This window comes from Schistocerca cancellata, chromosome 7, assembly GCF_023864275.1.
Source record: "Schistocerca cancellata isolate TAMUIC-IGC-003103 chromosome 7, iqSchCanc2.1, whole genome shotgun sequence".
NCBI classification, from domain to species: domain Eukaryota; kingdom Metazoa; phylum Arthropoda; class Insecta; order Orthoptera; family Acrididae; genus Schistocerca; species Schistocerca cancellata.
The window spans coordinates 399,327,912-399,400,000 of NC_064632.1; positions in this window are offsets into that span (position 1 = coordinate 399,327,912).

Sequence of the window (72,089 nt, forward strand, 5' to 3'; positions counted from 1 at the left end):
TGCCTTTCGCGGGCAAGTGCTCTACCAACTGAGCTACCCAAGCACGACTCACGTCCCGTCCTCACAGCTTTACTTCTGCCAGTACCTCGTCTCACAACGTTCAACAAATGGTTTCTACAATAAAATAAATCATGAGGAGCAATCCAGAATGACACTAACCACAGCGGAAGTTTTATTTCCAGCGCAGACAGTGGTTGCAAACTTGAACTGTTGATTTAGAGATGCATGTCAGATACATGGTGACTACTTTACACACTGCGATCATTCTGAATTATAGAATGTAGACCGTATTTCTAGGATAGATTATTTGCATTAATGCTAGTAACAGCTTATCACGTTTAGTATTTTATCTATCTTCAGCAACTGTAGTTGCATGTGTAGAAGTAATACGCAGCCAGTTGCATAAAACAAAATTAATTTCTTAACCAATTTTGGACACTTAATGCTTTTCTCCAGAAGATTATAACTGTATATATATTCTGCCCTCCAAAGTTACAGGGTTACGATAGTTAGTTACGAAAACTGACTCAGGTCATAGTAAATGAGAATAGAAGCAGAAAAGTTTACATGGTCCGACAGCGCGATTTGTGTGTGTCTCTTACAGAAAACAGTTCTTGGGGTGATCTCCTCGTCTTCAGCACCTCGATCCCGTGCCATTCGAAACAAATAAATGTTTCTCGGCTGTACGAGTTGTAGCAGAAATAGCCGCACTAATTGTGTCTAAAGGCTGCATCAAGTCTTCTAATATCAGGTACATTGAAAACTATTAAATGAAAGTAATGCCTTTGAATGAAAAATTAAACTATATTCTCTTTTCTCTGAAACAGAATAACCGTCAAGTCCATACTAGTCTGAAGTTACAATTTCGACGCTCACACGCAATCTCAGTCATTCATATAGACAGCTTATATATTTAACCGAATCAGTTACCAGGAAGATTACCAAGCGGATCATTTGTGAAATAACTCTAGCTCTATATTACACAAATTGATCATGTCATACGCTCACTTCTCGGTCGCAATTTGTATAGCATGCAGCGCGGATTATGGTTGATTCAAAAGTCACGATGTACACATGAAAATCGGGATAACACGCGATTGTCTTTCTCGCTCGTTCGCGATTACTTTGCAACGCTCCACGGTTAAATTTTATTCATAATTTCGCAATGTTATTACACGTATTCACAGCTCCTAATGCACATGTGCTATGGTCAGGGTGGCTGAGCTCCAAACTCCCTCTAGACTTCATAAAAAATTCTTTAACCAACATAATACAACAGAATGTACTGTCCTCTGACTGGCTGATAAACATCATAGTCAATAATCTGTCTGAATAAACCCGCGCTGTCCCACGTCATTTACTATGAACTAACTACAACATAGTAGCTTTTCACAGTAATGTATAAAACTAAGAAATTTAGGAACCTGCAAATGCCCATGTAACTGACTCTTTAAATAACTGAATTATCGTGAAATGTTTCTCGTTTCCTCGTACCATCAATTGGCTAAGGGCAGTTTACAAAACTTACCCTGAGCATTTGACTCACTCTCGTTGTATGGATCCGCTTCTTACTCTTTCATGTATACTTTTAGCAGACGTCACGATATTCATTTATCATACTACTCCGCATTCACATGATCATTCACACTGAAAACTAAACACGGTAGCTCAGCAATGCTTAGTAAAAGACGTAATATTCATAGAAGATAGTTTTGTTTCCAAAATATACTGTTTATATTTCACAATCCGTAAGATGCTGACACCTTCCAGCCGCAACTGTATGTACTTGGAACTAACAGGTTTGCTCGATCGTAAGCGTGCGTCTGTCGTGCTAGAACCATGACTCATCGTTTGTACGAACATATCTAATCTCGTCTGACTTCTACAGTCGCGATGAAAAAGCGCTATGCCCCAAGACCCCTTCAATGCAAAACATTTCGACAATGAATTAATTAAAAAAAAAAGAGAGAAACTTTAAAATGCTGATGTCGCCGTGTTCGTTCAGGAGTCATGGTGTGATGGGGACAAAACTTGCACACACTTTTCTCTTCTTCAAAATATTCTGTAGAATGTCTTGATTTAGAGATGTTTCTTCATTATGATTTGTGACATACCACAGCCATACGTTCACTATTTAACACTGCCCGCTCACAAGAGCACATCGGTTGTTTACAGTTGCTAGTTCAACCTGCCATCATAGTTACCGCGCTGACGTCTCTTATAAGCCAGGAATACAATCAGAATCGGAACTTTTGGATGGACGGTGTATGTGATAATGCGTTGCCACTGACATCAGCATGGAATATTGATCTAGTTGGCACAAATATATTCGACGTACAAACTTTTCGATTAAGTCCATTTAATTGGGCTGACAGGCCTTAATCAAACATTCGTAATTATCTGGCAACCCTTTTGCTTCTGTTATCATATTCTTTGACCGAAATCAGTTTTCGCAACTAATTATGTATGCTACAACTTGCACATCCTGAGCATACGTGTCATGTAAAGGTAAAGACAGGAAGGCTAAAGCTATGACCATATGTTTAGTACCTCTCCCACGTCCCTGTTTAGACTTAAATTCAGTTTGAGCAATACTTATATTAGTTGGAATAATGGTTTTCTTTCATAAAAATGTTCTGCCATGTACAACTCAGAACGAACATAGAATATACATTTGACAACCACACAAACACTAACAACTTCCGTTGTTACAATATCACTTTCAATATGGTCAACTCCCTTGCGCATAGTTCGCCATGATCTTTTGTAATAGAAACTAGCTCTTAGACACGTAGCACTATATACACGAAACTTAGTTGAAACAGAATTTATGAGAATTATCACCGCTAGTTATTCACATACGATTTTGAAGCCGAGTTCCCACGGCGACAACCAAGTATCGAAATTACGCTACCGCACAGTGCGCATGCGTCAAGCGCGGTTGCGCAAGTCACTGCCGAAACTAAATAGTTTCGGCTTGTTCCAACTTTGGCGCCACGAAGGTAGTAGTCGCCTTCGTTAGAGTTTAGGTGTCGAGTCGGAAGTTCTTGAACATCTATGCTACAGATATGTGTTTCTGAGCCTTCAATGATACAGACTACAATAAATAAATAAATAAATAAAAAATAAAAAAATAAACCAACGGCGTGTTTTGCACTTGAAACGGTCATACGCGACTTGAACGTGGATGCATTGAAGATATATGAGCTGAAGAGCAACATTCAGTTCATTAGAGATACATGCATAAATAAATTACCAAATATACAGACAAGTAAAGCATCCGGATGTGCAACGGATAACTTCTGACTCTCCACTTGCCAAAAAACGTAATGTGACCTCTTGTTCCACTTCTGCCGACAATGCTTCGCTCATTATAATATCTTTGTTCCTTATCACATCATCCTTGTCGCATCACTAACACTATTAAGAAGAAACGTGTTCTGAGGACATTCTCGAATGGGTTAATTAACTTCTCGAATCTTTCTCAATCTTCTTTTAGCAAGGTCGCTGATTACCATAATCCAGTTACGAATCCAAACACGTCCCTGATTTTTGTTACGAATTGATTTCATGTAGACATGTATTAACTCCGCCACTACTCGTGCAGCTGTGAAAAGCGTCATTTCTGGGGCGACTCCGGCATTCACAAAACGACGAAGCGAAGTGAACACTGGTGTTTTTGGGTGTACGGTCACATACGTAGCCAATTTCGTGAAAGTAATGTCCTAGTGTAAACTGGCCTTTAGCTTTATTTGCATGAGTCACTCTTAATGCGAACTCTTACTTCTTTAACGGCTCCCTATAACAGCCTCTTCACCCTCGTCGTTAAAGTAATCATATATTACATATCGATTACTATTCGATGTAACCTTACTTAGCCATGAACTAAGTTTGTAAGAAAATAGCTACTAAATTTTGTATTGTATCTCTCCGGTTTTGCCGAGATTCTTACCCTTCACAAAATACTTGTTGTTTGTTACGTTTGTTACTATTGTTACTCATAACTGTGTTTCTTAAAATTCTTCTGCACACTCCTCTGAGTATGAATATCGACACGTTTTATTCATTGACTCTTTTCTGAAAAAAATTACACCGTTTGTTTCTCTCTCCATTTACTTCAGATCACTATTTAATTTCACAATATAACTGAAAAAATTGTAATAAACGTAGTGATGGAGACACACAGTTCCCGTGACTTACGGTTTCCTGACAGTAGTTGCTGTAATCCAGTCACTTGCCGCAGCATTTAACACTGTGGACAGTTGATACAAGTTGGGCACGAACTGCGTTAGGAGAAGAAAACAAGCGACTAACAGAACGTTCTAAGCAATAGTGAGACGATACTTCTAGCGTCCTGCATACTCATTACTGACTAATCCTATAGTTCCAAATCGGCCCAACTCAGAATTTACTGACCTGCATATTGTTCTTTTCATAGAGTAAACCTAAGCCCTCTTACGTCTTCACTGAAGCCGTGTGACACTTGACAGTCGTTCATCGCCCATTCCTATTGTTTTCTAATTGATTACTTGCTTAACTAGTCCGTCTTTCCTCATTCTATTGATACTCTATATGACGAGAATTATTTGGACACCTATTAGTGGACATTAATGTGGAGTGTGTCAACAATACGCCTTTATGACTGCTTGAGCTTTCTTTGCTGGGAACACTTTCAGTCAGGTGTGTGAATATGTAAGTATGCAGGCTTTCGTGGCCGTTGTCACTGAAGTTAAAATCTTATGGGTTATTCAAAAAATATTCAAATTTGTGTGAAATCGTATGGGACTTAACTGCTAAGGTCATCAGTCCCTACACTAACACACTACTTAACCTAAATTATGCTAAGGACAAACACACACACCCATGCCCGAAGGAGGACTCGAACCTCCGCCGGGATCAGCCGCATAGTCCATGACTGCAGCGCCTCAGACCGCTCGGCTAATCCCGCGCGGCCTTCTGGGTTATTAGGCCGCGTCATGTTTCTTCTAAAATTATCGACGTTTCGACCCCTGAGGTCTTCCTCAGGATCTTCCGGTGTCCACGGTGTTCTAGCAGTTGCGCACAGTGGAAGATCCTGAGGAAGACCTCAGCAGAGTGGTCGAAACGTCGATCACTTAGAAGAAACATGACGCGGCCTAATAACGCAGAAGATTTTAACGTCAGGTGTGTGAATGTCTGCAGAGGAATGGCAAGCTCATTAGTGCTTAGTAGCCGAAGTGGACGCTGGGGTCCGGAGTGCATTCGAGATTCTGACTTATCCCAGAGATTTCCATTGGGTTCAGGTCGGTTCAACGCAGGAATGCTATTGTCCACCAGCCTCACATATGCTGCTATACGACAGGTTCACAGTTCTGCACGTACAAACAACTGCCCTCCTCTACTGTTCGCAGTTCACAATGCTCTAAAATGTGTTTAAATCCTTCTGCATTTAGTGTTTTCTTAATCAAAATAAGAGGACCACATCCTAGCCACGAAAAAACCTATACCGTAACAGCGCCTCCCGTACTTCACTTTTGGCACTACACAGTGACAGGTAACTTTCTCCAGGCTACAGGGTATAGCGTAATTCAACAATCCAAGTCACTTGTTTAAAGTCATCCACTGTCGAGTACAGACGCTCTTTACAACGCCTCAAACGTCGCTTCGTATTGACTACAGAAAATGTGTGGCACAGTGGAGCTATTCGATCATTGTAGCCCGTCCATTTTAACTCCCTACGCAGAGTCATTGTGCTAGATGCGCTGTTGATAGCGCTCTGGAACTGACGAGGAATCACTTCCGCTGATTTCATGCGATAATTTACAACCAAATTCCGCAAGTCAGACGGCCACTGTCCATCAGTACATTAGCTCTGCCAAGTCTTAGTTTAACTGTGGTTGTCCAAAAATAAAAAAAAGTAAAAAAAGTGTTCTAATATGTGTGAAATCTTATGGGACTTAACTGCTAAGGTCATCAGTCCCTAAGCTTACACACTACTTAAGCTGAATGGTTCTAAGGACAAACACACACACACACACACACACACACACACACACGCCCGAGGGAGGACTCGAACCCACACCGGGACCAGCCGCACAGCCCATGACTGCAGCGCCCTAGACTGCTCGGCTAATCCTGCGCGGCTGTGGTTGTCCCTTCGCGTTTTCACCTCACAATCACTTCACCGGCGGTCGGCCATCGTAGCTTTAGAACGGTTGAAATCTCCCTGAGGGATTTTTTATTCCGATACATCAAGTGACTAGTAACTTTCGTAGCAACTGTGCGTACTTGACCGATCGATTCTGCTGTTACAGCATCTCTAGTGACAACGCAGTATTCCGCACCTCTTTTTTATACTGGCGGGAACCACCTATCGTGACATTAAGTCGTCAGTTCCGCATTACGTTAGGGTGTCCAAACACTTTTGATCAGATTGTGTACGCTCATGGCATTTTATGCATTCTTGCTTTTTTCATTCACACAGTAAATCTATTCTTCTCTTACAATATTATTTTGTACTTCATCTCTGAGGATGCATCCTTAAACTTGTCAGTCTTCTGGCTGGTTTGATGCGGCCTACCACGAATTGCTCTCCTGCGCCAACCGCCAATCTTTTCACCTCAGAGTAGCGCTTGCAACCTATGTCATCAGTTCTTTGCTGTATATATTCCAATCGCCGTCTTCTCTTGCAGTTTTTACTCTCTACAGCTCCCTCTAGTACCATGAACGTTCTTCCCTGATGTAACAGTCGTCCTATCATCCGGTCCCTTCTTCTTGTTAGCGTTTTCCATATATTTCTGTCCTCTTCGAATCTGCGGAGATCACCTCATCCCTTACCTTATCAGTCCTAATTTTCAACTTTTATCTGTGGCACCGCATCTCAAAGATCTCGATTTCTTTCTGTTCCCATTTATCATAGTCCATGCTTCACTACCATATAATACCATGCTCCGAATGTACTACATTCTCAGAAATTTCTTCCTCAAATTAAGGTTTATATTTAATACCGGTAGACTTCTCTTGACCAGGAATGACCTTCTTTCCAGGTCCAGTCTGCATTTATGTCCTCCTTGCTCCGTCCGTCATGGGTTACCTTGCTGCCCAGGTAGCAGAATTCCCTAAATTTATTTACTTCGTGATGAGCTGTTCCGATGTTACGTTCCTCGCAGTTCTGATACTTGTCATTACTGTCGTCTTTCTTCGATTTGCAGCTAATCCATATTCTGTACTCAGTAGACAGTTCATCCCGTTCAACAGATCCTGCTATTTCTCTTCACTGTCGCTAAGTATAGCAATATCGTCAGCGAATCTTATATTGAAATCCCTTCACCTTTAATTTTATGCCAGTCCTGAACCGTTATTTTATTTCCATCCTTGCATCTTTTACGTACAGATTCGACAGCAGGGGCGAAAGACTGTATTCCTGCCACACATGCTTCTTAATACGAGCACTTCGTTCTTGGTCTTCCAAGTATTGTTCTCTCTTGACTCTTGTACATATTGTATATTACCCGTCTTTCCCTTCAGTTTAACTCTATTTTTCTCAGAATTTCGAATACTTGCACCATTTTGTTATCTAATCTCAAAGATCCGCTTCCACATATTAGAATACCGGTACCCATTACTTTCTAAAATTTTTACTTTGTATTTCTTCGTTCTTGGCACATAGTGTACTGTGTATTGTGCCATATATTATTTGCAGCTTACTTAGTTTATTAGTGATAGCTCATATCACAGCCAATTGTCGATATCTAGCTGAGTCTGTGTATTGTTAGATCTAGTACACCACTATAGGCCATCAGATATTTTACTGAGATTTTTATATTTTTTACATCTTTGAACTAAGTAATGTACTGCGAACTGGAGGTAACTTTCTGTCTTCTGTCAGTGACAAAGAGCAGAGTATTTTTTTGTTTGTTTTGATTGTGTGTGTGTGTGAGAGTGAGTGAGTGAGTGAGTGCGAGTGTGTCCTGGTATTTATCTAACACCTTGTTTAACTTCCCGTTTTCACTGTATAATAACGTTGTATAACTATGCAGGGTGTGTCTCCTAAGAGTCACCAGGTGAATTTTCTCTGGTGTTTCGACAGATATTTCCAATTTAGTTTGTGCAACGTGTAGCTGGAGTCATCAGAAACAAATACGGGACATCACGTCTTTCACACGACGCCGAGAGTGAATGAAAACAAATTGATTTTTAAAGTGGGATTGTGCGTGTCCATTCGCCAGAGGTAATATTCCCTTATCAGTCTAGTGCGATATTCGTTACAGTTAACAGTAACAGTAAAACAGGAAGAATAACAAGTACCCCAGCAGCGACAGCAATTCCCTGGAATGGGAACATAAAATTACAATTTAAAAACCATTTTTCTTTACAAATAAAAATAAATCGACGGTTTCGTCGACGCTGGACGTCGTAAGTGAGACATGATATGCAGGATTTGTTTGGGCGGACTCCAGTTACACCTTGCAAAAACGGAATTGCAAATAACTGCCGAGAAACCAGAGAAAATGCGCCTGTATACCATAAGAGAGAGATACCTCTCATCCTGATGTATTGCCACACACCTCTGTTGATATTTGTTGGTCCTGTACTCTCTTTCCCTGTATTTATTTTAATGCTACCTGCTGGTATATACTCTTTACTACTTTTCTTACATGTCTCGGATATCGTCATTTCCCCATGATATCCTGAAGAATATCTCTACAAGAAGCCTTCTCATAATCTCTGAACGCCATGTGAGTCTACAGGTTGTGTACTTGTCATCTCGTTTGGATTTCTCAGTTACTAAGGGGATTGTTCCGGAATGGCAAGGTTCTGAAATGCTATTTGTGTACTGTGCCTCTGGGGAAAAATGAATCAAATTTCATAACGTAGAAGACGCGAGCTGGTCGGCCGATCTACGAACGGCGCAGCGGGCTGCGCGAGCAGGCTAGTAGGGTCCGGTGGTGGTGGGGGTGCAGGGCGACACGCCATTGGCCGGCCGGGGCGCCGGTGCGCGGCGGCTTCAACTTGGCGGCGCCGGCGGCGCGGCGACGTCCGGCGTCAGTCGCTGCGCGCAGCTTCACAGCCATGGTCGACCCACTGAGGATCTTCTGGGTGCTCGCCAACAGCTCCTACCTAGGTAGGCGCGCGGCGCACTCGTATCGCAAGCACTGTGCACTAACATTCTCCTGTAATTTTCATGCACAGTAGCCATTTATTGCCGAATGATAACTCTATTTCTTTCATTTACATATGAACATCTTACGTAGTCTGTTTCCGTGATCACACGTTAAAAATGAAAACGCAGCAAATCTCCGCACTGTACTTATTCAATAACGGTATTTCTTAGAAATGACGTAATGTAACACGTGAAGCTGCTGTGTAATTTATCTTTCATTACATGATCGGTTTCAGTAGTAGACCGTTTTCCGGTACCTGTTGTACAGAGTTATTGACACAGGACAAGTTTCGTGGAAAAAGAATATCTGAAAAAATATAATAAAATATACACAATATTCACAATCTTTTTTAATAGCAGTTGTTACATAGATATCAGAAAACATATGTCAACACATAACATTTGTAAATAATATTTTGTTATCCGAAGAGGAATACACTGAGTGTTAATTACGCAGTTATCCGAAGCATATGTAAAATAAAATGTGAAGCAGTTGCCATTATGATTAATATTAATCTTGCAATACAATATCACGGAAAAGTTCAACATATTTTTCGTTTTTCATTTCCAATTGTTCATTCAAAATGAAAGTTGCGTCTTTAGCGTAAAGAAAATATACAGAAAACTTTCGTGATGCGTTACGTAGACAGTACTACTCATAATAGCAATCCTTTGCTATTTTATTTTACGTTTACTTTGGAAGATTGTGTTACTCACACTCTACGCATCTAACTTTGCAGAACAAAACATTATTTACAGATGTTATCTTTGGAAATTTGTATTATGATATACTACTACTGACAAAAGTTGTAAGTATTGTGTCTATTTTACTGCAATTTCCAAATATCCTTTGTGCATGAAAATTCGCCTATATCCATTATGTTGTACAACAGGTAGTTGAAAATGGTCTTTGACTGAAACCTGTCGTACAATTAACAATACATTATACGACAGAGTCACGTGTTACAATATGATATTTCTACGGTTTATCAAAGCTGTGAAACACACCTACAAACATCTATTACTGTTTTTCGTTATTCTTCTTTAGGCTAGAAAACTATTGTCGATGTTTGGCTGTCTGTATATTGTTAGATCTTGTGGACCATCTTTCCAATATTCTATAGCTTACCATGTACAACGAAATGACACTATTTTGAGATTAGCTTTTGATTTAACATAATGTTCTACGAAAATATTTCGTGACTATGTCTTGCGCTTACTTACAATTATTTTCCGAGCACCTGTCGTCTTCTACAACAAATGAGCGTGCAGGCGTGGACAGTTTCTGCCTAAAGAACTGTAAGTGATCGCTAAGATAAGTCCACAGGTGAAATATTTAAAAAAAATATTTGACAATCTTAACTGTAAATTGTCATCAGTTGTATCTTAATTAGATCATTCAATGGCCATCTTCAGATCTAATTAATCAGAAGTTGTGAAAAGTAAAAAAAAAAACAAAAAATTGCGAAAGCTGTAAGATAACAGGAGTAGCCCTATGTCTGACTTGTAAAAGAATTCAGTGGTATCCATTAATTTACAAACCTGCTGCAGTTTTGTTCCTCTTATTTTACAGCTTATGATTGAGTGCTTTTGCGAAAGTTTTGACTTTTCACAACCCCTGATCAATAAAATCTAATCATTAAGTGATCTAAACTAGGTATTATTTGTGACAATTGCAAATGGAACTGTCAAAATAAATATATTTTTAAAAAAAATATTTCATCTTTGGACTTAATTACGTAGGGTGAAAATATTTGGGGACTATTTTTTTAATTTCTAACAGTTATTTGGCAGAATCTGTCCTCATCTGCCTGAAAATATTTGACGACTCTACTTTTTTTTAATTTCTTAGAGTTATTTAGGCAGAATCTGTCCTGATATGCATGATCAGCTGTTGTAAAAGACGACAAATGCTTAGTAACCATAAGGAATTCCAGGACCTAGTCACGAAATGTTTTTGCGCAACACAATTACGTTTATAGACAGAATTATTTATTAACTCGCCAACTGATCTCACAGTACCGTCATTTGGTTGTAGGTGGTAAGTTATAGAATAATGAAACGGTGGTCTTACAGTATGTATCAATATACAAATCAGTAAAATTCACAACAGACTTAAGATGTTCTTATGTGTAATTTGGTTTTACAGTATTTATTACTTGAGACATGTTTGCATTTCACCATCCACTGATGATGATACATAGGTGCAGAAACATGTTTGGTGGAAAACCAGTAATTGTATGCATTATATGCTGACCTGAATTTTCATAATTTAATCTGCAATCCGGAATTCGACACGTTTTCTGAACCAAATTATGATGATGCAATGCTGCAAATACTACGGAGTTTGCTATCTTTGCTCCACCATTAGCTGACAGTTTTAATACCAGCGCTGAGCCATTACTGAGAGAAAAGCAATAGAAAACTATTTTATATACTTAGAATGAGATTTAAATGTTCTTGAAATTTCAGTATCGGTGGATTCCCTGTGAACAACGCTGTCTAGCTCAACACCAAAACTGTCCTCTGATAATAAATAGATCAAACCTTTTGAAATACTTGTCTACTGAACAATCAGATTATAGTGAATGGTTACGTTGTGTTCATTCTAAGCTTTTTTATTTATTACAATGAAAGTCAATTTTATTTCTGCAATATTTCATGCAGATATATCTGTATATATATTTCATACAGATATATCTGTATATATATTTCATACAGATATATCTTCAAGGAAACTCTTTTCATTGGAATAAATAAATGAAGCTGATAGTTCATAGCCGATTCCACGAAAACCCTGCTACAACCGGTCAAGTAAATATTTCTGTTGACCTATCGCATCGTTTTTACAAGCTAATCGTCTGATTGGTTGTTTAAAAGCGCGTTCCTGGAAACCGAAAGGTCACGGGATCAAATCCCAGTCGGACCACGTAACGTTTCAGTCTATTTTTATCCTAGTTTTCAGCTCTCAATGATGTGAAGGATATTCAGTAATGACATGTGGTTCGGATTCCATATAAATCTGTAGGTCCCCCTCCACTCTTAGGATTACAGAGGTAGACTCGGGTCACGCAGGTCGCAGATGTGTTGTCCAATTGAAAGACTTTCACCAGGCCGTTGAGTCACAGGGTAATATTTCAGTCTACTCATCTTTGAACAAAATCGTGAAAAAATGGTTCAAATGGTTCTAAGCACTATGGGACTTAACATCTGAGGTCATCAGTCCCCTAGACTTAGAACTACTTAAACCTAAGGGCATCACACACATCGATGCCCGAGGTAGGATTGGAACCTGCGACCATAGCAGCAGCGCGGTTCCGGACTGAAGCGTCTAGAACTGCTCGGCCACAGCGGCCGGCACAGTCGTGAAACTTACATCTGCTTACTACTACTGGTTTGCAAGCACTTCATGTGCCAAGTGTAAGTTCACATAAACATTATGTGATCGAAACATCTGGACACTTATTCATCAACATTAACATGAGGTGTGTACACCCTTCACCTTTACGAAAGTTTGAAATTTGCTGAAGACACATGTAATGAGGTGACTAAATGTCCGTGGAGGAACGGCAGCTCCTCCTTCCTCAAGAGTCGAAACCATGGATGGTAATGATCCAGTACTCTGTGATCTTGAGCAAAATTAAAGTTCCAATTCATCCAGAAAGTGCTCCGTTAGGTTAAAGTCGTGACTCTGATCAGGCCATTCCGTTGAACGAATGTTATTATATATAAAATACTGCCTCGCAGATACTGCTTTATGTCAGGGGCACTGTCATCGTTAGACAACCTTCGTCTCCGAACTCATCTTCTACAGTATTTAGTACAGAATGCCTTCCGTATTTAGCGATTTCTCAAACCCAATAAGGGTTTACACTCCAACCCCGAGAGGCATCTCCGTAATAACACCAGCTCCTTTGTACTTCACTGTTGGCACTAGATTTGATTGCAGATAAATTTCTCCAGGCTCTCGCTAAACCGAAATCCTACCATCGCTTTGCCACAGGATACAGCGTGACTCATCAAATCTCTCGTTTCCAGTCATCCACCGCCCAGTAGCGTCACTCTTTACTCCCTCAAGCGTCGCTTAGCGCTGACTAGAGCTATGTATGGCTTATGAGGAGCTGCCCGACCGCTGTACACCATTTTTCTTAACTCCATACACACAGTCATTATGCTGGTAGCATTTTAGACCTCACGAGTGATTCCTTCCACCGACTTCATACGATTCTTACGACCACGGTCCATAGTGTTTGACGGTCCTTATTTGCCAGTACATGAAGTGTGCGTGGACATGGTTTAGCTGTGGTCGTCCCTTCGCGTTTCCACTTTACACTAACATCATCAATAGTCGACAACTGGCAGCTTCATAGGGGTTCAAATGTCGCTGATGGATCTATTACTCAGGTGACACCAGTTGATTAGTCCACGTTCGAAATCACTGAACTGTCCTGACCGACCCATTTAGCTGTTACCGCTTCTCTACTTACAGCACAATACTCCCAGTTTCCTTTTATATTTGCGTGTCCACCTGTCGTGATATCTATTGCTCAGTTCCGCGTTACATGGGCATTCTATGATATTTTTGATCAGGTGGTGTATAGGTCCATATATACACACATCAAAAAACGTTTTGCATCACCTAGGTTCCGAGAGTTCCTGGACCTGTACAGAAATTTGGAATAGAGATCAACATAAACATCATTTCCGCCCTTTTTATTGCTCATGAAACCACACATTGCATATTGCACCACCATACAGTGAGACCTTCAGAGGTGGTGGTCCATTTGCTGTACGCACTGGTACTTCTAATACCCAGTAACACTTCCTCTTGCGTTGATGCATGCCTGTATTCATCGTGGCATACTATCCAAAAGTTCATCAAGGCACTGTCGGTCCAGATTGTCCCACTCCTCAAGGGCGATTCGGTGCAGATCCCTCAGAGTGGTTGGTGGGTCACGTCGTCCATAAACAGTCCATTTCAATCTACCCCAGGCATGTTCGATGGGGTTCATGTCTGCAGAACATGCTGGCCACACTAGTCGAGCGATGTCGTTATCTTGAAGGAAGTCATTCACAAGATGTGCACGATGGGGGCGCGAATTGTTGTCCATGAAGACGAATGCCTCGCCAAATGCTGTCGATATGGTTGCACTGTCGGTCGGAGAAAGGCATCCACATATCGTACATCCGTAACTGCGCGTTCCATGACCACCAGCGGCATAGGTCGGCCCCACACAAGTCACCTCAAAACATCAGGGAACCTCCACCTTGCTGCACTCGATGGACTTTACGTCTAAGGCTTTCAGCCTGACTGGGTTGCCTCCAAACACGTCCCCAACGATTGTCTGGTTGAGGGCACATGCGACACTCATCGGTGACCAAATTGTGATGCCAATCCTGAGCAGTCCATTCGGTAAGTTGTTGAGCCCATCTGTACCGCACTGCATGGTGTCGCGGTGGCAAAGATGGACCTCACCGGGAGTGAAGTTGCAAATCATGCAGCCTATTGCGCACAGTTTGAGCTGTAACACGACGTCTTGTGGCTGCACGAAAAGCATTATTTAACATAGTGGCGTTGGTGTCAGGGTTCCTCCGAGCCATAATCCGTAGGTAGTGGTCATCCACTGTTCCTGTCTCTCTGTATCTCCTCCTTGTCCGAGCAACAGCTCTTCAGTTCACTCAGAGATGCTTGGACACTTCCCTTGTTGAGAGGCCTTCCTGACACAAAATCACAATGCCGACGCGATCGAACCGCGGTATTAACCGTTTAGGCATTGTAGAACTGCAGGCAACACGCGCTGTTTACCTCCTTCCTTGTGGAATGACTGGAACTGATTGGATGTCGAACCCCGTCCATCTAATAGGCCATGCATGGTTGTTTACATCTTTGTGCGGATTTAGTAACATCTCTGAACAGTCAGAGGGACTGTATCGTGATACAACATCCAAAGTCAACGTCTATCTTCAGGAGTTCTGGGAACTCGGGTGATGCAAAACATTTTTTGATATGTGTACATTCCACAAGACCCTGTACGTTGATAGCGAAGGGTACTTGGCAGCAGTAGTAGCCAAGACCTGTCACATTTCATTCGCTTATGAATCAGGGAAAAAGTGTTTTGTGATGTGCCCTAATCTCCGTCATCTCATTATAAGAAGTGTATACGCGACATACGATGGTAATATGAGAATTATAGGACATTATTCCGTTTATATCGGTTTCCAAATCAGTAGATCAAGAGAAGAAAATCGTCTTCCCTCAAAAGACTTCCTTCATAACGCATCAATTCGTTTACGTCTTGTCCGCTTCATAAGAACACCAAGCGATGTCATATTTTACATGATTTCCTTTATGCGCTAGATATTCATCTAGAACCCTTTCAGCAAACCTAATTTGCCTACACACCTTTCCTACAATTAATTTTACATCTTCTTTTTTCGAGTCTTCTGCTTGCTCCTCAAGCGATTGCGTATAATATTCCAACAGCCAATGGGGGCATTTCATGTGGAACCTGTACTCTTATTTTGTAAATTAGTTTCCGTAAGCTATACTGCAATTAGCAAATTAAATACTCAAGCAAAAATACTGATGTGAAAACAGAATAATGAAATTAAGATGAAATTAAAACTGTTGAGCAGCCACAAGTTTAATGTAAATTTTTCTTTATTTTTCACTCGACCAACGCAATCTTCAGAACAGGAAGTACACGTATCAAAAAAGTTTTGCATCACCTCGGTTCCGAGAGTTCCGGAACCTGTACAGAAAACTGGAATAGAGATCAACATAAACATCATGTCCGCCTTTTTTCTTGCTCATGAAAACCGAATATTGCATGTTGTACTACTATACAGTGAGACCTTCAGAGTTGGTGGTCCAGATTGCCATACACATTGGTAGCTCTAATACCCAGTAACAATTCCTCTTGCGTTGATGCATGCCTGTATTCGCCGTGGCATACTATCCATAAGTTCATCATGGCACTGTTGATCCAGATTGTCCCACCCCTCAACGGCGACTTGGCGTAGGTCCCTCAGAATGGTTTGTGGGTTATGTCGTCCATAAACAGCCCTTTTCAATCTATCCCATGCATGTTCGATAGGGTTCATGTCTGGAGAACATGTTGGCCACTCTAGTCGAGCGATGTCGTTATCCTGAAGTAAATCATTGACAAGATGTGCGCGATGGGGACGATAATTGTGGTCCATGAAGACGAATGCCTCGCCACTATGCTGCCAATATGGTTGCACTATCGGTTGGAGGATGGCATTCACGTATTGTAAAGCCGTTACGGCGCCTTCCATGACTCCCAGCGGCATACGTCGGCCCCGCATAATGCCATCCCAGAACAGTAGGGAACTTCCACCGTGCTTTACTCGCTGAACAGTGTGTCTAAGGCGTTTAGTGTGACCGGGTTGCCTCCAAACACGTCTCCGACGATTGTCTGGTTGAAGGCATATGTGACATTCTTGGGTGAAGAGATGCCATCCCTGAGCGGTCCATTCACCATGTTGTTGGGCCTATCTGTACCGCACTGCATGGAGTCGTGGTTGCAAAGACGGACCTCACCATCGACGTCGGGATTGAAGTTGCGCATCATGCAGCCTATTGCGCGCAGTTTGAGTCGTAACACGACGTCCTGTAGCTGCACGAAAAGCATTATTCATCATGGTGGCGTTGGTGTCAGGATACCTCCGAGCCATAATCCGTAGGTAGCGGTCATCCACTGCAGTAGAAGCCCTTGGGCGGCGTGAGCGAGGCATGTCAACGACAGTTCCTGTCTCTCTCTCTTCTCTCCTCCATGTCTGAACAACATCGCTTTACAGAATGAGATTTTCACTCTGCAGCGGAGTGTGCGCTGATATGAAACTTCCTGACAGATTAAAACTGTGTGCCGGACCGAGACTCTAAGTCGGGACCTTTGCCTTTCGCGGGCAAGTGCTCTACCAACTGAGCTACCCAAGCACTACTCACGCCCCGTCCTCACAGCTTTACTTCTACCAGTACCTCGTCTCCTACTTTCCAAACTTTACAGAAGCTCTCCTGCGAACCTTGCAGAACTAGCACTCCTTAAAGAAAGGATATTGCTGGAGAGCTCCTGTAAAGTTTGGAAAGTAGGAGACGACGTACTGGCAGAAGTAAAGCTGTGAGAACGGGACTTGAGTCGTGCTTGGGTAGCTCAGTTGGTAGAGCACTTGCCCGCGAAAGCCAAACGTCCCGAGTTCGATTCTCGGTCAGGCACACAGTGTTAATCTGCCAGAAAGTTTCAACATCGCTTTAGTTCACTCCGAGACGCCTGGACACTTCCGTTGTTGAGAGCCCTTCCTGGCACAAGGTAACAATGCGGACGCGATCGAACCGCGTATCGACCATCTGATGGTAGAACTACAGACAACATGGGCCGTGTACCCCCTCCCTGGTGGAGTGACTGGAGCTGATCGGCTGTCGGACCCCCTCCGTCTAATGGGCGTTGTTGACGCATGGTGGTTTATATCTTTGGGCGGGTTTAGTGACATCTATGTACAGTCAAAGGGACCGTATTGTGATACAACATCCACAGTCAACGTATATCTTCAGGAGTTCTGGTAACTGGGGTGATGCAAAACTTTTTTGATGTATGTGTGTAATATTTTAGCCAGCATACAAAAAGCTTAATTACTAGTTTCAACTTAAAGCGTCACAACATACACTAGGTAGCCGAGGTCCACAAGTTACAAATATCTTTCATAAATTGGAACAATGTGAAACCTGTAAAAAAAAGGAAAGTTACATGCGACTAGTGACTGTTCGACAATTTTAATTTCTAACGGTCGCTGTTCATCTGCAAGCAAATGCCTACACTCGCTGAAATTAAAAATGGGCTCCATATATCTAAGAATTTATATTTAAAAATCCTGTAGTATTCATCAAAAAAAGATACATTATAAAAAATTACATCTTAACTATTTTGGACAGGAAGGTGCATTGCAAGCATGAGGCAATGAATTAGCATTAGGTTAAAAACGAAGCAATGGTATATGAAATTTGTTTAAAAACCATTTATGCTTCATCTGCCTGTCACTTTCAAATATTTTCCGGTTATTTGTAATAAAGGTAAATCTCGATCTCTTCTAAAATATTCGTGGAACGCCCCTTATCCACTTCACTAAACATGTGCCGTCAATACCTCTAGCGATATTAGTCTCTCTAAGCAAATGGCCAATACTAAACTTCACTTTGGTTCAGGATATAAAGCGACTTTTGACAAAAGTGTATCCGAAATCGAAATACTGTAAACTGTTTGCCAGTAATAACTTACGTACATCCACCGCGTAATTACAAAACAATAATAAAATTATTTCGTGATTGTGTGTGTGTTATCAGAGCTGCACCACATTTTGTGGTTAGTCTTTCTACTTACAATGTCTAAAATTTGTAATGAGCGTCTATTAGACTGACCGCTGTTATTACTAACGAAATAACATGCACAGGCAACGTTATCGGAGAGAAAATCAGTATACTGATTCATTTACGGTACATGAAAGGGGGCGTTTATGTTCAACATATTACATTCAAAAGAATAGCACCGGTTACAATGCCTTAATTTCAGACACCACTGCAGCCCAACAAACACTACCTCTTTTTTTTAAAAAAAAAAGTAAAAGAAAAATAGGAGCGCATACGTTTAGTCACTCAATCCTGCCTGCACTGTTATTTAGCTTCATAGTTGCAAACACAGGCAACAATTAAGAAATAGTATCATCTCAATGAATAAATTTAATCAGTCTCTATTAACTGCGATTGTGCTACGCTACTGTTTCATTTCCTTATAAGCTCCTCTGTGGGAGATGGGAAATGTGTTTAAGAGGTTTTTATAAATTTTGCCAATGAATTTAATTATTTCTTGGACAAAAATTGAATTTGGCAATGCCTTTCTAGCAGTTGTTAGATTTAAAGCTACATATTAGGACCGAGGGACTACTGGTTGCATTAACTATACCAGTTTAGGGTAAACAAATGTTTTACTTCTTTAAAGTAGGAGCTCATATATTATTCAGAGTTTTTACAGAGGAAATGGGTGGCCATGTTATTAAACAAAGCCGCTGTCCCGGAAACAGTAGGGAGTAGACTCATTACGGCAACGTCGCTGTGATGAACTTGCACTCTGCGCTGTCGGCAACATAATTAAGAGCACACTGCCACTCATATACATTCCTGTCTCCATACGGTTGAACGTTTCGCTCAGAGAAACGAAATTACTTGCCAACCGCAGCGTATGTACATTGCTCGCGTTCCTATAAAAAAGATCGCAAAATTATTACGAAAAATGTACTGAAACAGGCCATTTGAGATACGTATTGCAGCACCGTGTCCGAACCAAGTTTCGAGATGTTTATCGGCGATCACTATGTCGAAGCTTTTCCCATCATACATGTACCGTATTGCCCAGTGTCCCGTGTCTGACTCTTACCTGCACGCATCGCATTAACAACAACAAAATGACAACACTACACCATTCCACAAACATTTTAGTTGCATCATGGTCCATAACTCAAGTAACCGATTTCCAGCGCCACGGAAGCAATAAGAACCCAACAGATAACCCCGTCCGCCCGACTTTATCATATACACTCCTGGAAATTGAAATAAGAACACCGTGAATTCATTGTCCCAGGAAGGGGAAACTTTATTGACACATTCCTGGGGTCAAATACATCACATGATCACACTGACAGAACCACAGGCACATAGACACAGGCAACAGAGCATGCACAATGTCGGCACTAGTACAGTGTATATCCACCTTTCGCAGCAATGCAGGCTGCTATTCTCCCATGGAGACGATCGTAGAGATGCTGGATGTAGTCCTGTGGAACGGCTTGCCATGCCATTTCCACCTGGCGCCTCAGTTGGACCAGCGTTCGTGCTGGACGTGCAGACCGCGTGAGACGACGCTTCGTCCAGTCCCAAACATGATCAATGGGGGACAGATCCGGAGATCTTGCTGGCCAGGGTAGTTGACTTACACCTTCTAGAGCACGTTGGGTGGCACGGGATACATGCGGACGTGCATTGTCCTGTTGGAACAGCAAGTTCCCTTGCCGGTCTAGGAATGGTAGAACGATGGGTTCGATGACGGTTTGGATGTACCGTGCACTATTCAGTGTCTCCTCGACGATCACCAGTGGTGTACGGCCAGTGTAGGAGATCGCTCCCCACACCATGATGCCGGGTGTTGGCCCTGTGTGCCTCGGTCGTATGCAGTCCTGATTGTGGCGCTCACCTGCACGGCGCCAAACACGCATACGACCATCATTGGCACCAAGGCAGAAGCGACTCTCATCGCTGAAGACGACACGTCTCCATTCGTCCCTCCATTCACGCCTGTCGCGACACCACTGGAGGCGGGCTGCACGATGTTGGGGCGTGAGCGGAAGACGGCCTAACGGTGTGCGGGACCGTAGCCCAGCTTCATGGAGACGGTTGCGAATGGTCCTCGCCGATACCCCAGGAGCAACAGTGTCCCTAATTTGCTGGGAAGTGGCGGTGCGGTCCCCTACGGCACTGCGTAGGATCCTACGGTCTTGGCGTGCATCCGTGCGTCGCTGCGGTCCGGTCCCAGGTCGACGGGCACGTGCACCTTCCGCCGACCACTGGCGACAACATCGATGTACTGTGGAGACCTCACGCCCACGTGTTGAGCAATTCGGCGGTACGTCCACCCGGCCTCCCGCATGCCCACTATACGCCCTCGCTCAAAGTCCGTCAACTGCACATACGGTTCACGTCCACGCTGTCGCGGCATGCTACCAGTGTTAAAGACTGCGATGGAGCTCCGTATGCCACGGCAAACTGGCTGACACTGACGGCGGCGGTGCACAAATGCTGCGCAGCTAGCGCCATTCGACGGCCAACACCGCGGTTCCTGGTGTGTCCGCTGTGCCGTGCGTGTGATCATTGCTTGTACAGCCTTCTCGCAGTGTCCGGAGCAAGTATGGTGGGTCTGACACACCGGTGTCAATGTGTTCTTTTTTCCATTTCCAGGAGTGTAGTTACTTGCTCTAAGGATTTTCCATAATAGTGTTGGGTCGGCTACTGTGGGAGTCAGCACGGACACAAACAAGGAAGGAAAGAAGTTGCAATGCTCTGTTCGCGGAGTTTTCAAAATATTAGAGAACTTTATTTTAAAAAAAGGAAAATGAATTCTCATTATGAAGTGGCTTCCTGTCCTTTCTATGCCTCCTACATGCAAATAATTTGCACGCTACTTCTACTCGGAGAACGCAGACTAAGTATCGTCTTCGTATTTCTCAGTACTGATTTTCTGGAAGTCTGCGACCGAACACGGGCTGACTAGCGGTGGGTGGCTGGTTAAGTCAGAGTTGGGAGATGGCTCTGAACTGTGTTTCTGGAGGTGTGACGGTGCCCGCTCTTGGCATTTGCGCTCGGGTCAGCGCCTTCGTGATGCAATTTCACGACCCTGCACTGTTCTGTGTGCAGTCGATAGTTTAGGACTGCAGAACAAGAACACATCACAAATTAGTTTCCTGCACTGGCTGTTTTTTATATCAGTTTCATTTGTGTTTTGTACACTGCGGCTTTTCAGCTGTACACTCATTTTGGAACAAAATATTTGAACTATAATCATACATGTTTTGGTTACATATTTCCATGCCAACTCTCAAGTGCGGGCAACCAAACACTGCCCATGAAATCATATTAGTGTGACCCAAAACATATGTTTTTAACAGTTTAAACGCTTTGCTTTGGAATAGCTACACAGCTCAAACATTGCAACTTAAAAAAAAAAAAAAAAGGCTCTGAGCACTATGCGACTTAACTTCTGAGGTCATCAGTCGTCTAGAACTTAGAACCAATTAAACCTAACTAACCTAAGGACATCATACACATCCATGCCCGAGGCAGGATTCGAACCTGCGACCGTAGCGGTCGCTCGGCTCCAGACTCTAGCGCCTAGAACCGCAACTTGCAGAACAGAAACAAAATGTACGTAAAAAAACAGATAATACAGGAAACTGATTTCTTTTAGTAAGTTCTAAAAATATTATGGACATAGTCAAGCTTACTACAGTTTACAATATTAACATTTGTAACACCAATATTGGTAGTTCACCTTCTGAAATCAGCAACTTAAATGCGAACCAAAACTTTGTTCATTAAAAATAAACGATTCCAGTTACTGCATTCAAGTACAAGATCTTAATTACGTCTGTAGCTGTTGTGACACAGTAAGTCATCAGCTGTCATTTGAAGCTGGAGCTGTGAGCCCGTTCCCCAATACTGTGAGGGATATCATTTCAGTGCTGAGTTCCTGTTATGGAAAATCTTCTAGAACAGGCTGCTGTGATGAAGTGGGGCGGGTGGGCTTATCTCTTGTGTTCTTGTTGCTTCCGTGGAGCTGTGACACATTTTGTGACGGAGAACAAAGGCCAACCTCACACTACAACAAAAAATAAATAAAAAAAAAAGGTTCAAATGGCTCTGAGCACTATGGCACTTAACATCAGAGGTCATCCGTCCCCTAGAACTTAGAACTACTTAAACCTAACTAACCTAAGGACATCACAAACATCCATGCCCGAGGCAGGATTCGAACCTGCGACCATAGCAGTCGCGCAGTTCCGGACTGAAGCGCCTAGAACCGCTCGGTCACCGCGGCCGGCCCTCATACTACAATTCAACTCAGTTGTGCTTATAGCGTTTTTCTGTCGAAATCATTAGCAAATGTATTAAAGCAATCAAAATATCTGAGTGCAAAAATAGAGAAAGAGTTACTTTTATTTTCCATAGCAAAATGTTGTTGCTCTGGCAAAAAGGAGTAACACGTTTTCAGATCCGGAGAATATGGCGGCCAATCGGGACCCATGCCAGTGGCCTCTGTGTAACCCAGAGCCAGTATGCTGTCGCCAAAGTGCTCCTCCAGTTCATCAAACACTCTCTTGCTTCGATGGTGTCGATCTCTGTCTTGCATGAGCCATATCTTGTCGAATTCAGGGTCGCTGTTGATAAGGGGGATGAAATCATCTGCCAGAACTTTCACGTAGCTTTCGGTAGTCAGCCTGCCAACGGCGAATATTGCACCGATTATTCAGTGACTGGACATTACACACCAGACAGCCACCCGCTGAGGGTAAAGAGACTTCTCGAACGCGAAATGTGGATTTTCAGCCGCCAAATGCACCAATTTTGGTTACTGATGAACCCGTCCAAAGAAAGTGGGCTTCGTCGCTAAACCAGACCGTACAGCGCATGCTAGTTCCCTCGGGCCCCGCGGCCAACCGAGCGTTTTGAATGTCCTAGCGCAAACCGTTCATAAGTTGTGACGACTTTATTTCTTGTAGTTCAATAATTGTCTCTCTATATGTGGGCCGTGTACTTGACCGTGTACCGACCTGACGAACACCGATATATCGAAAGCACGTATCTATTAAAAAATCCCAAAAGTAGGTACGTGTTTTGTACTTCTAAAATCCTTACAGACCATTGCAGTGTGTAAATCTTGTTTTGACGAGCGGTTCCTTCAAGGATATGACAACTGTGTTCTCCGTTTTACTTGTATTACCGTCACGTTTTATGAAACAATCATAACTTATTTCAGCCTAAATTTGCCATCTTGAGATACTACAATAAAATAAAGAGAGAAGTCTGTATTAACATGCAGAAGCTGGATAAAAATATGAAAACACCACGAGAAATGTATGCTCGAACATAAATGCGCATGATAGGCGATTCTGCAGGATCTGCTGGTGTATCTTACCACGAACAGCACCTGTGTAATGTCCTCAAAACACTGCAACTGACAATCGTTGCCAGAACAGTGTTCTGTGTAGTCGTGTGTACATTACGTCAGAGCTATGTGAACTCTCTAACGTCAGTAAATTGTTCCTGCTCGTTGCGTGTCTGCTTCCGTAGCGTAGAGACCCGAAGTCTTTGATGTTGCAAGAGGCATCGTGTCGGAGGTTTATTCTGCATACAGGGAAAGCGAGGAAACATCTTCCGCTAACTAACAACGCGAAAGTGAATTTGACAGACGATCGTTGAAGAGGACTGCGGCGAAAAATAAGAGGACGACAGCTGCAAAAGGCACTAAAGAAGTGAATGTCGCATCCGCGACCTATGTAAGCACCGAAAAAACACGAAGGACGCTCCAGAAACAGAGAATTTCGGGGTGTGCTGGAACTCAAGAAACACTCATTCTCGTGGCAGGAAAACGTGCTGCCGAAGCCATAAAACCTGTATTTAGAAGGAATTGTTTCACTTTTGCCACACATATTTCGACTTGCCATCCTTACACTCGTACATAAGACTAGTCTTGATTATAAATAGTGCGTGGTCTCTTAGCCACCACCCAAAGCAAATTGCTCTGACTTGACCGTGTCACACCATGTGGAGGTGGACCAGTGCGTCCACTATTCTAAATATTTCTTTGCACCTTACCTAGTTCATTTTAAAAACAGAAGTTAACAAATTGTTGAAAATACAAATTAGATATATTAGATAATTTAATAGAATAGTTAGAGTAGGATTTGAGTCCGATAATCTTGAATTATTCACAACTCTTTTATCAGATTACGCATGGGCTCAGATTAAGGTTTTCATAAGATCCTTACAGTTTCTGAGCAAGTATTTTGATTTCAATTTTGTTGAGGGTAGAATTCTGCTGAATCGTTCTCTTGGGTCTGATTCTTCATATTTCTCAGGTCTTTTTATAGCTTATTTTCTGAGCTTATTATAATTTTTGGTTCTATTGGTGATGACAGTTCTACTAAGATTGTGGATCTTAAAACAACGTCTTTCTCTTAGGTATGACGTTTGTTAGATCCATTTTGCTAGTATGTTGTTAAGCCTTGTTTACTCCATTATACAAGGGAGTTGAAGAACATTTACTGTAGTCTATAAGATTTGAAAGCGGAGAATAAAAATCTAAAATTCGACGGTTTAGTGATTATAAAAGTGCAATCCTTGCTTCCTGAAATAAAATCTATAAACCATTTAAAACCTTATATTAAATTCAAAACTTTGATACAGTGGATATGAAATACCATAAATTAAAGTATTACATTATTGCCTTAAACATTAGTTAATCCAACAATGTGATGCCTGAAGAGCGCAGTCCTTGCTTTCTTTAATAATAATAATAATATATTTTAATTAATAAGAATTAATAATGATATATATATATATATATATATATATATATATATATATATATATATATATATATTATTTTTATATCTTATTTTTTTAAATCTTAAAACGTGGATTCTGTAAGCGCGAAGTACTACCAATTCAGGAATTGCGCACTGTGATCTCAAAATCATTTCCACATTAAAATATTATGAACTGAGACCTTAAAATCATTTAAAACTTCAGTAAATTCAACAGTGTTATGCCTGATAAAGGCAGTACTTTCCTTCTTTAATAATAATCAATATATATTATAAAAAGTGTACAATGTGGATGCCGCTAAAACTCATAAATGGATCCCCGTACCATGAAGGGCATTATATGGTGTAGTAGCCCTCTACCCCTCATGCATGAAGAAGTTTCCGTTTTTACCTGAAGGGCATGCTTTTGAAGATGTAAGTGCTGGGGAATTTTGCTCTCTAGAAATTTCGAGAACATTCCACAACATTCGACAGTATTCTAGAACATTCCACAACATTCGACAGTATTCTAGAACATTCCACAACATTCGAGAACATTCCACAACATTCCAGAATGTTCCACAGTGATCCAGGATGTTCAGGAATGTTTGGGAATAGTCTGAAATATTCGGGAAGATTCGGAACATCCCAGAACAATCCAGAACATTCCAAAACACCTCGAATGTCGTGGAACGAATGTTGTGGAATGTTATGGAACATTGTGGACCATTCGAAGCCCTTTTGGTATGTTTTGGAATTCACCACTGGTGGGGCTACCCATTGGTAGAGGTGTATAAAGAAAGACCAATTGTGGATTCAAACGTCATTTTCTTATCAGTGATGAAGGGAGGAACCGGAAGAGTAGTGCAGCGAGTGAATAAAAACAAACAGTGGAGTGTGAGTAGCCAAAGCGATACAATGAAGGAATACAAATCGAAAATAAGCTGTGAAATACCTTTTTTAAAAACTTACAACTGAGATTCAGTAAGTATAACGTAGGCATCATTAAGGCATTGTGTATCGTGATCTTAAAATTATTTGCTACAGTAAAATCATTGAAATAACAAAATAATCTGAACATTTATGAATCATAAAAGTTGTTTAAGGGATTGTATAAAAATTCCCAATTATTTGCATGTAATTTACTTGCTTAGCTTTTACGAATCTCCTTTTGTTGATACTGTTTCTATTGATTCTTCTGAGCTGCTCTTGTTTCTGCTACCATCAGCTCTGTCCAGTTTCTGTCATCCGTGAGTCTTGATGTTGCTTCCTTTGTCGCGTAGCTCCGTGTTGCTTTACCCTTCCAGTTCTTCTACGACGGCCCACCAAATCTTATCGACTGTGTAGTTTAATTCTTGCCACCTCTCAGGATCGCGTAAAGATTCTTTTAAGTACTCGTGTGACAGCAGAAGTTGTCTTCGTGGTTGATGTCTGCAGAATGTTAAGACATGCTGCGATGTACCTAGGTGCTCACATATGTAGTTTTCTCCTCGGCCCGCGTAAATGAGGTTAAGGTATGTGGAGTATGGACGGTGGTCGGTGAGAAAATGGATAATGCCTCTGCCTGGGTCTGTATGTTTTATCCATAAGCGTTCTTTAAAGTGCTGGAAGAATCAACAGACACCCATTTCTTACACTGGTATTCCACTGCTGTTGAAAGGTATTCTCTCTTCTTTTAAGTCGATTAAGGTTGGGATTTCTCCACAAGTTATTTTTCTTACATTTTCTTGCCGACCAAGTATCAGCCAATACGCCACTGCTCTACATCTAATCATTTGATCGATTGGATACTTTTTCAAAATGGTTCAAATGGCTCTGAGCACTCTGGGACTTAACATCTGAGGTCATCAGTCCTCTAGATTTAGAACTACTTAAACCTAACTAATCTAAGGAAATCACACACATCCATGCCAGAGGCAGGATTCGAACCTGCGACTGTAGCAGAAGCGCGGTTCCAGACTGAAGCGCCTTGAACCGCTCGATCATCACGGGTGGCGATACTTTTTTCATTTATTATTCATGATTACAGTCTACTTTTTGTAAAGCTAAAATAGGCGATACAAATTATATTTTCTTGGATATTAAAATATCATATACTAACTATTTATTTCTGATATTTAATTAGATCTATTGAATAGGTAAGAAGTATAGGACTTTAAAAGCCCCCAACAATCGTAGAAGTACATTCCTTTGTACTCATTTGGCGTATGCCACGTATGTAGATATATTTAATCGGTGTGCTCAAGTGCTTGCATTATCATTGACAAAGGAATTCTATACTGAGCTGTATTTATTCTTGCCAACTTATGCAGTATTTTGACCGCCTTTTCTCTGGTCACCCTTACATCGTTTCTCGTCTAGATGTACTTCTAAGTATCTTGTGATTTTTTTCCTATCGATGTTGTTATCTCCGAGGTATATAATAGGGTTTCGCTGTAAGTTCCCTTTCATCAGGAGACACGGTGTTTGTTTGATGTTACGGTTAGCTTATATCGTTTGCACCATTGGTCCATTGTAAGCAGTGTATTTGCTGAGACTACCACTTCTAAGTCGTCAGCGTTTCCTACGATTCCGTTCATATTGGCATCTCTTCCATAATACTGGGAAGTGTTTCACATGTTATATTAAAAAAAAAAGAAAAAAGATAGGACCAAGGATTGAAAATCGTAGACACCCCTTTGTGACTTTCGCCGTTTCTTCCCTCCATTGCGCCACCCCGTCATGACAGTAGTCTTTTAGACTGTGATACAAGGTTTATGGTACGTGCAGCCCTCTTAACCGGGCAAAAAATGCCAACCACCGCATATTATTAAAAGCTGCTTCAACACCAATAAACACCTTCTATCTACTTCGTGGATAAATGGAAGTATCTGTTTAATGGTATCATCAATTGATTGGTTTTTTGGAACCCGAACTAATTTTCGCTCAGAACTTTTAGTTCCTTATGTGCTTGTAGACGGCCGCACAATAGCCTTAGTTAAACTCTGGGTAACAGACATATAGGTCCGTATGGCCTAGGGTATTCAGACCCTTGATCTGCGAGCTTTCGGATTGTGCAGAAATAGAATAAAGTCATTTGGTCGGATGGGTTTCACTCTGTTTCTAACTTCTTGCCGAGTTCACTTTCAAAGAATAAAACATGGTGGGGATTCGGTGATGGTTTGAGCAATCATATCGTGGTATTCTATGGGCCTAATGGATACTCTGCAAAGTCGCTTCATTTTGGGCGATCGGGCCCAGCCCATAGTACAACGGTTGTTCCCCAATGGTGATGCTATTGTTCCAAGATGACATGACCCTGCTCATTGCCACAGTATGCATCGTCCAGCTCTATTTCTATGAGCATGAGGATGAATTGCTGTATCTCCCCTCGCCGCCACAGTCACCAGATACCAAAATTGTTGAACTTTGTGGTTTGCTTTAGAGGGAAGAGTGCGTTATCATTATCCACCTTCGTCATCGTTACCTGGACTTGCTGATATTTTGCAAAAAAAAAAAAAATGGTATAATATTTCCATGATAATCATACAGGACCTGTGTTTATTCATTCTGGGACGACTAGAAGCTGTTTTGAATGGCAGCGTGTTTCCTTCACCGTCGTAGGCATGGTATTGTGTTAGGTTTTTGGTGTTACCATATTTTTGACTACCTCTGGTATCTTAAAATCTCCAATAAAATTTTGACACTTCTACTTGGGAGTCAATTCCGTTCTGATTGTGAGATAGGTAAAGTGAAACTGAAACATATGTCTTTCATAACTGTTGGCCACTGACAGCATTTCGTGAACAAATTGTACATGGTGGATTGAGATCGATTAGTACTTATCGTTTATTTCAAAAGAAATTAATTTGAGTCTCCACTAATAACGTAGATTCTCACATCCACAACTCCCATGGATATACTTACTTTTAAAACGTTTGGGATGAAGAGTTGCAGATCCATGGTTTCATATGCAGGGTTGAAGTGATCTTTTAACATTCTAAATGACAAACAAAAGCTTCTTGGCGCATTAGTTCAAAATGGTTCGAAAGGCTCTGAGCACCATGGGACTTAACAGCTGAGGTCATCAGTTCCCTAGAACTTAGAACTACTTAAACCTAACCAACCTAAGGACATCACACACGTCCATGCCCGAGGCGGGAGTCGAACCTGCGACCGTAGCGGTCGCGCGGTTCCAGACTGAAGCGCCTAGAACCGCTCGGCCACCACAGCCGGCCCAAGCGCATTAGTGATCGTTACATAAGTTCGATTGGCTAAAATATCTTCCTGGTTCACAAAGTTAGTCACTTTCACCGTAGGCAGAAGGAAACCATCTACGTTTTGGAAATATTAGTAAATCTCATCTATAAAAGTTCTGCCATGACTCTCACCAGAACAACCGCCCACACAAGCTCTACTTCAGCGAGAAGTGCTGATTTCACTCTAGTGTGTAGTGATTTCATCTTCATGACTTTAGACAAGCCTTGTTTCAGAATTACACTGTCCAGTTACATTAATGTCACCTCCTGTCAAAAATCTAAATAAGTACGTTCTGCTGCGAGACATGCAGGAGGAGTGGCAGTGACGTTCTGGAAAGTACAGACAGGGATGTGAAGCCATGCCCACTGCAGTGCCGTGGCCAGTTATCTTAGGATTCTCGTTTGAGGGCTCAAGGTGCAAGCAGCCCGACCAAGATGGGCCTGCAGATTCTCGTTTGGGTTTTAATCTGGGGAATTTGGTGGCCAGTGGCGAACAGTAAACACATTCTGATGGCCATCGAACCACACTCGTACACTACAAGCTGTGTGACATGTTACATTGTCCTAGTGGTAGATACCATTGTGCTGAGGAGAAACAAACGGCATGTAGGAGTGGAAATGGTTCCCATGGATAGATGCATACTTGTGTTGATCCGAAGTGCCTTCCAGAATGACGAGATCACCCATGGAATGCCACTAAAACATTCTCCAGACCATTATGCTCCCTGTTCTGGCCTGGAACATTCCGATGATTGTTGCAGAGACATACGCTACAGCGGTCATTTGTCCGATGAAGTGATTCATCTGTAAAGGTCACCTGTCATCATCCAGTGGACGTCCTGTTGCGGTATTGGGATACAAATTCCAGTCTTCGTCACAGATGAACAGCAATCAGCAGGGACATATGAACCAGGCACCTACTCCGGAGGCCTGTATGCAAGAACGTTCGCTGAACAGACGTTGAGGAGACACTATTGGTAGCGCCTTGGTTCATCTGGGCGGTCAGTTGCTCAACAGTTGCACGCCTTTTCTCCTGTACACATCACACATCTCCCCCCCCCCCCCCCCCCTCACGTTATATAAAACCGAGGTGCACCACAATTTCCTTGGCACCAGTTTTTTGGATAGCGCCATATTGGCACGCAGGCTATACTTTAGCTAGGGTGCCACACGAACAAACTTAGCCGTTTCGGAAACGCTTTCATCCTTGGCCCGAATGTCAGTGATAATACCCTTCTGACAGATCTTTTGGTTTCCTCATTATGACAGCGATTACACTTTCATCTGCGTCTCCCCGATACGCTTTACGCTTTACATACTCTCCACTGCTAGCGCTGCCACCTGACGTTGGATATAGGCGGCGGTCACATTAATGTAACTGGTCCATATATTACACACGTAGTGTTTCAAATTAATTGTTATGGATGGACGGAATGAGGGAAGATTAGGGTTTAACGTCGCGTCTATAGCGAGGTCATTACAGACTTCAAGTTATGCTGATAGCTAATAGTTCAAAGCAGCTATATGACTTTTGAAACCCGTAAAAAATTGGCTGGCCGCATGAAAATTACGTACATTACGTTTTGACTGAACCAGGATTGAAATATCTGGAAAGGCTAAAAACATAAAAACCATTAATGACCAGAACAGTACGAAAATAAAAATAAAACTCAATATTACTGTGATCTACAGACATCAAAAAACATTTTGCATCACCCCGGTTCCCAGAATTCCTGAAGATAGACTGTAGATATTGCATCACAAATGCAGTCACTTTCACTTTTCAGATATGTCACTAAACCCACCGAAGGATGTAAACAACCATGCATGAGCAACGCCTATTAGACGGAGGGGGTCCGACAGCCGAACAGTTCCAGTCATTCCACCAGGAAGAGGGTTACGGCTCGTGTTGTCTGTAATTCACCCATGCCTAGACTTTCAATAGCGCGGTTCGATCGCGTCCGCATTGTTACTTTGTGGCAGGAAGGGCTCTCAGCAATGGAAGCGTCCAGGCGTCTCCGAGTGAACCAAAGCGATGTTGCTCGGACATGGAGGAGATACAAAGGGACAGGAACTGCAGATGACATGCCTCGCTCAGGCCGCCCAAGGGCTACTACTGCAGTGCATGACCAATATCTACGGGTTATGGCTCGGAAGAACCCTGACAGCATCGCCACCCTGTTGAATAATGCTTTTCGTGCAGCCACAGGACAGTGCGCAATAGGCTGCATAATGCACAATTTCACTCCCGACGTCCACGGCGAGGTCCACCTTCGCAAACACGACACCGTGCAGCGCTGTACAGATGGGCCCAGCAACATGCCAAGGGCCCAATAACATACCAAATGGACCACTCAGGATTGGCATCACGCTCTCTTCACCGATGAGTGTCGCATATGCCTTCAACCAGAGAATCATCGGAGAAATGTTTGGTGTTTGTAGGCAACCCTGTCAGGCTGAACGTCTTAGACATACTATCCAGCGAGTGCAGCAAGGTGGAGGTTCCCTGCTGTTTCCTGGTGGCATTATGAGGGACCAACGTACGCCGCTGGTGATCGTGGAAGGCACCGTAACGGCTGTACAATACGTGAATGCCACCCTCCAACCGATAGTACAACGATATCGACAGCATATTGGCGAGGCATTCGTCTTCATGGACGACAATTCGCGCCGAAATCGTGCACGTCTTGTGAATGACTTCCTTCAGGATAACGACATCGCTCGACTAGAGTGGCCAGCATGTTCTCCAGACATGAATCCTATCGAACATGCCTTGGATAGATTGCAAAGAGCTGTTTATGGACGGCGCGACCCATCAACCACCCTGAGGGATGTCCGCCGAATGGCCACTGAGGAGTGGGAAAATCTGGATCAACAGTGCCTTGATGTACTTGTATACCACGACAAATACACACATGCATCAAAGCAAGACGACGTGCTACTGGGTATTAGAGGAACCGGTGTGTACTGCAATCTGGACCACCACCTCTGAAGGTCTCGCTGTATGGTGGTATAACATGTAGTGTGTGGTTTTCACGAACTATAAAAAGGGTAGAAATGATGTTTATGTCAATCTCTATTCCAGGTTTCTATACAGATCCAGGAACTCTCGGAACCAAGGTGATGGAAAACTTTTTTTTATGTGTGTTTATCAAATGATTGAGTTTGATCAAAATAGTATTAAACTATAATTGGATTTATTGTTGGAAAAGTGTTATGATAGTTATTAACATGTTTTCATCGATGTTTTAACTAATTAATGATAAATAAATGATCATTTTTAAAGTGAAAGTAGCTGCCAGAATCGTATTTTTACCTCCTGCCTCGAGTGAAATATACCGAGCAAGGTGGCACAGTGTTAGAATACAGGACTAGCACTCGTGAGGACGACAGTTCAAATCTACGTCCAGCCATCCTGATTTAGGTTACCCGTGATTCCCCTAAACCACTCCAGGCGAATACCGGGATGGTTCCTTTGAAGGGGCTCGGCCTATTTCCTTCCCCATCCTTGACACATTCAGAGCTCGTGCTCCGTCTCTAATGACTTCGATGTCGACTGGACCTTAAGACCTTCTCTTCTTCCTTTCTTTCTTTCCTCAACTGAAATATAATTCAATAGGAGTTTTTTTTTTTTTAAAGTGCCAAAATCAATATTAAATCAATATTAGCACCGTTCTCATACCTGACTTTGCCGAATTAGTTGGTTCAAGTTGTCCCCCGCACTAGCCATAATGGCACCGCGGATATGAGGTGGCTCTGTCTTCTAGTACATGTTAGTAAAGCTGGGTATTATTTCTAGAAGAGAAACCAAATTACGGAAACTTGAACAACACTTACTGTTAATTGTCGGTTGGGAGCTCATAACATACCAGTTTTTGTAGTTAACCAATAATAATAAGGTCGGTACATATCCGGCCAGGAGAGCCGCCCCACAATGTCAGCACTGGCTCTCGAGCAGAACCGTTTTACTACCGCTGGCTTGGCACAGCCGGCGGTGGCTAGACGAAAGATTCGCTGTATTCTTTGGGCTGCCCGGCGGCGTCGAACCTCGGACCTCAAGAAGCGCGGCCGGTGGTGGGCTGGGGCAGGCTGTCTGATCTGACACACAGGTCCGCTACACTTTTCACAAACCCCTTCACTGCTTGTAGAAGGATACGAGGGCTGTCCAGAAAGTAAGTTACGATTGATCGCGAAATGAAAATCACAGTGAAAATCAGAAATGTTTCATTTGTAACAGTTAGCTACATCTTTCAGCTACTTCTCTATGTAGTCGCCTTTCTGACTCAGACTTTCGTCGTAGCGTTGTACCAACTTTCCAATACCCTCATCATAGAAGGCAGCCGCCAGTGCTTTCCACCAATTCTCTACGCTGGCCTGAAGCTCGCTCGCTATCTGTGCCAAAATGTTGTCTTCATAGCCAGCGGTTCGTTTGAGCAGAGATGAAACTCAGTGGGAGACAATTACGGGCTGTATTGTGGGTAACCAAACATTTCCAGTTGAAACGATGCAGGAACATATTCACTGCCCCTGCAGAATGAGGCTGAGAATTGTCTTGAAGAAGAAACCGCACGACAGTTATGTAATGTTGGTTGCATAGCTTCAGGGGAAAATTCTCACCACGCCCTCGTACTTGGCGGGAGACACTATTTTCTATAACATCTTTACGCGCTCACTAAGAGCTCAGGAATGAAAAGAGCGACGTAATTCTACCTAGAGTCATACTACAGACACTGCCCAACACATCTTTGCAAAGCTTTATCGGATTTTCATAGTCGTTTCCATTTCGCGACCGATCGTAACTTACTTTCTGGACAGCCCTCGTATTTGTTGACCATCCTGCCGAAATGTTTTATTCTGTGTCGGTTGTGGCACGCGCAGCCGATTGACGCAGTGCTGCATCAACACTTCATTACTGTAGTCTGAACACACTGATGACGTAACATTTGACGCTGCAGGTAGGTTGGCTGTTTCACCAGTCGTGTACCTGCGGGACGTGAGGGTGATCGGTGTGTCCTGAAATTCCTTGGCCTTGCGGTGTTCCATCCGCACTGGAACAGTATGAATCATAGCCGGAATGCTCCTGTCTTCCTTTTATTACAGAGACTTTATTCAGCGTTAGCATGATTTTATTAACTGTGCAACTTTTACGAGCGCTGATGTGTAAGACAGTTCCCCAGTAACCTCGTCGGGAAATTCAGATTTCGGCTGCTGTTATTTTCTGTGTTGTCGAGCTTGCTTTCTGGTGAGCTCTGTAACAGAATTTTTCTACATCTTTTTTCCACATAACTCTTTTCTTCCTAAGTGATGTTTATTTCATTTATTCTTTGCTACGAAGATACACAGCTGGACATTAAAATTGCAAAGTCAGGAAGAATATCAAACAACGAAATTTTACTTACTGTGGGTATACAGAACGGATGTGCAACGGTGGCCCGCGGAAGAAATTCGTGGAACAGGGAGAGACCGATGCGCTCGCACTGCATTCCACCCCTGACGCATTTTCGGATATTCTCTGGTTTGTTGTTCGCATTTTTCCAGTTTGGCGTCTGTGTAATACAGTCGATATACGTTAAGTTAAAGCGATTTAGACTTTTATACTTTTTATAATGAACTAAGAAGAGACTGCTTAAGTAATGCTATAGAAAAAGCCCATGCCCTTGTTGTCAATTATCGATAGTAATTTTGGCCTAATATTTAAAAAAATGCTTGCTAATAACGTTTGTAAGTATTAGTAACTAAATTTCAAATACTCTAATGACCTACCTTTGGCCAAAAATCTGGAAGTTACTCCTAATGGCTTGTCGAGTTGGAATGCCTCTCTCATTGCTGCATCTTGCTTTTCTATCCTTTTTCGTATTAACATTAATAAATAATTCTTGTCCATTGTTGACTTATTGGGACATTGAAACAGTTGAAACTCTATGTAATTTATAACCACTTCTGTACAACCAGTTGCTTTTACAGACATTTATTTTTTCACAATGACATTTCGAATTGGTGACCGTACCATTTCAGCTGTTTATATTAAGTGACGTGAACATTATTTCTTCACTAACGGCGTTGGCGAATTTCGCAGTGGAAGTTTTTACGACAGCTGTTGCTAAACGTCGCAAATGAAGAAACAGCGTTCATGACTCATGAATTAATGTAAACGTCTGAAGATTGTCGAGTTGCGATATAATTTTATCAATGCTTCACAGCCACTCAGGCAATACTGCTATTTTCAAATAACTTACGGGTTTGCGGCCGGGTGACGTGTTCGACCACCGCCCATATTTCGACAGGAACACACCCTGCCATTCTCAAGGCACAGCTGCAAGGAGGAAGCGATGTGCAAGGGAATTTAATACCTCGGTTCACAGAGGAGAAACAAGGAAGATACCACACACAGAACAAGTAACCGCAGAGTCAACACATAACCAAAGATAATCAATATTAAAAATATCGATATTGATTATTAATTAAAAGGTGAGGTAGCTCTAATTCTGTACCTCTGTTTTTTGATGAGAGACAGAGCAGGATTCCAAGCAGAATGTAAACAAAATCACCATCCCTGTTCATAAGGTTGCTTGATAGTTTGATTTCAACAGCTTCCTTAATAACACTATCCCAATAGCTGGACGTGCAAGTCAGAGTCTTCGTGTTGTTGTATTCCATAGGATGACCGGTGCCAAGGCAATCTTCTGCAATAGCGGATTTGCTCGGCTGTTGTAAGCGTGTGTTAAGCAAGTGTTTCACGGGCAGAAAGAGGCCGAGCATTTTCTTGCTGCCAGATGATACCAGTAGTCAGAACCCCATGTCGCTTTATGTTATTGCAGGCCGAAGCTGATTTTTTAATGTACTGTAATACGACGCACTGCGATGGTGTTCAGAAGTCCACCTCCTTTTGATCTTATTGCAAGCCGAAGCTGTAATGTTCCAAGATAATGTCCCGTTCATTCCAAAAGAGAGTCACCAAACCTTCCCAGCACATGGGTGCATTCGCGATTTCTTCGGTTTTTGCTTGTCCAACCTTGTAATGGTCGGTTACCGGGACTGTTTAATATGAAATGAAAATTAAAACACCTGTAGTCACCACTTTTGCGTTTATGTATGCAACCAGTTTTGCTGTTCCTTTACTCCATCTTCGGTCCCCTTGACAAACGTAAATTAGGAGGAATCCAAACTCGTATGCAATTATAACAGGAGCCAATATTATATAACTAGTGTCCGTATATCTCCGGTTTGCACGACACTTTCCTTTCCTTCATCAACCGAGTCCTCTGCAGTTATAATTTTCATTCCTTCTTGGGTTTTGGTGATGAGCAATGGCGCCATTTCACACTTATTCTCCTTGTTTCGGGTTGGTGGTAGTCTGCCTAGGTTTCGTCTTCTGTAATGATTCTTCCAAACAAATTATCATCGTCTGCTTCAGGGCGCTGCATATGTCTTCACAGAAGTCATACGCATCGCTCTTTCAGTTCTGGAACGAGATTCCGTGTCATCCATCTTGCAGACACTTTGTGAAACCTAAGCATTTCATGAATTACGTGATCTTCTGAGCCATGATTAATATTAAGATTTGCAGGTATTTCATCATGCGCCGTAACACTGCGATTTTCCATCATAATGGCTTCAACTGCTGCTGCTGTAGGCTTTCGTGTCAAAGCATGGCGTGTCTGAACTTTCTAGTCCGCTCCAACCCTTGCTGCAGAGAGAGACGTGCACCACATAGATATGCATCACCATACTGGACCTTCATTCGCCGATGTGTTTCAATAGGTTTCCTACCATCATTGCTGAACGATTTTCTTTCCTGGATCATGTCGAAAGCGGGGCTGTCATTTTGAACTGGTATTTTGGTCGGGTTTCACTTGTCGACTTGTCTGTAATTGCTGCCACCTGTAGGGAATTTTTTGCATCACTGACAACGGTACCGCCAACTCTGAGAATAATTTTCTAGGGAGCACATTGTGCTCATGTGGGAGCGATCTAGATGGTTGTAAAACAAACTGGTAGCCAAGATCGCAGGAATTCTTTTTATTCCATGATTTCCGGTTACTATATGTGTCCTAAGATCCGATGGTGGCGGCTTTAGTTTCGCCGAAACCGGTAATCACGGAATAAAAAGAATTCCTGCGATCTTGGCTACCAGTTTATTATATTAACAGAATCTTCCGTGGGTTTTTGGTAGAACATCATTATAATAAATGAAAAGCACGAGTTTGCTTTTTTTCTGTTGTGGTATCAATAAGATAGCTTGGTCGTGGAGTTATTGACATCCACAATGTGTACGGTAATCGAAAAAGTGAATATCGCTTGTGGCGAAAATCACCAATTAGAGCAGCGCTGCGGCATCCATATCGTGCCAGGCACTCACGGTCTGTCTTTGCAGACATTATAAACATGTTCTATAAACTGGAAGCGTAGAGAAAAAAAAGATGCCAAGGAAAAAGAAGAATAACGAACGAAAAAATTAAAGTAGCATTTTAGCAGCAGTAGCACAATGCAAATGTCACTAACAGGCATCTTGCAACTACAAGAGGGATCAACCAAACGGGTCTTCTGCGATCAATACAGTCCATCGTATTCCATCTTCTTCACATTGTACAGCACCTACATCTTTACGGCAATGAGTTCCAAAAGTGGTTACAGTTCTCCGAATGTAAATGTGAAAACTGCAAAGTAATGCGGCATAGATATGCAAATTTTTATTTCAAACGCCACAGAGACAGTACGTAGTTCCATCAGAAAAAAATAAATACGATGTCGTAATTCGGCAACTATAACGATAAAAATTACTTGTGAACGTCAGGAAATTCGCCAGTTTGTCCGCTATGACTTGGCGAAAACCATACCTCGATGTACAGGGTGAGTCAGGAGGAAAGCGTCGTTTACAAACCATGGACAATTCAGTCTTCGCAATATGTGCTAGTCGTTACTTGAAAATCCACGCTGCTTCAAAGAAGTGGAGAAAAACAACGCTCTCAGTCGATCAACTTTTGGTGCGTTTCTTTCAAGCCCCGCATCATTCGTCCCTATTTTATTTTTTAAATCACATCATTTTGCTGTTGGTCTACCAACGTTTGGTGCGTTTCTTAGAAGCACCACATGATTGGTCCCTGTTCCGTTTTTGACCGCAGAAATTATTTTTTCTCAATTGCAATTTACGCCTTCGAGCTATTTTCAAGTGGTACTGCAAAACGTTTTGCTTCAGCACATGTCATACTTTAAAATCATCCGACGTGTATACATGTCATCGGCAAAACTAAACCTTTTTACTGTAAAAATAAGGTAATATCAAAAAGACTGCGAAGCTGTGTACATCGTGAAATGACATAATTTACTTAAACTGTTACTCAAGTTAACATCCGTCACATAAATCAAAATAAACTCAATTGTTTTGAGTTTCTAAGATACGCTAATAGCCCAGTTATTGGAAGACATCTCACTGGATATAAGGCAATGAGTGTGGTACCAACATTACGGATGTCCCTCCCATTCCGCAGATGCAATGACGAACCCTCTTAAGGGAACATTTGGAGAGCATTGGAACAGTCATTCAGGACACGCAAAATCGTCTGCTCACTCACCAAAGTTAACTCCTGTATACTTTTATCTGCGAAAATTAAAACAAGAAGTCTATTAGGAAACGCCTACGCCTTATAGCACGGACCTGTGCTGCTTTTGTTTCAGCGTGCAGTAATGCTCAAGGTCAGTATTTTGAGCACTCGGTATGCGTGCAGTACGTGAGTTACGTGGTTGCCTACATTATTACATAACAGGGCAAATGTCTGTGGATCCTGTTCTCTTGACGGAGGGATAGTGGTATGCAGCACTGTTTACCTGATACTGTTTGATCAAGTCCCATACATGTCATGTCGTTGAAAGTCTCTTAGAAGCTTCTTTCGAGTGCCTCAGTTAGTGGTCGTGCGGTAGCGTTCTCGCTTCCCACGCCCGGGTTCCCAGGTTCGATTCCCGGCGTGGTCAGGTATTTTCTCTGCCTCGTGATGACTGGGTGTTGTGTGATGTCCTTAGGTTGGTTAGGTTTAAGTAGTTCTAAGTTCGAGTGGACTGATGACCGTAGATGTTAAGTCCCATAGTGCTCAGAGCCATTTGAACCATTTTTGAAGCCTCAGAAAAAGGTATATTGTTCCATTAGGGGTAAAAAAATCGCTGTTGTAATGCGGCGACTACAACTGGCAAAAATTACTTACGAGCGTCAGGAAATTCACCATATTGTTCGCTATAACTTGGCGAAAATCGTATGTGAATATATTTACTCATTCAGGATATATTTAGGGTGAGCGCTATTAGCTGCCATACCCTATACACAGAATAGAGACGGCGTTCCTACTATTGTATGTACTACGTGAAGTTACACCGTAATGTTGAGCATTTGCATATACAAACATTTAATATACTATACGCCACTTTGTCGTCTTGTGCATGCCGTCTCCATATTGGAATTTAAATGACGAGCACTAGACAGTAGCTTTCCAAGTACGAACTGTCGCCGATCGCGGAAAGAATTTGAGATAATTTTCATTCTACGCTGCTGATAATGATGTAGTCAGATTCGTTTCCGGACGGGATTGATATTTACTCGGCATAACGGATCGCGGTTCCTCTCCTGATTCGTTTACACATGCTTGTGATGGACGAGCGCTTGGACTGAATTATTCAATCTGCGAGATGAGCCTTCCGTGTGCAATATTTGCTCTGCTCGCGCGCCGAGGATTTGGCAACGACCAGCGACGCAGTAATGGGACGGACTCTTTTCGATACGCTTTATAAGAAGAGACAAGAGGCTACAGCAGCGAGTGCTATCCGTTTTAAAATATGCGGAGGAAACATCCCCGTCATCCAATGCAACGAAATCTCTTCGAGTGTGTTCGCGTGCGTGCGTTTGTTTTGCTAATGTGCACGTTTGCCTGTGAATCAGGTAGAATGCATGGAGAGTTGAAACAAAGATGATTGTGCATTTATGAGATACTAAGAAACGGCACATTATCTTTGTACTGTTATACCTCTGCATTTTCTGGGACTAAAATACACGATCTGTCTATCTCGCAGCGATATGTGCCCTGATTTAAACTTCCAAGCAAATTGAAACTGTGCGGCGGACCGTGATACTAAACCGCAATCTTGCCTCTCGTGAGACGATGATCAGAAAGAGGGGGAGGAGAAGGTAGAGTTTGGGATGAGGAGGGGTGGACAGAGACGTGGAGGAGGAGATGGCCAGCCACGATCACGACCCACGCTCTAACCTGTCAATATCCCTCTCCCAATTTCCGAACTTCACTGGAGTTCACCTGCATATCTTGCGATACTACGAGGTGCATTCAAGTTCTAAGGCCTCCGATTTTTTTTCCTAATTAACTACTCACCCGAAATCGATGAAACTGGCGTTACTTCTCGACGTAATCGCCATGCAGACGTACACATTTTTCACAACGCTGACGCCATGATTCCATGACAGCGGCGAAGGCTTCTTTTGGAGTCTGTTTTGACCACTGGAAAATCGCTGAGGCAATAGCAGCACGGCTGGTGAATTTGCGGCCACGGAGAGTGTCTTTCATTGTTGGAAAAAGCCAAAAGTCACTAGGAGCCAGGTCAGGTGAGTAGGGAGCAAGAGGAATCACTTCAAAGTTGTTATCACGAAGAAACTGTTGCGTAACGTTAGCTCGATGTGCGGGTGCGTTGGCTTGGTGAAACAGCACACGCGCAGCCCTTCCCGGACGTTTTTGTTGCAGTGCAGGAAGGAATTTGTTCTTCACAACATTTTCGTAGGATGCACCTGTTACCGTAGTGCCCTTTGGAACGCAATGGGTAAGGATTGCGCCCTCGCTGTCCCAGAACATGGACACCATCATTTTCTCAGCACTGGCGGTTACCCGAAATTTGTTTGGTGGCGGTGAATCTGTGTGCTTCCATTGAGCTGACTGGCGCTTTGTTTCTGGATTGAAAAATGGCATCCACGTCTCATCCATTGTCACAACCAACGAAAAGAAAGTCCCATTCATGCTGTCGTTGCGCGTCAACATTGCTCGGCAACATGCCACACGGGCAGCCGTGTGGTCGTCCGTCAGCATTCGTGGCACCCACCTGGATGACACTTTTCGCATTTTCAGGTCGTCATGCAGGATTGTCTGCACAGAACCCACAGAAATGCCAACTGTGGAGGCGATCTGTTCAACAGTCATTCGGCGATCCCCCAAAACAATTCTCTCCACTTTCTCGATCATGTCGTCAGACCGGCTTGTGCGAGCCCGAAGTTGTTTTGGTTTGTTGCCACATGATGTTCTGCCTTCATTAAACTGTCGCACCCACGAACGCATTTTCGACACATCCATAACTCCATCACCACATGTCTCCTTCAACTGTCGATGAATTTCAATTGGTTTCACACCACGCAAATTCAGAAAACGAATGATTGCACGCTGTACAAGTAAGGAAAACGTCGCAATTTTAAGTATTTAAAACAGTTCTCATTCTCGCCGCTGGCGGTAAAATTCCATCTGCCGTACGGTGCTGCCATCTCTGGGACGTATTGACAATGAACGCGGACTCATTTTAAAACAATGCGCATGTTTCTATCTCTTTCCAGTCCAGAGAAAAAAAATCGGAGGCCTTAGAACTGGAATGCATCTCGTAGCCCTAGTGGATATTGTGAAGAAATGGCTTAGCCAGAACATACGGGATTGTTTCCACAATGTTCCTGTCAGACATACATGATCTTTGAGGAAATTTCAGTACCGCACACGCTCCACTGCAGAGTACAAGATTTAAAAATGGTTCTGAGCACTATGAGACTTAACATCTATGGTCATCAGTCCCCTAGAACTTAGAACTACTTAAACCTAACTAACCTAAGGACAGCACACAACACCCAGCCATCACGAGGCAGAGAAAATCCCTGACCTCGCCGGGAATCGCAAGATTTATTCTGGTTGCAGTCCCCTTAGTCTGTAACTAAGTAATCTCACCTCAGTATCCTTTCCTCGTCAAGTGCTACTACCGCAAGGTATGCAGGAGTACTTAGATGAAGTTTGCAAACGAAAAGACGTACAGGTAGAATTAAGGATGCAAGGGTAGGTCATGAGCCGTGCCGGGACAGCATAGCTGCCAGTAGCATTGCTCGCTGAATGCAAGACTGTGGATTCGAATCGCTATCAGATACACATATTAAGCCAGTAAGTTTCACAATACGACGTATCTTCGCACAGCGTTCAAACACATATTTACATCTCACTAAGAATGTAAGTGAGCGATGCTGTTTGGATTCAATGATAATACAACTTTTAAATTATACATATACACTGATACTCTGACAATCACACTTAAGTGGCTGGCATCGAACCACCTTCACAATAATTCTCCATCTTTCTACTCTCGAACGTCGAGCGGAAAAAACGAACATCTATATCTTTCCGAGAGATCTGTGATTTATGTTATTTTATTATGATGATCGTTTCTCCATATGTAGGTTGGTGTCAACAAAATATTTTCGCATTCGGAAGAGAATGTTGGTGATCGAAAACTCGTGAGAAGTTCCCATCGCGACGAGAAACGCCATTTTTTTCTAATGATGTCCACGCCAAATCCCGTATCATGTTCGTGACACTCTCTCCCCTATTTCTCGATGATACAAAACGCGCTGTTCTTCTGTGAACTTTCTCGATGTACTCTGTTAATCCTATCTATTATAGTAAGGATCCCACACCGCGCACCAGTACTCCAAAAGAGGACGGACAACTGCAGTGAAGGCAGTTTCTTTAGTAGATCTTTTGCATCTTTGAGGTGCTCTGCCAACAAATTGCGGTCTTTGGTTCGCCATCCCCCACAACAACTTTATGTTTTCTCTCCAATGTAAGTCATGTATAGTTGTAATTCCTAGGTATTGAGTTAAATGTACAGTCTTTATATTTGACTAATTTATCGTGTAACAGAAGTTTAACGGATTCGTTTTAGCACTCATTTGGACCACCTCACACTTTTCATTATTTAGAGTCAACTGCCAATTTTCGCACCAAACAAACGTCTTATCCAAATCGTTGTGCAATTGGTTTTGAGCTTCTGTTGACTGTATTAGACGATAAACGACAGAATCATCTATGAACAAACTAAAGCGGCTGCTCGGACTGTCTCCTAGATCGATTATATAGATAAGGAACAGAAAAGGCCTTTAACACTCACTTGAGAAAAGACAGAAATCACTTCTGTTTTACTCGATGACTTTCCACCAGTTGCGACGAACTGTGACCTCTGTGACACGAAATCACGAACATTCCATAAGCAGCAAAATGAGATCAAGCCGCTTGTGACGTACAGTATCAAAAGCCTTCTGGTAATCTAGAAATACGGAATCAGTTTTAAATCCCTTGTCAATAGTATTAAACACTTCATGTGAGTAAAGAGCTAGCTGTATTTCATAAAAATGATGTTTTCTAAATCAGTGTTGACTGAGGGTTAATAATTCGTAATGGTCGAACACAATAAATGTTGCAAAATCCCGCTGCATATCGACGTTAACGATATGGGCCTGTAATTTAATGGATTACTACTTTTGTCTTTCTTGAATACTGGTGTGACGTCTGCAACTTTCCAAAACTTGGATACGGATCTTTCGACGAGCGAGCGGTTGTATATGATTGTTAAGTGTATGACCTCGCCGTTGGGGGCGCGTAAGATCCAAACACACACACACACACACACACACACACACACACACACACACACACACACACTCACGCCTATTGAGTGTGGAGCTATTGTACCAGAATCAGCACACTCTGAAACGAACCTAATTGATATACAGTTTGGACCGGAATACTTGCTTTTATTAAGTGATTTAAGCGACTTCGCTACTCCAAGGATATCTGCTTCTAAGTTACTCATGTTGACAGGTGCTCTTCCTTCGAATTCTGGAGTAATTTCTTCGTCTTCTTTTATGATGGAATTTCGGGAGGCTCTGTTTAGTAACTCTGCTGTAGTAGCATTATCATCTATAGTATTTCCTTTGTTATTGCGCAGAGAAGTCATTGTTTGTCTCTTGCCGCTAGCGTACTTTACGTAGGAACAGAATCTCCTCGGATTTTCTGCCAGGCTTCGAGATAATGTTTCGTTTTGGAAACTGTTACAAGCACATAGCGTTGAAGTCCGCGCTAAACTTCGAGCATTCGTAAAAGATGGCCAATGTCGGGGATTTTCCGTTCGTTTAATTTTGACATGTTTTTTTCGTTGCTCCTCCAACAGTGTTCTGACCTCTTAAGTGTACCAAAGAGGGATTAGCACCGTCGTTTGTTAATTTATTTGGTAGAAATCGCTGATTTTCAGTCAATACTATTTCTTTGAATTCAAGCCACATCTGGTTTCCAATTACATTGTTAATTCGAAATACGTCAAGACTGTCTCTCAGAATGGCGTAAAGCGAATTTATATCTACTTTTTTGAATTGGTATATTTTTCGTTTATTTTGGGGGAATTTGGGAGTTACGGTATTCAGTCTAGTTATGTCAACCCTGAGTTCACTAATCTTTGTATCCGTTTTGATGCTCGTTATTAGCTGAGGATTATTTGTTGCCATCTGGTGTGTTTTCACAAACGATTACTATTCGAGTGGGTTCATGAACTGATAGCTCGAAATAATTTTCTAGAGAATGCGTTTAGCACAATTTCAGATGAAGTTTTATGGGTGCCTCCGGATTTAAGCATGTATTTCCGGCAACGTATTGAGGGTACATTGAACTCACCACCAGCTCTAGTTGTATGAGACGGGTACAAGTTTCAATTGAGATTCAAGTTGTCTTTGAATCCTTCAGAAATTGTACCATCTAAGTTAGGAGTTCGGTAAAAAGTTCAAGTTATTATCTTATTCGGGTTGTCAAGAATGATCTCTACCCATAATAACTCACAGGAACTATCTACTTCATTTTCGCTACAAAATAAACCGCTTCTAACAGCAACAAACACACCACAGCCAACTGTATTTAGCCTGTCATTTCTGAACACGTTTAGGTCCTTCGCAAAAATTGTGGCTGAACAACTCCGGTTTATAACGGCATACAGCGGTGTATAACGATTTGAGCATCAGTACTATCAACGCATGGAGCTCTGGTACTTCTCCAGCACAACTACGAGAATTTACAACTGTTATACCTATGGTTGTAGATCTACGTTCTTCATGTGTTCGACCTGCACCCTTTGAGTCTGAAGCCCTTTTTAGTGTTTTCCCAGACCTTCTAACCTAAAAATACCTCCCAATCCCAGCCACACAACCTGTGCCACCCTTGGCCCTATTTAGCGGAACCCGAAACGCCACCACCCTATGGCAGAAGTCAAGGAATCTGCAGCCTACACGGTCGCAGAACCGTTTGAGCATGTGATTCAGACCCTCCGCTCAGCTCTGTGACAGAGGTCCTGTCGACTGTGCCGTAAAAGGTGAGCTCTGCTTTCAATTCACAAACAAGGCTGGTAACCCTTAACATTTGTGCAGCCCTTACCAGCTACTCTAAATCACAGATAATCTCTTCTGATCCAAAGCGATCCACATCATTGTTACCGACGTCAGCCGCACCTGCAGTTGGCTGCACCCTGTGCTCTTCATGGCATCCGGTAGGATCTATTCTCTGGTAACCTTTACAGAGGAAGATTGCATTGTAGTTCCTTCTCTAGATTGTCGCACAGATGACAAAATGGTAGATATCGAAATAGACGACAGAGGGATAGAGAAACAATTAAAATCGCTCAAAAGAGGAAAGGCCTCTGGCCCTGATGGGATACCAGTTCAATTTTACACAGAGTACGCGAAGGAACTTGCCCCCCTTCTTGCAGCGGTGTACCGTAGGTCTCTAGAAGAGCGTAGCGTTCTAAAGGATTGGAAAAGGGCACAGGTCATCCCCGTTTTCAAGAAGGGACGTCGAACAGATGTGCAGAACTATAGACCTATATCACTAACGTCGATCAGTTGTAGAATTTTGGAACACGTATTGTGTTCGAGTATAATGACTTTTCTGGAGACTAGAAATCTACTCTGTGGGAATCAGCATGGGTTTCGAAAAAGACGGTCATGTGAAACCCAGCTCGCGCTATTCGTCCACGAGACTCAGAGGGCCATAGACACGTGTTCACAGGTAGATGCCGTGTTTCTTGACTTCCGCAAGGCGTTCGATACAGTTCCCCACAGTCGTCTAATGAACAAAGTAAGAGCATATGGACTATCAGACGAATTGTGTGATTGGATTGAGGACGCAGCATGTCATTCTCAATGGAGAGAAGTCTTCCGAAGTAAGAGTGATTTCAGGTGTGCCGCAGGGGAGTGTCATGGGACCGTTGCTATTCACAATATACATAAATGACCTTGTGGATGACATCGGAAGTTCACTGAGGCTTTTTGCAGATGATGCTGTGGTGTATCGAGAGGTTGTAACAATGGAAAATTGTACTGAAATGCAGGAGGATCTGCAGCGAATTGACGCATGGTGCAGGGAATGACAATTGAATCTCATTGTAGACAAGTGTAATGTGCTGCGAATACACAGAAAGATAGATCCTTTACCATTTAGCTACAAAATAGCAGGTCAGCAACTGGAAGCAGTTAATTCCATAAATTATCTGGGAGTACGCATTAGGAGTGATTTAAAATGAAATGATCATATAATGTTGATCGTCGGTAAAGCAGATGCCAGACTGAGATTCATTGGAAGAATCCTAAGGAAATGCAATCCGAAAACAAAGGAAGTAGGTTACAGTACGCTTGTTCGCCCACTGCTTGAATACTGCTCAGCAGTGTGGGATCCGTACCAGATAGGGTTGATAGAAGAGATAGAGAAGATCCAACGGAGAGCAGCGCGCTTCGTTACAGGATCATTTAGTAATCGCGAAGGCGTTACGGAGATGATAGATAAACTCCAGTGGAAGACTCTGCAGGAGAGACGCTCAGTAGCTCGGTACGGGCTTTTGTCAAAGTTTCGAGAACATACCTTCACCGAAGAGTCAAGCAGTATATTGCTCCCTCCTCGTATATCTCGCGAAGAGACCATGAGGATAAAATCAGAGAGATTAGAGCCCACACAGAGGCATACCGACAATCCTTCTTTCGACGAACAATACGAGACTGGAATAGAAGGGATAACCGATAGAGGTACTCAAGGTACCCTCCGCCACACACCGTGAGGTGGCTTGCGGAGTATGGTTGTAGATGTAGATGTAGAACCTGTATCGAGCGAGACCGGAGCGCAGCGGCCGATGGGGCGACGACGTCGACGGGGAATCACCGATACAGCGCAGACACATACCACAGACCACCCGGTGAAAAACCGAAACCAGAGGGGGAAACCAATTCGGATACCAAGACGTAGCAACTATCAGCGACCAGTGCAACGATGAATAGAGACATGATCAAGAACACTGTCGGAAGAGGACGCGGTCTGAGCCGCTGCGCTACCGGCTTTATAAGACCACCGTGAGCGCGACAGGCCGGCGCGGCGTGCGTGGCCCCCGCACAGCACTGTGGCTCTGACGGCGGCTCTAGTAGGTTGTAGGGGTGCCGCGTAACGGCTGTCGTCTACTTCCTTGCCTTCCAGCCGGCTGTCAGAATTGACATACCGGGGTACCAGGCATTCAAGATCTACAGGGTGATTCAAAAAGAATACCACAACTTTAAAAATGTGTATTTAATGAAAGAAACATAATATAACCTTCTGTTATACATCATTACAAAGAGTATTTAAAAAGGTTTTTTTTCCACTCAAAAACAAGTTCAGAGATGTTCAATATGGCCCCCTCCAGACACTCGAGCAATATCAACCCGATACTCCAACTCGTTCCACACACTCTGTAGCATATCAGGCGTAACAGTTTGGATAGCTGCTGTTATTTCTAGTTTCAAATCATCAATGGTGGCTGGGAGAGGTGGCCGAAACAACATATCCTTAACATACCCCCATAAGAAAAAATCGCAGGGGGTAAGATCAGGGCTTCTTGGAGGCCAGTGATGAAGTGCTCTGTCACGGGCTACCTGGCGGCCGATCCATCGCCTCGGGTAGTTGACGTTCAGGTAGTTACGGACAGATAAGTGCCAATGTGGTGGCGCTCCATCCTGCTGAAATATGAATTGTTGTGCTTCTTGTTCGAGCTGAGGGAACAGCCAATTCTCTAACATCTCCAGATACTGTAGTCCAGTTACAGTAGCACCTTCGAAGAAAAAGGGACCATCTTAGCATCAACTGACGCTGACGCCTAGTCAACAGCGCCTCAAGCGAACAAATGTACAACTAAATGAAACTTTATAGCTCTCTTAATTCGCCGACAGATAGTGCTTAGCTCTGCCTTTTGTCGTTGCAGAGTTTTAAATTCCTAAAGTTGTGGTATTCTTTTTGAATCACCCTGTATAATGATTCCATACAGTACGAACACGGAATGTACACTGGCTCTCTTCCTTTCCTTGGCAGCCATGTCCCTAAGGGACCTCACAACGCGCCTAACATTGGAGCCCCCAAATACCAATAATCCCACCTTCTGAGACAGCCACCGCGCGGGATTAGCCGAGCGGTCTAGGGCGCTGAAGTCATGGACTGTGCGGCTGGTCCCGGCGGAGGTTCGAGTCCTCCCTCGGGTATGAGTGTGTGTGTTTGTCCTTAGGATAATTTAGGTTAAGTAGTGTGTAAGTCTAGGGACTGATCACCTGAGCAGTTACGCCCCATAAGATTTCACACACATTTGAACCGTTTTTTTGACAGCCCGACGCTTTCAGACTGACACAGGACATGCGACAGCATCTTACTGCAGCACAGTGTCAGCTACAAAAAGCACCTGGATCCTGTTTGTCAGAATAATCAGAGACCTTACGTACGGCCGACCACCGACCCCCCTGCCCCCGACACACACTATAGGAATTGGTTTGCAGCCTGTCGTGCCCCGAGATGACATCCCACTCGACCGCGGGTGTGGGATCAACTGCAGTGTGAGCAGTAACTGGTGCAGACCGATCGGCGAACTTATGGGTCGTGCTGGTCGTCCGTTGGATCTCCATGGCCGGCCCACCACAACAATGATGTGCAACCACTGCAGCCTCAAGCTGTATAATCAAAGCCTGGAGCCGAGAGCGTATTGTCACCAACTCGGCTAGCATCCACACACAGCAATCACAGTCCCTATCCATATTTAAGAGGGTGGAAAACTATGCGACACAGACAATAAAGGGCTATCGACATCGCTACAGAACTCTGCTATAGAAACTGGCGAACACACAAGAAGTGTGTCTAATAGATTAACACACAGAAATGCAAAAACTAAACTACCACAGTTGAGTATAAAGAATTCGCTCTTGATTATGAATTTGTAATATGTCACAAAATCAGTTTACTTTCTGACACAAACAAAAACGCGAGAACTGTGTCTATTACGTATTCACACGCAGAAATTCAGAAACTAAAAAACCAAAACACAAAAATGAAACTATATAATTCTCTCGTAGTTATGAACTTGTAAAATGTCACAAATTCGGTTATGTCCCTGTTGCTGCTTGCATCTCAACCACTGTTGCTGGCTGACTGAATGTTAATTGTTACGCACTTTGCGCGGATGCTTTTTAGCAGCAAATACTGTGGCTGCGCCAAAGACTGAGACGGCATGGAGTTTTACGATTATTTATTGAACTTTCTTTACAATTTCTCCCTCGTCGTCGCTGCCCAACCCTGCGAATACCTCCGCCTGGCTGCTGCTGTGTAGATTCTCCGACAATGCGCGCAACGCGCGGCGCTGATCGCACTCGGGAGCCTCAGGCCACCAGTGCTCCGCTGAAGCCAGGATGCCCTGTGGTTGAGATGAACTCGGCGCCGCTTGGCGCCCCAGTACAGCATGCCCACGGAGCCGCGTCGCCGTGAAGTCAGCTGCCAACGCCTGCTGCACCGGCGGCTGGGAAGCCGTCAGTCGCGATGTCCGCGAGGTCCCGTCATGGTTCAAATGGTTCAAATGGCTCTGAGCACTATGGGACTTAACAGCTGTGATCCTCTTCCTCCCATCACCCCACAGACACCAGCCCCTTCATCAGCTTCTGCTAAGACGAAGACCCAGAAGTCAGATGCACGGGCCTTCAAGAAGGAACCATCCCGTGCAGACTTCCTACGTACCTCGACCTCCCAGCCTTCGACCGGTACTTCCACCAAACGTCCTTCCAAGAAGGCTCATAGGAAGCACAGTTCTCCTTCTCCGCCACGGCGCATTTCTTCTCCTGCGCCACCCAGCGGTTGCCGCCCCAGGCCGTCATCCGTTTCGCCTGGCCGCACCGCTGGTAGCCGAACATCTGGCCGTTCACCGGCGGAGGAAGCTCCCCCTCCCGGCCATCCTCCCGAGATGGCCGATGAACCTATAGACCCAATGGACGATGACTGTCCGCCTACTGATAGCGGCGGCAGTGCTCGCTCGAAGCCAGGCCCTCAGCGGCCTTCAAGGTGATCCCTTCTTTCATCTTCCTTTTCTTACGATGGCACTTATTCACTGGAATATTCGCAGCAATCGCTCCAACCGAGAGGACATGAAGTTGCTGCTCCGCTTGCACCGTCCGCTCGTCGTAGCCCTCCAGGAAACGAAGCTACGCCCATGCGATCAAATTGTCTTGGCACACTACACCTCTGTGCGTTTTGACCTACCCCCTGTGGTAGGTATCCCAGCTCATGGAGGGGTTATGTTGCTGGTCCGGGATGATATTTACTACGATCCCATCACGTTGCACACCGGCCTGCAGGCAGTTGCCATCCGTATTACTCTCCCCACTTTTACATTTTCCATTTGTACCGTTTACACTCCATCGTCATCTGCCGTTACCAGGGCAGACATGATGCAACTTATTGCTCAGCTACCTGCACCATTTTTGTTAACTGGAGACTTCAATGCCCACCATCCCCTTTGGGGCTCTCCAGCATCCTGCCTGAGGGGCTCCTTGTTAGCAGACCTTTTCAACCAGCTCACTCTTGTCTGCCTCAATACTGGCGCCCCTATTTTCTTTCGGACACATCTCACACCTATTCCCATTTAGACCTCTCTATATGTACTCCCCAACTTGCACGCCGGTTTGAGTGGTATGCCCTTTCTGATACATATTCGAGCGACCACTTCCCGTGTGTTATCCATCTCCTGCAGCATACCCCCTCTCCGTGCTCCTCTAGTTGGACCATATCCAAGGCAGACTGGGGGCTCTTCTCTTCCAGGGCGACCTTTCAGGATCAAACCTTCCCAAGCTGCGATCGTCAGGTCGCACACCTCACGGAAGTCATTCTCGCTGCTGCTGAATATTCCATCCCTCACCCTACTTCTTCTCCACGTCACGTACCGGTCCCCTGGTGGTCCGCAGCATGTAGAGACGCTTTACGTGCTCGTCGACGTGCTTTACGCACCTTTCAACGCCACCCTACAGTGGCGAATTGTATCAATTATAAACGATTACGTGCTCAGTGTCGTCGTATTATTAAAGAAAGCAAGAAAGCCAGCTGGGCTGCTTTTACAAGCACCTTCAACAGTTTTACTCCTTCTTCTGTTGTCTGGGGTAGCCTGCGCCAGCTATCTGGCACTAAGGTCCACTCACCAGTTTCTGGCTTGACGGTCGCGAATGACGTCCTTGTGGCCCCTGAGGATGTCTCCAATGCCTTCGGCCGCTTTTTCGCAGAGGTTTCGAGCTCCGCTCATTACCAACCTGCCTTCCTCCCCCGCAAACAGGCAGAGGAGGCTAGGCCACCTAACTTCCGCTCCTCGAATCGTGAAAGTTATAATGCCCCATTCACCATGCGGGAACTCGAAAACGCACTTGGCCGATCACGGTCCTCCGCTCCAGGGCCTGATTCTATTCGTATTCAGATGCTGAAGAACCTTTCTCCTGCGGGTAAAGGTTTTCTTCTTCGTACATACAATCGCATCTGGATTGAGGGACATGTTCCCGCATGCTGGCGCGAGTCTATTGTTGTCCCGATTCCTAAGCCGGGGAAGGACAAGCACTTGCCTTCCAGTTATCGACCTATCTCGCTTACCAGCTGTGTCTGTAAAGTGATGGAGCGAATGGTTAACTCTCGATTGGTTTGGCTGCTCGAGTCTCGACGCCTACTTACCAATATACAATGTGGATTTCGTAGGCGCCGCTCTGCTGTTGACCATCTGGTTACCTTGTCGACCTTCATTATGAATAACTTCTTGCGGAAGCGCCCGACCGCGGCTGTGTTCTTTGATTTGGAAAAGGCTTGCGACACCTGTTGGAGGGCGGGCATTCTCCGCACCATGTATACATGGGGCCTTCGCGGTCGCCTCCCTCTTTTTATTCGTTCCTTTTTAATGGATCGACAGTTCAGGGTACGTGTGGGTTCTGTCCTGTCCGACACCTTCCGCCAGGAGAATGGGGTGCCACAGGGCTCAGTTTTGAGCGTCGCTCTCTTCGCCATCGCGATCAATCCAATAATGGATTGCCTCCCAGCTGATGTATCAGGCTCCCTTTTCGTGGACGATTTTACCATCTATTGCAGCGCGCAGTGTACACGTGTCCTGGAGCGCTGTCTTCAGCGTTCTCTTGACCGTCTTTACTCCTGGAGTGTCGCCAATGGCTTCCGTTTTTCTGCCGAGAAGACGGTCTGTATTAACTTCTGGCGCTACAAAGAGTTTCTCCCACCGTCCTTACGACTCGGTCCCGTTGCTCTCCCCATCGTGGAGACAACCAAATTTTTAGGCCTTACATTTGACAGGAAACTTAGCTGGTCTCCACATGTGTCATATTTGGCCGCCCGTTATACCCGTTCTTTAAATGTCCTCCGTGTTCTCAGTGGTATGTCGTGGGGAGCGGATCGAACCGTCCTACTTCGTCTATATCGGTCGATCGTCCGCTCCAAGCTGGATTATGGGAGCTTCGTATACTCCTCTGCACGGCCATCCATCTTACGCCGCCTCAACTCCATACAACATCGGGGTTTACGACTTGCGATCGGAGCATTTTATACTAGTCCCGTAGAGAGTCTTCATGCTGACGCTGGCGAATTGCCACTCACCTACCGGCGCGATATACTGCTTTGTCGGTATGCCTGTCGGCTACTGTCAATGCCCGACCATCCGTCTTATCATTCCTTTTTTGACGACTCTCTCGACCGTCAATACGGGTTGTATGTCTCTGCCCTGCTACCCCCTGGAGTTTGCTTTCGTCGCCTCCTTCAACACCTTAATTTTTCACTCCCTGCAACCTTTCGAGTGGGCGAGAGCCACACGCCACCTTGGCTCCAGGCTCCGGTCCGCGTTCACCTTGACCTCAGCTCGCTCCCGTTTTGTGGAACTTCGTTCGAAGTTCATCAATATGACTTTCATTTATACAGATGGCTCTAAGACCAATGACGGGGTCGGGTGTTCTTTTATTGTCGGGGCACAAAGTTTCAAATACCGGCTCCATGGCCATTGTTCGGTCTTCACAGCTGAGCTCTTTGCCCTCTACCAGGCTGTTCATTACATCTGCCGCCACCGACATTCTGCTTATGTCATCTGCTCCGATTCCCTGAGCGCCATCCAGAGCCTCAGTGATCCGTATCCGGTTCACCCTTTCGTGCACCGGATCCAACGCTCTCTTCGGGAGCTGGTGGACGTCGGTTCTCCGGTTAGCTTGATGTGGGTCCCTGGCCATGTTGGTATCCCTGGGAACGAAGCTGCAGATGCCGCGGCCAAGGCTGCGGTCCTCCAGCCTCGGACAGCTTCTTGTTGTGTCCCTTCGTCAGATTTTAGTAGGGTTATTTGTCGGCGCATTTTATCGCTGTGGTATGCCGATTGGGCTGCCCTTACAGCCAACAAGCTTCGGGCCTTGAAACCTCTTCTCGTGGTTTGGACGTCCTCCTCACGCCCTTCTCGGCGGGAGGAGGTAGTTTTGGCCCGGTTAAGAATTGGACACTGCCGGCTCAGCCATCGCCATCTGCTGACGGCTGCGCCGGCGCCGTTCTGCCCATGTGGGCAATTGCTGACGGTCCGCCACATTTTAATGTTCTGTCCGGATTTTAACGCACTGCGTCTCGATCTTAACCTGCCATGTACTTTAGATGCCGTTTTAGCGGATGACCCACGAGCAGCTGCTCGTGTTCTTCGTTTTATAAATTTGACAAACCTCACTAAGGACATTTGATGCTGCTGTTTTTTAATCCTATGCCTGTCAGTCTGTCTTTTATCGTGTTTTCCCTTTTAGTTGTTGTTTTAAACTTGTGCCTCGCGGTGCATTGTTAACGTCGTCAGGGCGCTAATGACCATTGAAGTTGTGCGCCCTAAAACCACAAAAAAAAAAAAACAGCTGTGATCATCAGTCCTCTAGAACTTAGAACTACTTAAAACTAACTAACCTAAGGACATCACACACATCCATGCCCGAGGCAGGATTCGAACCTGCGACCGTAGCAGGTCCCGGCTCCCGTCATGGACGGACCACACGCCGTGGGGCCTGGTTGCCGTGAAGACCGGGCGTCAGTCCCTGGCGCCGCCTGTGACCAACATCAATGTTTGACCTCTGCTTAAGACAGTATTACTACTCAGGGCACATACTGGTTGAAAGCACCGATCATGACTGTTCATCAGTTGAAATCGATTTGCAAAAGTGAATAAATAAAACATGATTTTGCGACGGGTTGCTGCATATGTGGTAATTTTAAGTCATCTTTTATCATGCTACAGTCGCTCAATGACCACAACTTTTCGTACACCAGTGCATTACCAGCTAACAGCCGCAGATTGCTTCTCACACTGCCCGCAATATCATTTATATATAGAGAAAATAATAGCGATCCTATCACACTTCCCTGAACCAATCTTGTCGATAACCTTGTACTTGAAACTTCCTGGCAGATTAAAACTGTGTCCCGGACCGAGACTCGAACTCGAGATCTTTGCGTTTCGTGGGCAAGTGCTCTACCATCTGAGCTATCCAAGCAGGACTCACGCCCCGTCCTCACAGCTTTACTTCCGCCAGTACCTCGTACCCTACTTCCCAAACTTCACAGAAGCTCTCCTACGAGCCCTGCAGAACTAGCACTCCTGGAAGAAAGGATATTGCGGAGACATGGCTTAGCCACAGCCTGGGGGATGATTCCAGAATGAGATTTTCACTCCCTGGCAGATTAAAACTGTGTGCCGGACCGAGGCTCGAACACGGGATCTTTTCCTTTCACGAGCAAGTGCTCTACCATCTGAGCTATCCAAGCACGACTCACGCCCACCCTTGTCCTTGATCAACACTCACCGACAAGGACGACGTACTGGGTTCTGTTACTTAACAATCCTTCGATCCACTCTCACATCTGAGAACCTACTTGTATAGACAACAGCATTGTTCGCTGCTGCTGGTCCAATACTCGGTAAGTTCGTGTTTGTGTGGAACTGCCTTCCTAAAGTCAAGAAACGCGGCATCGACCTGAGCGCCTTTATCAACGGCGGACTAGATATCGTGGACAAAAGGAGTGAGCAGAGTTTCGAAAGATATGTTTGGAAAAAAAAAGAACATAGAGATTTTATAGAGCCGATTTTCGTTCCCCAAAAACATCGAATTGCGTGAGGATAAAGCATGCCTCTAATTCTAAACAGGTTTTACGTCAGTGATGTAGGATTTTAATTAGGCGCTTTGTTCGAAGACCCTTTTTCGAAACATGGATGACCTGCGTTCTTTTTCTTCCAGTCTCTAAGTACCCTTCGTTGCTACAGTGAGCTATGATATACTACTGCCAGAAGAAGACTAGTTCTTCTCCACTGTTTCTGTACAATCTCAAACGTATCTCATCCGAATCACCTGCTTTCCAGAGTTGAGCAGATTTTATATTTTGCAATCGTTTGTCTCAACATCTATAGCTTACGCGTTATTTGACGACTGAAACGAGGACCCGTATTGGGATCTTCTGGGGTGAAACAATTTCGGATGGCTGAAATCCGTAATTCGGCCTTCTTCCTTTAACGTTCTCAGTCGGTGCCCATGTAGACACAGTGTGTCATGACTTCGAACCGCTACTGACTTTACATAAGAGCAAAACTTCTTAGGATTTTTAGTCACATCGTTTGGAAATTTTTTTCCTTTGAATTTCTTTAAATGATTTTCGCATTGCTCTCCGCTCGCTCACTTTGATTTCTTTCAATACAATGTCTCTTAAAATTTCCTGTTTCCCTTCCTGCAACCATTTTATGTATATTTAGTGACCACATTCGTATTAAGTATTCGTTCTCACTTTTGGTTATCTTTTTTAGTTATTGTGCATAATGTTGCTAACATTTATGGAGAGTCAGTAGTATATTTCAATCAAAGTGAGGTAACATGCTTTGTTGAGGACCTCTTCAGCGACTGAATACAGAAACTACACACATTCCACTTGAACAAAGTCAACTCCCCGGAAATATTAGAGCGTGTGTTATAAACTGTTGTTTGAGACTCATTTTTGTACAATAACGGCTGCCATAGTATAAGGAGAAAACAGCAACAAATATTTAGCAGCTTTCGTCCTCCAGTAACCTGTATCCTGCCTGAAATTTAACACTTGGCCACTTTCGCATCTCATGGCGACATACATATCTGCAATTTCTGCTAGTTCATAAAGAAAATGTTGTACACTAGCAGTCTACTTGTCCAATAAAAGTGTGCTTATAAATCTTAATATTCTGCCGCGTACAACGGAATATGCTGCACTGCTTTATCAGAGAAATTCACGAGTGCATTTACTACTCATTAGTTCATATTATGGATTACATTATCTCACTCTTACGCACATATTTTTCTGTCTGCACCGCTCTTTATTTTGTTTCTTACTTTATGTCACGCGGGACATAGTAGTAGCAAGTTTCTTTGGGCTATTTTGGCGATATTTTGCCTGAATGAGAAGCCTCAAACAACAGAAGGAACCCTAGACTTAAACGTCGCAGTTAAAATTAAGTTAAAGAAAGGAAATATGGATGATGAGAATTATACGTACCACTGACGATAAGGACATTACAAATAAACTCGAATTGAGCAAAGATAGGCCAGAAAATCGTGTTATTTTCTATAGAACTATAGTGGCACTCGCCTTTACCAATTTTATAGCGTCTAAATCGAAAATTGAAACGAACGACAATTTAACTCCGTTCCTTCCAATGCATGTAGGTGCGTTACTAAGTATTCTGCCTAGCTCAGAAAATTATTTCAGAAGAGGGAAGAGAGCCCAGTGGTAATGTACGCAGACGACTTTTGTCTTACTTGTTGGAAGGAATGAAAAATTAGGAGGCATTTTCATATAAACCTCCATTTAATGCTGTTGGCTGACTATGCCACTTCTACTTTTTTTTACCTTTTTTTCCTTTATTAAAACAACCATATATGTAAATAAGCACAAAAACAAAATATTGAAGTGCTGTAACTGATTCAACACGAATTGTATCCTACAATACACTGAAGAACACATTTCAATATAGTGCCATTTGTAAGCTTACAAAATAGAACATAAATAGTAGCCTCTTCAGTCCAGACAGAGACATAGATCCGAAACGCAAACATATATATAATTCATTGTCTTAACTGGAATGACAGTTCTGTCATTTGATTCATAACCGTCCAAACTCAAAGTCATTTGGAGCACACAAACGGATAACAAGAGATGCACAGGTACATAAATTAATGAAAACGTCATACTGAAGTTAAAAACACCATTGAGAAATCGGGAGTAGTCCTAGGAACTGGTATAACCCCTTACTCGTTGTGTATTTTGTTCGCTACATAGTCTTGCATGTGATTTGTGTCCTTACCGGCATCGAGAATTACCCTATGCCTTGTTTTTCAAAAATTATGTCTAACATGTTAGTAAACATCTTCCTGAAATTTGGGTAACGTTTCATCTTCCAGCGTGCCGTTCTCATGTAAGCCTCGGAACTAATGAGATTATCTTCACTATTGTGGATGATGATATATGTCACAAACTGTCCTAACATCCACATCACGGTGTTGTTCTTGGTAGCGGGAAAATGTTTCGCGTCCGGCCAGAGCAGGATGTCGGTGCAGTGGCTGGCTGGGCTGCTGCGGATAATCAGGCCCAGCCTCTGCTGCACCCATTTCCAGTTAATGAGATGACCGCCACAAGTGAAGCGATGGCGTAAGGTGTCGACTAGGCCACAGCGGACGCATTTGTCACTGTCACTTAAACCGATTCTATGCAACCTTTCATTAGTGGGTATAACATCGTTTACCACTTTATACCATGTGGACGCCACTTCAGCAGTGTGGACGGTTAAACTTATGTTGTCCCAAACTGCCTTCCAATGAACACTCGGGTATTTAAGTTCAATGGGATTCCGGGCTATTGGAGATGTCCAGCTTTTTAATAACAGGTGCGTCGTCGGTAAATCCTGCGTGAAATAATGTCCATCAATATAGCTTACTTCAAGAAAAAACTGCTTGACATGTCGTAGTTTGTAATGTGTTTTACCTACATCAATGGGTGGATGCGTATCGGTGGGTTGTAAGGTTCGGAAGAGCCAACTGGTTACGCTGAGAGGTTCCTTGTCCAACAAATGGGTGATTCGTTTAATATACAACGCAGTACACTTTCGGTTAATGTCAGGCATGTTTAGTCTGCCGGCCTGTCTGGAAGACGTCAGCGTGGTGTATTTCACTTTAAACAGATGCCCTTGCCAGATAAATCTATTAGAGAGTTTCATCACGTGTTTGGCCTGCATCTTGGGGACTGGAAATAGTTGGGCCATATAGTATGCTTTACTGAATATATAACTACTGAGGAGTCGTATGCGTTGGAGAATGTTAACGGACCGCCAATTGTTTTCATAGATGGCACCTTGCATTTTATTGGTGACCTACTTCCAATTTTTGCATTCATTTTTAGCGGGCATTCGTCGATAATCATCCCCAGAGTGGTGTGGTTTTCGACACGCTTCGCCCAAGGTATAATAACTGCGTCGAATCCTCGAATGTTGACAAAGGTGCATTTACCGGCGTTGATTTTAGCACCGGAAGCACGACAGTACTCGTCTACCGCGGTCTTGAGGGTTGATACGTCTCCGTCGTTGCGCAGTAACACTCCGACGTCGTCGGCGTAAGCACGAACCACGAAGGACGTCCCGGCGATCGAAAGGCCTGCAAGTTTGTCATGAATAGAGCGTAAGAGCGGCTCGAGCGATAAAACAAATAACATCATGGAGAGAGGGCTCCCCTGCGGCACTCCTCTTTGGACCTCGATGGGTTGAGTAAGCTGTCCATTTACGCTGATTCTGGTTGTAATGCCCGTGACGAAATGTTGCACGACATTTATAACCCGTTGCTCAAAACCACACCGCTGCAGTAGCTGTAGGAGGTACTCGTGGCGGATGCGATCAAAAGCCTTGCAAAAGTCGATAAACAGCAATGCGAGATTCACGTTAGTGACTGACGCTATGGCTATTACATCTCTATATTCCGAAAGGGACGTCATAATAGTGCGACCAGGGATGCATGATTGATGGTTGTGAATCACTTGCTTCATTAACGGCGACAATCTGCTGTTGAGTGCTCTGGCGAATGTTTTGTAATCAAAATTGAGTAAGGTAATAGGTCGGAAGTTATCTAAGGTTTTTAGGTGTTTGCTTTTTGGTATCAATACAATCCGGCCTTCCTTCATTTCGGCCGGCACGTCACTCCCTCGCATCACTTCATTGAGAACATCTGTAAATGCGTGTCCGATTATGGGCCAGAAGCGCACATAAAATTCCCGTGGAAAACCATCAGTGCCAGGGGATTTATTTGATGGCGAGCCAGAAATCAGTTCAAGCACTTCGTCTGGAGCAAAATCGTGTACGACCGCCGAGTTGTCCGCAGGCGTGACTACGGTGGGCAGAGCACTCACGATATCGCTGCCGTCATCACCATATGTATCGCATTGCGAGTACACATCCGTGAAGTACCGGTAAACTGCAGTAAGAATATCACTCTGTCGGGTCAAACGGAGTCCATCATCTGTGTCCAGCTCCCCGATAAAAGCTCGCTTGCGATGGGCACGATGTTTTATGGGGTGATACGGCGATGCAAGTTCATCCTCTTGAAGCGATTTTGCTTTAGATCTGATCTTCAGTCCTTCAAGCTGCGTTCGCTTTATGCCTATAAGCTTCGCCTTTATTTGTTTGATGGTCGTCAGCTGTGTGTTGGTTGGTGTCGTAGTCGCATACAACTCTCGCAGAACTGTTTGGTAAAAATCAATCGTGTGTTTGACATCTTGCGCCCGTTGCCAACTGTAGTTTCTTAAAGATAATCGCATTTTCCGTTTGACCACAGCATTCCACCAGGCTATCTTGCTCGGATATCTGCAGCATTGCTTGAGACAATCCGCCCATGTCGTGGAGATGACATCTTGTAGCAAGGCATCGGCGAGAATAGAAACATTTAGGCTCCACGGAATCCTATGCCATTTAGTATGCTGTTTGTCCAGATTTATTGTGACACAGAGGGCGCAGTGGTCGGAGAAGCTATCCGGAATGACATCGGCGTCCAAAACACGTTGGAAAATGTTCTCAGAGATGTACAAACGGTCTAGACGGCTGCATGCCGTGGTGGTCAGGTACGTGTACTTTACCAGGGTAAGAAATTTTAGTTCCCACGCATCCTTCAGCTGCAGGTGACGCACCAGATCATGTAGTTCCCTACAGTAATTAAAGTTTGGCGATTGGTCTTTCCTGTGGATCACACAGTTGAAATCACCACTAATTATCAACTGAGTTGGGTTGTGGCGTAGCAAGTATATGATGTCTTGTTTAAAGAAGTTAGCTCTTTCTGATTTTAAGGTCGTTCCAGATGGAGCATAGATATTGATGAGGGTGACGTCAAAAATTTGGCAAGCTATGCCTCTACCGGAGTCCAACATTTCGATATTGCTCACTGGGATTCCGTCTCGTGATAGAATGGCCGTTCCTGTACCCCCGTCCGCCACGGTGTTTACGATTGTTGCAAATCCTGATACATGAAAACTTAAGATAGACACTTCCTGTAACAGAACTATATCAGCTTCGGACTCATAGATAAACTGCCGTAGCATTGCTAATTTTAAATCTGTCCTAACTCTATTAATGTTCAGGGACAAAAACTTATAAGCTTGACTCATGATCGTCCGAGACTTGTAGGTGATGGGAAGCGTAGGAAGCCCAGTCCATCTCACCGTCGGACTTCGAACCTACATCCGCAGGTTTTGTACCAGTTTTTGCGCTGACTTTACTTTTTGAGTTACTTCTAGCCACGGAGTCCTTTGGTTTAACTTTATTTTGCCGTCGCAAAGGCGTCCGAAGTGTCATTGAAGACGGCGGAGTCGGCGAGTCATGGCTGTAAGCAGTATGTGGAAGTCCTTGCTTCGGAACGGGTGACGGCAAGTCCGAAGACGCGGCTTCAGTAGGCTCACTGTGTTTGTTTGGAGCCGCACTGGCTGTTTGTACACAGCTGTCCGGGTCCTCGTGTTGTTTGGAAGCAGTTTCGAGGTGGCGGCTATTTATGTTATGCTCTACACCGCGTGCTTCATCCGCCGTGTTTACGAGTTGCAGTTGACTGACTGCCGCCTCTTGTGTGTTGGCCACCTGCGGCGAGTCGGCAAGCGGCATCGGAACGGATTGCTGTAACCACTCGGCTGCACCCGTATTGACAGTTTCTGCGTAGGGCGGTTGAATGGGAATTTGGCGGGTCGTAACGGAGCCATCCGACACATGCGTGTCCTGTGTGCAGGCCCGTGGCTCCGCGTCATCGGTTTGATTTTTTACTACCTGTTCGCCTGAACCACTACCGTCACTTATAGTACGTCGTCGTTTGTTACCGACAGATAATGCAACGCCGGTGGCTAAGGGGTGACTGGCCACGGGTTTTTGAGGCAAGGGTGGGAAGGTGCTGTTACCGAGATCGTTTTCCTCTGACACAGATGCACTCGGTTGGGAGTCAGTCACGGAAGGCATCTGATTTTGAGTTAGGACATCAGCCAATGTTAATCTCTGTCGTTGTTGCAGATTGTTTCTAAGTACGACAACTCGCCATCTGCAATCCTCTCATAAATGGCCACTCGTGTTACAGATAAAACAAGTACCTACTTGCCCCTCATAAATGACATGAGCCTTATAACCACAAACCATTATATAGGATGGGATATTGACTTTAACGGCCATGTCAACTGAGCGAACCCCACTATAACATTGGAGTTTGTGACGGCTCGACCATTTTTCGTTTCTAATCTGTCGGATGTCACCGTATTTGGCGAGGACATCTCTAAGAAAACAATTCTCAACCTCAGGTGGCAAATTGAACACTCGCACTTGTTTATACTCAAAGTCAGCGTTAGTTATTGAAACTGTACTCACCGACTGATCACGATGTCGGAACTCTGCTTTCCCACCAGTATTCACCAAAATTTTCTTCAGTTGTATCTGGTCTAAAAACTTCACAAAGAAACAGTATTCCGCCATGTCATAATATGCTGTGTGGACCTGATCGGATGTGATGCCAATAATATCTACTATCCAGTCATGGATTTCTTGAGAACTCGGTTGCACATTCCTGGAAGATTTCTCAAATGCAAAACACAGGGTATTCTTACGTGGTACACTGGGAGCCATAACTGCACTATATGCGCGGTCGGGACCGCTGTGAGTAAATTAAGAAGCTTGTGTACGACGGTAGTGAAGAAGCACTGAGAATATCACAGGTCACAATCCAAGAATTATTATAAACACGGCTTGCGGCGCTACGACTACGCGGAAGTACCGACACGTCCGATCGCTGTCGCGTCCCAAGCGGAACTAAACTCGTGATGCTATCAATAGCACACTTATCACACTAGTGGTCCGACGAACAGCTATACTCAGAAGCCACGTTTTCAATAATCGTCACTGTAACTGTGTGGTAGAAGACACAATTACTTTATTGGACCTGCTGTTTTAACGCTTTGTCTTAGAGGGTTTTGTTTATTAGACTTTCTTGAAAACCAGCTTCCAGCATTGTTGGATGGGTTGGTATACGAACAGAAATTAGCACTAATATCTGTCTGAACACCTCTTTTTTTCAATTTTTAGCACAAAATAAATTAGTACTTTATAAGTCTAAAGGACTGAATCACTGTCAGTTTCAAGAATTTCTCAAGTCTCTGGAGTCAGAGCCTAAAACGTTTCATTTTATGGAGAAGTGTCAAAATGTTGAAAATAGTGATTAGAACCAAGAAGTATAATCATTCTCTCAAACAAAGCCAAGGAGATCAAGGAGTTTGAAGATAATGAGCGGCTTTCCGAATCTGCATTCTTGGTCGATATAACTAGTCACGTAAATGGCGTCAATACTTTACTGCAAGGAGGTCAACTGACTAATGTCTTATTTTTACGCATTCACAATGCAACTTGGGCTCTTGGAACAACAGTTACGGAGAAAAAAAAACTTCATTCACTTCCCAAACTGTCAAAGCAATCGGATGTCACACAGGCGGCAGAAATTAAATACGATTCTTTGTTATCTGATTTGAAATTCGAATTCAGAAACCGTTTTCAAGATTTCAAGATAGAGAAAGAGGTCTGTGAAGTATATTTGGACTATAAGAAATATACCGCGTTTTACGAACACGATTTATTGATGATTTCATTATTTGGAAGCACTTATGTGTGAGAACAAGTTGTTAGTATGATGAATGACATCAAACCACAGATAAGAACACAATTTACTTGTGTTTATCTGGAAAACTATTTGCTTGTAGCAATAGCTTCGGTCGACATCCCAAGTAACTCAGATCCGTCAAATGAAACAAGACGTCTCACTAACACTGTGTTTCATTTAATTATCTAATAAATATGTTTTTATTTCAAATGCGTTTATTTCCTTCAAAAGTAATTTAGTATTCTTGCTTATCTGTTAAGGAAATAAATATTAGTAATGCGGCTCGTGAGAAAAATCCCATTTCCAAAATTTGGTCTTCCTGCGAGAACGCTGGCCACCTCTCATCCAAGCCTATTTTCTGGAGATGGATCGGCAAATATGGTCGTGTTTCTAGGTCACCAAGATCCCCTGGCCTTACTCCTTAAAATATTTGCCTGTGGTTTACAAGCATAGTCTACAAAGAGAAACTAACGCAAGAGACGAATCGAAAGTTCGGATTACGAATTGTGCTGATAAGATCCGATCAGTCACTGTGGAAACCACAGTGAAACCCCAATGAAGCTTTTGCACAGATATGGCGTCACGTCGTTCTTTTTGGTTATGAGTACACAGTGAACACGTAAAGATGCCTAATAAATACTGTCTCCCGCCAAGTATGAGTCCCAGCTGGGAAATTCCACCCGATTTCATGTAGCCCACATAACAAAACTGTCATGCATTGCCCTCTTCATGACAATTCTCGGCAGAACACTGCAGAACAATGAAGAAACTCCTGCAGTGTTTTCGAAAGGAAGCGTTTGATGATGCACCGTAAACCCGGGCATGACTCGCTGTAAGTTTCACCTCTACTAACAAGAACCGGTGGCTATGAAGATGACATTTTGGCACAGACAACAGTCGGCAAGCCAGCGTAGATAATTATCTGAAAACACAGGAGGTTACCTTCTACACTACTGGCCATTAAAATTGCTGCACCAAGAAGAAATGCAGATGTAAATGGGTATTCATTGGACGAATATGTTATACGCTCCTGGAAATAGAAATGAGAACACCGTGAATTCATTATCCCAGGAAGGGGAAACTTTATTGACACATTCCTGGGGTCAGATACATCACATGATCACACTGACAGAACCACAGGCACATAGACACAGGCAACAGAGCATGCACAATGTCGGCACTAGTACAGTGTATATCCACCTTTCGCAGCAATGCACGCTGCTATTCTCCCATGGAGACGATCGTAGAGATGCTGGATGTAGTCCTGTGGAACGGCTTGCCATGCCTTTTCCACCTGGCGCCTCAGTTGGACCAGCGTTCGTGCTGGACGTGCAGACCGCGTGAGACGACGCTTCATCCAGTCCCAAACATGCTCAATGGGGGACAGATCTGGAGATCTTGCTGGCCAGGGTAGTTGACTTACACCTTCTAGAGCACGTTGGGTGGCACGGGATACATGCGGACGTGCATTGTCCTGTTGGAACAGCAAGTTCCCTTGCCGGTCTAGGAATGGTAGAACGATGGGTTCGATGACGGTTTGGATGTACTGTGCACTATTCAGTGTCCCCTCGACGATCACCAGTGGTGTACGGCCAGTGTAGGAGATCGCTCCCCACACCATGATGCCGGGTGTTGGCCCTGTGTGCCTCGGTCGTATGCAGTCCTGATTGTGGCGCTCACCTGCACGGCGCCAAACACGCATACGACCATCATTGGCACCAAGGCAGAAGCGACTCTCATCGCTGAAGACGACACGTCTCCATTCGTCCCTCCATTCACGCCTGTCGCGACACCACTGGAGGCGGGCTGCACGATGTTGGGGCGTGAGCGGAAGACGGCCTAACGGTGTGCGGGACCGTAGGCCAGCTTCATGGAGACGGTTGCGAATGGTCCTCGCCGATACCCCAGGAGCAACAGTGTCCCTAATTTGCTGGGAAGTGGCGGTGCGGTCCCCTACGGCACTGCGTAGGATCCTACGGTCTTGGCGTGCATCCGTGCGTCGCTGCGGTCCGGTCCCAGGTCGACGGGCACGTGCACCTTCCGCCGACCACTGGCGACAACATCGATGTACTGTGGAGACCTCACGCCCCACGTGTTGAGCAATTCGGCGGTACGTCCACCCGGCCTCCCGCATGCCCACTATACGCCCTCGCTCAAAGTCCGTCAACTGCACATACGGTTCACGTCCACGCTGTCGCGGCATGCTACCAGTGTTAAAGACTGCGACGGAGCTCCGTATGCCACGGCAAACTGGCTGACACTGACGGCGGCGGTGCACAAATGCTGCGCAGCTAGCGCCATTCGACGGCCAACACCGCGGTTCCTGGTGTGTCCGCTGTGCCGTGCGTGTGATCATTGCTTGTACAGCCCTCTCGCAGTGTCCGGAGCAAGTATGGTGGGTCTGACACACCGGTGTCAATGTGTTCTTTTTTCCATTTCCAGGAGTGTACTAGAACTGACATGTGATCACATTTTCACGCAATTTGGGTGCATAACTCCTGAGATATCAGTACCCAGAACAACCACCTCTGGCCGTAATAACGGCCTTGATACGTCTGGGCATTGAGTCAAACATAGCTTGGATGACGCGTACAGCTACAGCTGCCCATGCAGCTTCAACACGATACATATTTCATCAAGAGTAGTGACTGGCGTATTCTGACGAGCCAGTTGCTCTGCCATCATTGACCAGACGTTTTCAATTGGTGAGAGGTCTGAAGAATGTGCTGGCCAGGGCAGCAGTCGAACATTTTCTGTATCCAGAAAGGACCGTACAGGACCTGCAACACTGCATTATCCAGCCGAAATGTAGGGTTTCGCAGGGATCGAATGAAGGTCAGAGCCACGGGTCGTAACACATCTGAAATGTAACGTCCACTGTTCAAAGTGCCCTCAATGCGAACAAGAGGTGACCGACACGTGTAACCAATGGTACCCCATACCATCACGCCGGGTGATACGCCAGTATGGCGATGACGAGTACACGCTTCCAATGTGCGTTTACCGTGATGTCGCCAGACACGGATTCGACCATCACGATGCTGTAAACAGAACCTGGATTCATGCGAAAAAATGACGTTTTACCATTCGTGCACCCAGGTTCGTCATTGAGTACACCATCGCAGGCGCTCCTGTCTGTGATGCAGGGTCAAGGGTAACCGCAGCCATGGTCTCCGAGCTAATGGTCCATGCTGCTGCAAAGGTCGTCGAACTGTTCGTGCAGATGGTTGTTGTCTTGCAAACGTCCCCATCTGTTGATTCAGGGATCGAGACGTGGCTGCACCATCTGTTACAGACATGCGGATAAGATGCCAGTCATCTCGACTGCCAGTGATACGAGGCCGTTGGATCCAGCACGGCGTTCCGTATTACCCTCTTGAACCCACCGATGCCATATTCTGCTAACAGTCATTGGATCTCGACCATCCATAAAAAAAAATTGTGTACAATGGCCAACCGGTAGGATACGTCCGTATAAATTTTGTGCAAGCTTTGTAGATCAGTGTTAAGAGGTCGAGCAAAAAGTTTGTTTCATTTGCAGTGTTCTCAGTTTGCATGTTTATATTACTTGATATAATTTATTACAGATTGGATGCGACAATTTGTTACTCTCGGCTGATTTCACTTTAATGTTTCACCGAGCTGTATAGTAAGATGGAGTATAATAATCTTGAGCTATGCAGTTTGCACACAATTTATGAAGATGAGTGCTAACGGTTTGTGATCGTACACGAAAAAAAGGATAAGCCATGGTATGAAGACGGCTAAGAACTTCAACCGAAACTAGTAATGAATAGAAATATTAAATTGCGGTCTTAATCAATAAAAGAATTTTTTCTGAACCCAATAAAGGTAAAAACAGATCGCACATCTCCAATTTGACCATGGAAAGTGGATGTCCGTTCAACAGATAATTGGAAAAGCTGTACGAAAATTAAGAAACTTTGACAAAGTTTGTGATTCTTTGTTATTTTTTGCTGGTATCCAAGAACTGTTAACCGTTGGCTTGGCATTGGCAGCTTCCCGAACAGGATGCTAGAGTCAGTGGAACAATATGGCGTCACCCTAGCAGGTTTGCAACAACGTTGGGCAGGGGAAAGTCATTAAACTTTTGTTAGCTGAAGGGTTGAAACCAATCTAAATGCACCGTTTGATGGTAGTGCAATATGGTGAAAGTTATTTGAGTCGAACACAAGTGTACGAGTGGGCAGATAAGTTCAAAAGGGGAATAACAAGCGTTGAAGATACACCACGCCTAGGACGCCTGTGCAGTCACGGAGAACGACAAGAGTTGATGAGTTGATACGGGAAAGCAGGCTCATTACGGTGAGTGAATCTTAGGAACGATAAACATTAGTGTCGGACCAGCTCACCGTATTTATCATGACGTACTGATGTTCAAAAATGTATGTGAGAGGTGCACTCCAATACATCTGATATGAGAAATTAAAGAAAGGCGCATGCATGTGTGCAGGGAGATTTTGCGACAGTACCAGGCTGAAGGGGAAACATTTCCTCACTGTATTGTAAAGGCAGATGAAAGTTGTGTGCATAATTAATCGACAGAAAGAAACTATTAGTGACTGAATTCTCGCTGATGATGAAGTACAGGCAGCAGGGATTAACTAGTTACGCACAAGTTTTCTTTGCACATGTGACTGAGAAGCTCGTCGAGCGCTGGTGTAAGTGTATAGAACTAGGGGGGACTACGTTGAAAAATAAATGTTGTATTTTATTATCGTAGTAGATTCGTTAATTTAATTACTGTAATAATTGAGGGAGCTGTAGGTTTGGCGAAATGCTGTGTAGGCTGGCTGCAGTCCCCGGTCTGAATATCACAGCGGGCTCCAGTTTGTGCACGTACCATTACATTATGGAAATGAGGAAGGAGTTCTCGAAAGTGTACATTTGGAGCACGATGTTATTTGTAAGGGAAAGGTTGACACTCGGGTCGAGCGGTTCTAGGCGCTTCAGTCCGGACCCACGCGGTTGCTACGGTCGCAGGTTCGAATCCGGTCTCGGGCATGGATGTGTGTGATGTCCTTGGGTTAGTTAGGTTTAAGTAGTTCTAAGTTGTAGGGGACTGATGACCTCAGATGTTAAGTCCCATAGTGCTTAGAGCCATTTGAACCATTTTGTTGACACTCATAAATACGGAGAAGAAGGAACTGGGATTATTTGAATTGTGGTGCTGCCGACGAAAATTAAAAATTTGTTGAATCGATAAAATATGAAATGAACAAGTACTACAAAGAATAGATGAGAAAAGGATTCCATGGAAAAGCTTTGCTAGAAGGAGGGACAGGTTAGAGGGACATACGTTACGGCACGAAGGAATCTGTTGGGTTTAGTAGTAGAGAGATAAAATATTAACGGCAGAACAAGAATATATAAAGTGATATATAAGATGCTGGGTTTAATTGTTACATAGGGATGAAATTATGAACACAAGATAGGTAGAGACGAACGACAGCCTCAAAATACTCAAGTGACTGACGACAAATAAATGGAGAGGAAGCCAGTCATAGCGTCAGTGAAGAATCCACTGGACACCTTACTTAAATCGTGTACACATCGATGGAGGTTGTCCAATTTCCCACGTCCAGTGCCTACTCAATATGGTCGATGAGGAGCGTGTATCGTTACAGTTTTTACGCTGAATTTGGTCAGTTGTAATAGTGGTTGTCTGAGAACGAATTGAAACATACACAGGTAACGAACAATTAGTAGTATGCGGTTTCAGTCAATTTCATTTATTTTAACACCACTACGCGCTACGATGGTCTTCGCATTATTTTTAGGAGAATTGTGGTACTTTAACGTTGCTGTATTTGATTGTGGCATACAAACGAGTTATCTACTTCGCAGAAAATGCTGTGGCAATGAAGTTATGTGTTGTATTACTATGGTGGAGGAACGTTGAGCTATTTAAAGCACTGAAGATAACTGTACACTTTTCTTCATATATATGGAAACTGTACTTACTGCATGTCTGGGTGAATGTATGTGCCGTATGCTGCTATAGGGAACTCCACATTGTGGTGGCTCCCGTTTCTAATAAATTCAATAAGGTCTATAACGCGAGCAACATTTTTATATAACCGCCACTATTAGGGGGCTAAAATTAAAATCACCTTAAAGTAGAAATTTGCAATGCGAGAATACACCAAAAAATGTAATGAGCAGACACGCCTGCGAACATGCGTCTTGTTGTGACGCGTGGAAGCGTGTTTGGCAGCTGTTGCCTTAAGCCAGACCCTCAACATCATCTTTTAGGGATCTGAAGATGGCAACTTATGTTGCCGACACTAGTAATCCACTGAAGTATTAATATATTTATTTCCGTAAACATTTTTTTTAATTTCTGTTTTATTTATTTATTAGGTTTATTTTGTTTATTTAATTTTTGAGTCACTCTGGTTTGATGCGGCCCGCCAAGAATTTCTCTCCGGGTGTTGACCTCTTTATTTCAGTGTAGCATTTGCATCCCATGTCCTCCATTACTTGTTAGGCTTATTCAAATCTCTGCCAGACCCTAGAGATTTTACTCCCTACAGCTCCCTCTAGTACCACAGGTGTTATACCCTGATGTCTTAACACAAGACCTCTGTTCTAGTCAGTGCTCTCCATAATCTCCTCTCGTAGATTGATTCTGCGGAGAATCTTCTCATTCTTTATCTTATCAATCCACCTAATTTTCAACAATATTTTGTAGTACCACATCTCAAACGTTTAGATTCTCGTTCGTTCCGGTTTTCCCACTGTCCATGGTTCACTGCCATACAATTCTGCGCTCCTAGCGTACAATTTCAGAGATTTCTTCTTCGCATCAATGCACATGTTTGATACCAGCAGATTTATCTGTGCCAGGAATGCCCTCTTTGTCTGTGTTAGTTTTTCATGTCCTCTTTGCTTCGTTCGTCATGGGTAATTTTGCTTACAAGGTAGCAGACTTCCTTAACTTCATCTGCTTCTTGATCCCTAATTTTGATGTTAAGTTTCTCGCTATTCTCATTTCTACTACATCTCATTACCTACTTCTTTTCCTGATTTACTCGCAACCCATATCCTGTACTCATTAGACTGTTCATTCCATTCAACAGATCCTGTAGTTAACATCACTGAGGATTCCAATATCATCGGGCAACTAAAGACCTCATTCCTGTATTGCACCGTTTTTAATCCGAGTACCTCTTAATCTTCCAGATTTATTATTCTCTCTCGGTTATTGTACATATCGTATAGTACCCGTCTCTTTCTGTAGCTTACTCCTATTCATCTCAGAATTTCGAATATCTTGCACCACTGTTCATTGTCAAATGCAACGAATCCTATGAGTATGCTTTGATTTTTCTTCAGCTTTGCTTCCATTATAAGGAGCAACGTGAGAATTGCCTCTGGTGCATTTACCTTTCCTCAAGTCAGACTGATCGTCATCCAAGAGATCGTCTATTTTGTTTTCCCATCTTCAATATATTATTCATGTCAACAGTTTTAATACATAAACTGTTAAGTCGCTTGCGCGATAGTTTATCAGCCCTTGATATCTTCGGAATTTCGTGGATGAAGTTTTTTCGAAAGTCTGATGGGTACGTCGCCAGTGTCACATATTCCACATACTAACTTTAATAGTCGTTTTGTTGCCGCTTCCCCAATGTTTTTAGAAATTCCGATGGAACTTATCCATCCCTTCTGCCTTATTTTATCTAATGTCTACCAGAGCTGTTTTAGATTCTGACACTAATGAAGGTCTTATCGACTCCAATATCTTCTTCTACCGCGTCATCAGACAAATAGTCCTCCTCATGGAGGCGTTCAAAGTACTCTTTCCATCTGTCCTCTGTGTCTTCTGTTTTTAACTGAGAAATTTCCATTGCACTCTTAATGTTTCCGTGGTTTTAATTTCACCGAAGGTTGTCTTTATCTTTCCTATACGCTGAGTGAGTCCTCCTGACGGTCAGTTATTTTTGGATTTCTTCACTTC